The 72,089-nt window shown below is 39.6% G+C and overlaps 1 protein-coding gene and 1 long non-coding RNA gene across 4 annotated transcripts; one reads left to right on the top strand and one right to left on the bottom strand.

Annotated features, from left to right (window-relative positions):
- Nucleotides 1–22,187: 22,187 nt before the first annotated feature.
- On the top strand, nt 22,188–40,608 carry LOC125360558. The gene is made up of 3 exons (XR_007212777.1): nt 22,188–22,198; nt 24,956–24,961; nt 40,526–40,608. It is a non-coding gene; the product is annotated as an uncharacterized LOC125360558 (long non-coding RNA).
- Nucleotides 40,609–43,642: 3,034 nt separating this feature from the next.
- On the bottom strand, nt 43,643–69,364 carry Ubxn2b (UBX domain protein 2B). Of its 3 annotated transcripts, none has more exons than XM_048358613.1 (8): nt 69,242–69,364; nt 63,963–64,066; nt 57,833–57,983; nt 54,671–54,754; nt 53,695–53,804; nt 50,517–50,654; nt 46,254–46,415; nt 43,643–44,985 (listed from the first exon to the last, which is right to left on the bottom strand). In XM_048358613.1, the coding sequence occupies exons 1-8, from the start codon at nt 69,326–69,328 to the stop codon at nt 44,823–44,825; spliced, it is 999 nt and encodes a 332-aa protein (XP_048214570.1). In that variant the 5' UTR covers nt 69,329–69,364; the 3' UTR covers nt 43,643–44,822. The 3 variants fall into 3 exon arrangements, with proteins under 3 accessions (XP_048214570.1, XP_048214571.1, XP_048214572.1); XM_048358614.1 differs by having other exon boundaries at nt 54,671–54,744; nt 57,838–57,983; nt 69,242–69,351; XM_048358615.1 differs by lacking the exon at nt 69,242–69,364 and adding an exon at nt 67,339–67,371.
- Nucleotides 69,365–72,089: the final 2,725 nt, after the last annotated feature.

Below are 72,089 nucleotides of genomic sequence, written 5' to 3'. Positions count from 1 at the left end.
TCTTTTCAACATAGTGCTAGAATCCTTAGCCATAGCAATAAGGCAAGAGGAGGACATCAAAGGGATCAACATCGGCAAGGAAGAAATCAAGTTATCCCTATTTGCAGACGACATGATCTTATATATGAAGGACCCAAAAAACTCAGTCCCCAAACTCCTACACCTAATAAACCATTTTGGCAAAGTAGCAGGATACAAAATCAATCCACAAAAGTCAGCAGCTTTTCTGTACACCAGCAAAGTACAAGCAGAAAAGGAAATTATGGAAACAATTCCATTTACAGTAGCCAAAAAAAGAATAAAGCACCTAGGGATCAACCTAACCAAGGACGTGACGGACCTATTTAATGAGAACTATAAAAATCTAATAAGGGAAATAAAAGAAAACACAAGGAGATGGAAAGATATCCTATGCTCATGGGTAGGCAGAATCGATATTGTGAAAATGGCCATATTGCCCAAATTGTTATACAAATTCAATGCAATCCCTATCAAAATCCCAGTCAAATTCTTCACTGAAATAGAGAAAGCAATCCATAAATTCATATGGAATAGCAAAAGACCTAGAATAGCCAAAGCAATTCTAGGCAACAAAAAAAAAACAGTGCAGGAGGTATCACAATACCAGACTTCAAGCTCTACTATAGGGCCATCATAAAAAAAACAGCCTGGTATTGGTTTATAAAAACAGACCGGAAGACCAATGGATTAGAATTGAAGATCCAGAAATAAAACCGCACTCTTACAGTCAGCTGATATTCAACAAAGGAGCTAAAGACATACAATGGAATAAACATAGCCACTTCAACTACTGGTGCTGGGAGAACTGGGCAGCCATATGCAGAAAACTCAAAGTAGACCCAAGCCTATCACCATGCACCAAGATGAACTCAAATGGATCAAGGACCTCAATATCAGACCTGAATCCTTGAAACTACTGAAGGACAGAGTAGGAAAGATGCTAGAACTTATAGGCACAGGAAGGAACTTCCTGAATATAGTCCCAGGGGTACAACAAATAGGGGAGAGACTCGACAAATGGGACTACTACAAATTAAAAAGTTTCTGCACAGCTAAAGACATAGCCACCAAACTAGAAAGACAACCAACCATATGGGAAAGGATCTTTACCAGCACAGCAACAGACAAAGGCCTAATATCTGTCATCTACAGAGAACTCAAAAAACTAAGCCCCTCCAAGCCCAATAAACCAATTAGGAAATGGGCAAAGGAGCTAAAGAGAGACTTCACAACAGAAGAAATAAAAATGGCAAAGAAACATATGAGGAAATGTTCAACATCCCTGGTAGTAAAGGAAATGCAAATAAAAACAACCCTGAGATACCACCTCACCCCAGTTAGAATGGCCTATACTCTGAACTCAGGCAACAGCAAATGCTGGAGGGGGTGCGGGGAAAGAGGAACCCTTCTCCATTGTTGGTGGGAGTGCAAATTAGTACAACCACTTTGGAGAACAGTATGGAGATTTCTCAAAAAGCTCAATATAGACCTACCCTATGATCTAGCCATACCACTCCTAGGCATCTATCCTAAACAGCAAACCCCAAGATATCAAAAAGACATTTGTACTTCCATGTTTATCGCTGCACAATTCACAATAGCCAAAATATGGAAACAACCCAGATGCCCCTCCACAGATGAATGGATCCAAAAAATATGGTACCTATACACAATGGAATACTACATAGTGATTAGGAATGGTGAAATATTGTTATTCACAGGGAAATGGTCAGAACTCGAACAAATAATGTTGAGTGAGACAAGCCTAGAACACAGAAAACAAAGGGGCATGATCTCCCTGATATATGACTGTTAAGATATATGATGGAGAGACAGTAGAGACCTGGTCTGTGAAACCAAAAACTGTTTTTTTTTTTGTTGTTGTTGTTTTTGTTTTTGCCAGTCCTGGGCTTGGACTCAGGGCCTGAGCACTGTCCCTGGCTTCTTTTTTTTTGCTCACTCTGCCACTTGAGCCACAGCGCCACTTCTGGCCTTTTCTATGTATGTGGTGCTGAGGAATCCAACCCAGGGCTTCATGTATACAAGGCAAGCACTCTTGCCACTAGGCCTTCTTCCCAGCTCCCCCAAAACTGTTTGTCAAATGGTATTTCCCACAGGATTGGGGCAGGGACCCAACAGTATGTAAAAACAAGCAACTACTCAACATATAAAGGTCAAAAATTGACCTCTCAGTGGAATACAATAGCTCAAAAACTATGTATGTACTTTCATATAAGTCTACTGTTGACATATTGTCTAATGTCGACATTACATTTAAAGCCCTAGGCGAATTTTCTTGGGTGTAGACCACGTGGCTACTGTGTATGTTCTTGGTACATTGTGTATTGTATATATGTCTACCTGACCTAGGGAAGGGAAAGAAAAACAGGGTGTAAGATATCACAAGAAATGTACACACTGCCCTACTATGTAACTGTACCCTTTTTGCACAATACCTTGTCAAAAAATTTGTGTTTAATTAATAAATAAGTTACAAACAAAAACATGAAAAGATCTAAAATAGACTTATTAGTGGATCACAATAGCTCAACAGCTATGTATATATGATCATATAAGACAAGGATAAACAAAGTCTATTGTTGATCTTATATTTAAAGTTCTAGGTGAATTTCCTTTGGCGTATGCCACATGGCAACTGTATATGGTTTTGGTACACTGGCTATTGTATATATGCCTACCTGATCTAGGGAAGGGGAAGAAAAATGAGGGTGTAAGATATCACAAGATATGTACTCACTGCCTTATTATGTAACTGTGCCTCTTTTGCACAACACCTTGTCAACAAAATTTAATTAATAAAAAAAGAAAAAAAAACAGTGAGACAAAGGAGAGTATTCATAGAAGTGGATCACAAAGGCTCAATAACTATGTGCATCTGAAAATCATATTTTTGAAATGAATGTCAAGAAATGGAAACGAGACTTTTGTTGTTTTTGAAATTTTTGTCGTCACTTCCTTTTGTCTTGTTTGTTCGTTTATTTGTCTTTGGAAGGGTGAGGGGGCACAGAAAAGGTAGGACAAAGGGTGAACAAATGCAGCCATGGTACTCAGAAGACACTGTTGAAGGTAGACTATACAACTTGTGGATGGGGTGGGAGGGAAAAAGTGGGAGAGAGAGGGGGAAGGGGTAACATGATTCAAACAGAAGTGTGTGCATTATCTGACTTATGTAACTATAATATCTCTGTACATCACTTCTATAATAACAATAAAAGATACTTTCAGAAAGTTTAAAAAATCACTGCTGATAAACTACAACAATATTATTCAGGATTCATTCAAAATATTTATATTTCAAACATTTCAAAAATAAAGTAATCAACTCATAAATTGTATATAGACTGCACAATTTTATTTGCTTATTTTTGTGATATTGGGGATCAGAACCTTGTGCAAGCGCTCAACCACTGAGTTCTATCCACAGCTTTCATCAGAAGTGAGTGTCTGTGTGTGTGTGTGTGTGTGTGTGTGTGTGTGTGTGTGTCCTGGGGCTTGAACTCAGTACCTGAGTGCTGTCCCTGAGCTTCTTTTTGCTCAAGGTTACTACTTGAGCCATCATCTCCATTTGTGGCTTTTTTAGTAGTTTATTGGAGGTATGAGTCTCGTGTACTATCCTACCCAAGCTGGATTCCAACTGTGATCCTCAGATCTTAGCCTCCCGAGGACGGGGTTATAGGCATGAGCTACAGGCATCTGGCTATTAGAAGTTTTAAAATCTTGTTATTTAATATTACCATGGGTAATAGGTTATATTTCCTCTCACTCTCTCCGTTGAGCTCACAATTCTACTGTTCTTGAATAGGCTATTTTTCCTATTAAGAAAATCTCATTTAGGGGGCTGGGAATATGACCTAGTGGTAAAATGCTTGCCTTGTATGCATGAAGCCCTGGGTTTAATTCCTCAGCACCACAGATATAGAAAAAGCCAGAGGTGGCGCTGTGGCTCACGTGGTGGAGTGCTAGCCTTGAGCAAAAAGAAGCCAGGGACAGTGCTCAGGCCCTGAGTTCAAGCCCCAGGACTGGCAGAAAAAAAAAAGAAAATCTCAATTTAGACGAGGTTTGTGATTACTGAAATTCCGTTTAACACAAACCTGTGACAAATAATTTCTAATGTGTTTTCCTAGTGGACTTTTATCAGTCTCTGAATTCATCTGTATGTTTTTCCATGTCTTCTTTATTTTTGTACCATAGCATCTAGCAATTGATAGCCTATGGACCAAAGTTGCCCACCAACTTCTTTTTATGTAATCTGAAAGTTAAGCATGGGTTTTACATTTTAAGTGGTTAGCATAAACCAAAAACAGTATTTTCCAGCATGCGAGAAATATATGAAACTGAAGTTTGCACTCCTTAAACTAAGTTTTACGAGGATACAGCATTTGTCTGTGTTCTTGTCTATGGCTGCAGACCTGAGTAGCTGCTACAGAGACTGCATGGTCATAGAGCTTGAGACATTTAAACCATTCTTCTTCACAGAAAATGAGAGCTGTTTGCCAACTGCCATTGGACAGCAATTTCCAAAACTATTTTTTTTTATTTTGTTGACAAGGTGTGTGCAAGAGGGGTACAGTTACATAATAAGGCAGTGAGTACATTTCTTGTGATATTTTACACCCTCATTTTTCTTTCCCTTCCCTAGATCATGTAGGCATATATACAATACCCAGTGTACCAAAATCATATACAGTAACCACGTCGCGTACGTCAAAGGAGATTCACCTAGAACTTTAAATGTAACGTCAACAATAGAATCCTCCTGTGTCCTTCTCTTGGAGTTGTTTTTGCTTATCCTCATCTTATATGATCATATGTACATAGCTGTTGAGCTATTGTGATCCACTGATAGGTCTATTCTAAACCTTTTTATGTTTAGTAGCTGTTTGGTTTTAGATACATAAGGTAACATCGCTGACCTAAACCTGTGGAAATACCATTTGAAAAGAAGTTTTTTGTTTCAAAGACCAGGTCTCTACTGTCCCTCCCGCACCCTAACAGTCATATATCAAGGAGATCATGCCCCTTTGTTCTCTGTGTTCTAGGCTTGTCTAGCTCAACATTATTTGTTCAAGTTCTGACATTTCCCTGCGAATACCAATATTTTATCATTTCTAATCGCTATGTAGTATTCCATTGTGTATAGGTACCACATTTTTTGGATTCATCCATCTGTAGAGGGGTATCTAGGTTGTTTCCATATTTTGGCTATTGTGAATTGTACAGCGATAAACATGGATGTGAAGATGTCTTTTTGATATCCTGAGACCTGTTGTTCAGGATAGATGCCTAGGAGTGGTATGGCTGGGTCATAGGGTAGGTCTATATTGAGCTTTTTGAGAAACCTCCATACTGTTCTCCAAAGTGGTTGTACTAATTTGCACTCCCACCAACAATGGAGAAGGGTTCCTCTTTCCCCTCACCCCCTCCAGCATTTGCTGTTGCCTGAGTTCAGAGTATAGGCCATTCTAACTGGAGTGAGGTGGTATCTCAGGGTTGTTTTTATTTGCACTTCCTTTACTGCCAGGGATGTTGAACATTTCCTCATATATTTCTTTGCCATTTTTATCTCTTCTCCTGTGAAGTCTCTCTTTAGCTCCTTTGCCCATTTCCTAATTGGTTTATTGGGCTTGGAGGGGCTTAGTTTTTTGAGTTCTCTGTAGATGACAGATATTAGGCCTTTGTCTGTTGCTGTGCTGGTGAAGATCCTTTCCCATATGGTTGGCTGTCTTTCTAGTTTGGTGGCTATGTCTTTAGCTGTGCAGAGACTTTTTATTTTGTAGTAATCCCCAACTATTTTTAATTCTAATTTCCAAAACTCTCCAAAACTATTTTTAATTCTAATTTCATTCACTTAAAAAAATTCAATAGCAAGTGAACTTTTTAAAAGCATGTGTGGCAAATACTTTTTTCCAGATAAAATATTGTAGGCTTATTTAAAATTTAATTCTAACCTTGGGTATGCAAAATACAAACACCACAAAAGTTTCAATTGTTTTACTTTGTAGTTTACAAAAATACAAAATAGAAGTTTGCTTAAATTTATTATACATATTTATTAAGGCAAGGAACTGTATATTAAAAAAAACTCATTTGTTCTGCTTAAGGCATACTTGGGAATAAAGCATTATACAGATTATTGCAATCTAAAATCACAGTGCAAACAGACTGCATAAAAAATGAAAGCCATATATATAATTACATCCTAAACAATCTCAACTTAGGCTTTTCTTAAAGACTTCGTTATTCTATTTAGCAAAGATCTTCATTTGAAAGAGGCATTTCTATTACAAATGATAGAATTTTACTGCAAGATCAAACAGGCCTAGGATAGACTGACAGTAAATTTACTGTGATCTGTGTAGACTCAACAGGTGGCATTCATTGAATGGAGTGGAGTGAAACCTTCTAACACAGAAGCATTAGATTTCAGTGGCTTCCCAAAGTCTGTTTCTTTTTAAAGCTACATGCAAAATGAAATTAATAAAGTAATGAAAAATATCCAACTCTATAAACTTCCCCATTACTATACTACACAAAAATCTTCCAGTTTTATTGAACAGAATGTATATCCACAGTCTCTGAAATCCTCAACTCCATTGGCAGTCACTTCTCCTTGAAAGGTATCCAGTAATTGGTAGTAAAGTTCATTATAATACAAGGTCACCAACCATCCTACTTTACAGTAGATTAGATAAATGATAGCTTTAGGAATTATAAATGGGGGAATGGGGCTGGGACTGTGGCTTAGTGGTAGAGTGCTTGCCTAGCATGCATGAAGCCCTGGGTTTGATTCATCAGTACCACATAAACAGAAAAGTCTGGAAGCAGTGCTGTGACTCAAGTGGTAGAGTGCTAGCCTGGAGCAACAGAAGTTCAGGGATAGTGCTCAAGCCATGAGTTCAGGCCCCAGGACTGGCAAAAAATAAAAATGAATAAATGGGGGAGTGATCACCCCTCTTCTACTTTCAACTTGGCAAAATTGACTGTGAGAAAGGTTGAAGAATACAACAAACTGTCCACTGTCAGGTGTTCTTTTTTTTTCTTTACTGTCAAAGTGAAGTACAGAGGATTACAGTTTCATACGTAAGGCAGTGGGTACATTTCTTATCCAACTTGTTACCTCCTCCCTCATTTCTCCCCTCCGCCCTCCCCATTTCCCTCCCCCACCTTGAGTTGTATAGTTGGTTTACACCAATTGGTTTTGTAAGTATTGCTATTGGAATGATTTGTCATTTTATCCTTTGTCTCTCAATTTTGGTATTCCCTTTCCCTTCCCTAGTTCCAATGCAAGTATATACAGTATTCAGGGTACTAACATCAGTTATAGTGATAGCAGGAGTAACACCACGGGGAGGGAATATGAGAGAGAGAAAAAAGAGGGTATGGTTTCACATGGAATGTCGAAAATAACTGCAACAATGATATACCACTTGTTTCCTTAATTTGGAGTTCATTTCAATTAGCATCATCTTATGTGTTCATAAGGGCACAGCTATTGAGCTATTGTGATCTTCTGCTATGACTATCCTAGACATGTGCTAATTATTCCCTATGAGGGAAACCATAGAGTCCATGTTTCTTTTGGGTCTGGCTCACTTCACTTAGTATGATTTTTCCCCCCCGATTTCCTTACAGATGGGGCAGTGTCATTCTTTCTGATAAAGGCATAAAATTCCATTGTGTATATGTACCACATTTTCCTGATCCACTCGTTTACTGAGGGACATGTGGGTTGGTTCCATATTTTAGCTATGAGAAATTGTGCTGCGATGAACAAACATTGTTGTGCTGGTGGCTTTAGTGTGGTCTTGCTTGTAATCTTTTGGGTAGGTGCCCAAAAGTGGGGCTGCTAGGTGGTAGGGGAGCTCTATGATTAGCCTTCTGAGGACCCTCCATACTGCTTTCCAGAGTGGTTGAACAAGTTTACATTCCCACCAGCAATGTAGGAGGGTTTCCTTTTTTTTTTTTTTGTGCCAGTCCTAGGGCTTGGACTCAGGGCCTGAGCACTGTCCCTGGCTTCCTTTTGCTCAAGGCTAGCACTCTACCACTTGAGCCACAGCACCACTTCTGGCCATTTTCCATATATGTGTTGCTGGGGAATCGAACCCAGGGCTTCATGTATACAAGGCAAGCGCTCTTTGCCACTAGGCCATATTCCCAGCCCGAGGGTTTCCTTTTGGCCACATCCCCTCCAGCATTTGTTATTATTAGATTTCCTGATAATGGACATTCTTTCTGGGGTGAGGTGGAATCTCAGTCTTGTTTTGATTTGCATTTCTTTTATGGCCAGTGATGTAGAGCACTTTTTCATATGTCTCTTGGCCATTCTCATTTCCTCATCAGAGAAGTCTCTTTTTAGAACTTTAGCCCATTTGTTGAGGGGGCAGTTGGTTCTTTGAGGATTTTTTTGGAGGAATTTAATTTTTTGAGTTCTACATATATTTTAGATATGAGGCCTTTGTCCATTGTATGGCCAGTAAAAATCTCCCAATCTGTGGGCTTTTTATTTATCTTGCAAGCTATGTCCTTTGCCATGCAGAAGCTCTGCAGTTTGATGCAGTCCCATTTGTCCAACCTTTCTTTGATTTATTGTGTTTCTGAGCCTTTATTAAGGAAGTTTTGTCCTGTGCCAAGGAGCCCAAGTGTTTCTCCTACTCCTCCCTTTAGTGTTTTCAGGGTATCTGATTTTACTTCGAGGTCTTTGATCCATTTGGAATTAATTTTGGTGCAGGGTGATATATAAGTATCGAGTTTTAGTTTGTTACAGGTGTTGAACCAGTTTTTCCAGCACCATTTGTTGAAGAGGCTGTCTTTCTTCCATCTTATTATTTTTAGCTCCTTTCTCAAAGATTAAGTAGTCATAGGTCTGCCGGTTCATTTCTGGGTCTTTAGTTCCATTCCATTGGCCCTCAGGCCTGTTCTACTTCTTTCTTTCTTTCTTTTTAACACATATGCTTTCACTTGTTTTCATTTTTCTTCTTCCTTTTTTATTATCTTTAGTAGTTGTACAAAGGAGTTGCCATTTAACAAAGGAGTTTATGAATATAACTTTTATTCCTTTCAAGTTTCTGATTCAAGATTTTTGATCTGTGGCTTCTCTGAAGGGTTCTGTAAGGACCAAGGGAAAGGAAGCTGATGGGATTTTGAGGACTACTTTATGATTACTTGTCTACTCAATTGAAATTGCCTTTTGTCCTTTTACTTCTCTGACCAGAAAAAGTAGTGGAAGAAGTCACTTAAATTGTGATGGAAGTGGAATCTGTTGTTTTAAACTAAACACATTGGAAGATACTTTTTTGTTTTTGTTTTGGGGTTTGTTGTTGTTGTTGTTGTTTTTTTTTGGTGCTGGGATGCAGGTTCTGGGTACGATTACTTCTTTTTTCCTTAAGGCTGGTGCTCTATCACTTAAACCCAGCTCCATTTCCAGCTTTTTTTGTGATTTATTGGAAATAACAATCTGATGGACTTTCCTGCCCAGGCTGGCTTTGAACTGAACCGCCATCACCAGATCTCAGCCTCCCGAATATCTAGGAATACAGGTATCAGCCACTGATACTGACTTCTGGAAGATACTCTTGTTAGTGATTTTTTTGGGGGGGGGGCTGAGGGGATATGTTGTTGAGAAGCTAAGAAGCTCCCCAAAGCACCTGTTATCTGACAAATTGGAGGAGCTCCAGCAATGGAAGGCAATGAGGGATAAGCAATGATTCATGTGGAGGCGTTTTGTGCTGCCGGCCAGCTGCACCGAGTTACAAATGCTTTGTTTGGTTGCTGACTTTTTTCTTTTCTCTATTGACCTTCCACCCTATTAAAATATTGGGAAAGAGTTACACACAGAACTGAGAACATTGCTAGTCACTGTTCAGGTCCTCATTGCATGATAAGGGGGTTTGACTGTTGGCTGACATCTGCAGGAGGTGGAGAAGTTCTAGCAGTGCCTTGAGCACTCAGAGACAAAGGGCCAGGCCAGGCCAGCGCTGCTGCCACCGAGGGCAAGTGTGTCTCAACTCAGTCAGAAACTTCTGAATGTTCTATGTATCCTTGGCTTCGTTATTAAGTGAAGTTTCAGAGAATTTCACTCAACGGAGAGCCTAAACCTATGTTTTTATTCATAAGGCTTTCTCATAGTGGTGCATGGAGTAAACCACTCGCTGTAGAGTTTTCTAGGGCTGAGGGTTAGATCAGCTACTTTTTAGATTTCTCCTCTTATTGTAAGTATGCTGAGCCACTTGCTACAGAACAAAGAGCGCTGCCCAAGAAACAGTACCAAGACTTATGGCTCTTTACAATTCAGCCACATTTAGATAGTACTCAATGATAAATAGTACATTCCAAAGATTGCTTTGTGAATAGAATATTTGAAACTCAGAATACATTCTATTAACAAAACAAAAGGATGTTGTCAATAAGTCTCAGGTCCTCAGGGCAACAAATGCTCACTTTCGAATAATTTTACAAGACAAAAGAAGGGGAAACATCATTAAAATGTTAATATTTTAATGTGACTAGGAAATAATTCCCGTTTACCTTGAAAGTGGATGGCAGGAAAGAGGGTGAGTGGAAATGGAAACTGCTTCTGCTTCTGAAACTGCAGCTGCTTCTGAAGGAGACGCGAGGAGTGACTCGGAATCACAGACTCTGAGATATAAGGGAACCAGCTCACTTGTTCTGTAGCTCAAGAAATCAGCAAGTGGGTTGTTTCTCCTATTAGCTCAAAGTTTACTCGTTTATTTACCTCCCACTCAGCTTTATCACAAATGATGGGGAGTGAATCCGTCTCCTTATGCTGCCATAACAAAATACCCTGCCAAGTGACTTGAACCAGAGGCTGGTTTTCACGTAGGAGTAGAGGCTGGACGTCTGAGATTAAGTGCCAGAGGGGCTGTCTTCTCCTGAGGCCTCTGTCCTTGACTGGCTGCCTTGTCCTTGTCTCCTTGCATGGCCTTTGCTGTCTGAGCAGGCAGGCATCCCTGGTGTCTTTCCCTCTACTTAGAAAGACCCATTTCTGTTAGATTCATACCCTCGCTTTGTGCCCTCATTTAGCCTGAGCTGTCTTTTAAAGGCTGCCATGGTTTGGATGTGATTTTTCTCCCAGAGGTCTTTGTGCTCAAGGTTTAGTTATCAGTGTGCAGTGTTGATGCAGTGAATCCCTGAAGAGCTGGGGTCTGGTGCAAAGTATTAAAAGGTCATTTGTATGTGTGTGGGTGGGTGGCTCTTTAGAAGGAAGCAGTGGGTCTCCTGGAGTTAGTTCCTATAAAACTAGGTTGTTATAAAAAGAGCATCTCTTATGTCTTGTTCCTCCATCTGATCTCTCCCACTTGCAAAAGCCCCTGCCTTGCTGCCATCTGCTGTGGCTCCCTCACTGAACAAATGGGGTCATTCAATCTTACACTTTTAGTCTACATAACTGCAAGCCAGATAAAATCATTTTCTTTACAAATGTCTCACATTCCAGTATTTTGCTATAAGAACAGCAATGAACTTACACGGAAGTCTGTTCTCCAAATATGGTTACACTGTGATATACTGGGGGGGGGGGTGTCAGTGTAAGAACTTGAGGGTGCACAGTTCAGACCACAATAACTACAGAAAAAAACAAAGAGCTGTCAGAAGCAGCAAGTTAAAGAAGATGTGCTAAGATCAAAGTGCAGGGAGCGCTAAGCAATGATGAGGGAAGAGAAATCTGGGACGCCCTGCCTGTGTTGAGGATGGGGCATGGGGGGCCCTGAGTCAGCCTGACCTGGTCTGCACGGGTTGGGAGGAAGTGAGGAGGGGGACTGTGGAGTCATGACTTTCATCCTCATGAAATTTTCTCCTCTTCCGGAGCTCTAAAAACCAAAGCCACTACACCCAGGCTCCATGCAGGGAACTTGCTTCCATTTTCTGGTCTGTGTCAAGTTCAGAATGGTCATACTTCCCACCGTCCCTCTCTGTCATGGAGAGCACAGGAAAATGGCCAAGGGAATGATTCTCCCCCAGGCAGCCAGTCACAGACTCCTCTACCCCGTTCTCAGGGAGTAGTGACACTGTGCACCTCTTCCTCTTCCCCACTCTTTGTGGAAGTATCTCACTGCCCTTCTAACCTTGCTCCTGCCTGAACTGTCAGTCAGGGTGTGTCAGGAGGAGCAAATGCTGTCATTTTAGTTCACATTTCTCCAGATTAAGAGAAGACACCTGAGCTAGTTATAGCTGGAATCCTAACCTTCAAGACGAGGCAGGCAGCAGGATTGTGTGTTGAAGACCAATCTAAGCAATATAGAGACCCTGTCGTTAAAAAGCAAAAGGAAAGAAAGACAGGGAAGAAGGAAGGAGGTAATGAGAGACGGGGAGATGAAGAGGTGAGAGAGTGTAAAAAAGAGAGAGAAAAGAATGAGACAGAACGGGAGGGAGGAGGCTGGAGTCACTGCTAGAGATTCTAGACCTTTAGAAAGCTAGCTGTACCATTTATGGAATCTCCCTTGTGAAGGCAGTGAGGAGAATGGAACTGTTGCTCCAAGCTGGCCAGAGGGGTATGTTCTTCCAGAAACAATGCCAGCTGTTTATAAGCTCTACTTCCTGTCACTTTCCTGGGTGCACAGGAATACTCCACAGTCTGGCTTCAGTTGCAGTCAGTGTAGGGCCCATGACTGGGTCCAGCTCATAGAATAATGCTACAAGTTGCCTGTAAGCCACTCCAGTCTGTTCTCCTGAGCCTTCTTCAAGGTCTGCCAGTTCTTTGTCTCACCACAGGGCCTCTAGACCACATGCTGGAGACAGCCATACTCATACCATGGAGATGGAGGGCAGCTAGTTTGCCCCCATATCACCATTGAAACAGGCATATTCATCTCTTTTCTGATGATGCTTCAGTGTTTTTATGTCTCCTTCCCCTGTTCATTTTCTTTCCGGGATCCTGGGTATTTAACTTTCTACAATGACTCAAAAAATTCCATTCAGTCCTCTGCGTTCACTCACTCCTGCAGGCCATTACATCCTATCTCAGTTTCCCAAATCGTGGATGTCTTCCCAAGCCGCCAGCAGGTTCTTCTGCTCCCCTGGCCTGCTCTCAAGCTGTGCCCCGGAGTCCAGGGTAAACTGAGGGGGTGGGAGTGGGGGCAGCTGAGCTGCTGGCTTGGTAGCTAAGGTGTGAAGGGCAACAGAAACCACTGAAACACACCAAAGTGGAAACATCTTATTCATTTAAATTCCTATTGGGCATATTTTGAACAGCTATCTGGAATGTAGAACACATGAGACTCCCAAGAGGCACATTCCTGAAATAGCTGAAGTCTGCCTTACAACTTTCTAAGAAAAGCACTATTCCATCCCCTATGCCCAGCCCCCTGCACTCAAGACAGGCAGGAGAAGCGCAGCAACGGCCCCTTTCCTGTCTACCACTCAGTGCTTCACTCTCCTCTGAGTATCTATGACAACCACTCTTCATCTGAGCTGCTTCCTTCTGCTTTGTGGCCAACTTACCTACACATCCGTAACAGTGCAAGAACAAGAAAGATGAAGCATAAACTCTTCAGTCTCGTTTTAAAATGGTTATTATTAAGGAGTTGTACAAAGGTATTACAATTCCCTAAGTCGGGTAGTTAGTACAATGCTTCCTGGACAAGATCACCCCCTCCTTCACTTTCTTCCATTCCCCCCTCCCATCTCTGGCCACAAAAAGCATAAACTCTCAACAAATAGGAATAGAAAGAATATACTCTGACTTTGCAGAGGCCATGTAGGACAATCGCACCTAACATATGCAATGGTAAAAGGCTGGAAGCTTTTCCTTTCAAGTTGAGGAACAACAAAGAAACTACTCCCATTTAACAAAGCACCAGAAGTCCCAAACAGAGCATTTAGGCTAGAAAAAAAGAAATAGAAGATATCCAGATTAGCAAGGAAGAAAAAGATGACATGATCTTTTGTATTTTGTGACATGAAATATAAATGGTTAATAAATACACAAACAAATGGTGAACATACTTAGCTATAAGATGTAAATCAAAACTACAATAAGATTCCATCTCACCCCAGTGAAAAGTTTGTTTTCTCAAGAAAATGCTGGTGAACATGCAGGGGAAAAAACGAATTTTTATATATTGTTGGTGGGAAAACTAAAAATAGAAAAACTAAAAATAGACGTAACATAACCCTACTATACCATTCTTGGGAATATATCTATAGAAGAATAAATATTCAAGAAAGATACCTGCACCCTCATGTTCGAGCAGATGAATATATGGAGAAAATATGGAACACACACACACACACACACACACACACACACACACACACAACATGCTACCCATTAAAATGTGTGTTTGTTTCTGTACTGGGGCTTAAACTCACAGCTTCTCTTCTTTACCACTTGAACCATACCTCTAGTTTCAGTGCTTTGCTGGGTAGATGGAGATAAAACTCTCTTGTCTTGCCTGCCATGCTAGCTCCAAACTACCATTCTCAGATCTCAGCCTCCTGAGTAGCTAGGATATAGGCACAACCCACCAGCATCCAGAAATAGCACAGAATTTTGCTTAGTCATAAAGAAAAATAAGATCATGTCATAGTTAGGAAAATGAATGGAACTGGAAATCATCTTGTGTGGAAGCCAGACTCAAAAATCCAAGTAACACATGTTCTTGCTTATTTATGGAGTACACTCTAAGATGATGATGATGATGATGATCTATGGATGGGGGAGGGAAAAGAAGAGGATACTGAGGGATAAACAAGATTGAAGGAATATATAGGTGAATAGAGCACAATGAACCCTACCAAATATTGTTTGGCAGAAGGTAAGCAGGAAAGGGAGAAATGGAAACATGTTGGAGAGGGTGAATTCTTTTAAAGTTTGTGTATGGAACTATCACAACGAAAATTTTCTCACATTACAAATGTGTGTTAATTCAAAAAATAACAGAAATAAAAGACATCAAAAGAAAGCCCCTACTTTTGGAGATATACCTATCTTTCCATATGAACTTGATAAAGACCTTATCATTTTAATCATTTCAGTTACATTACATTCTGCAATATGGAAGAAAAGCCTCATCTTTTCTCTTAATACCATGGCAAGTGCTGAGACAATGAGCATCTATGATGATACTGATGCTGATGTATTTTAAAATTGCCAACTGTTGAGACTGATTTCTCATCATTGTGCTGAAATATCTTGACATAAAAGACTTCTGGAATAAAGGATATGTTTTGGCATACAGTTTCGGAGGTTCCAATCCACAGTCCTTTGCTTTATTGCTGTGGGTCTATGGGGAAATATAACTTCATAGTGGCAGAGGCACATAGTAACAATTACTCAGTCTCATGGTAGAGAGGAAGTAAAGGTGGAAAGAAGGGGCAGGGACTAGGGATAACCTTCAAAAGCCTATCTCCAGTGATCTACTTCCTCTATAGCTCCTAAACTTTCTTCTTCCAGTCAATATAATACCATTAGACACCAAGTGTTCGACACAGGAGACTGATAGAACAACTTATATTCAAACTATGGCATTAGCATCATCTACTACTTCCTGCTCACTAATACAGAATTAATGCTAGGATGGTGGCTGTGGATGACACTAACAAGAATGTTCTGTGAGGGGCTGGGAATGTGGCTTAGTGGTAGAGTGCTTGCCTAGCATGCATAAAGACCTGGGTTCGATTCCTCAGCACCACATAAACAGAAAAAGTCAGAAGTGGTGCTGTGGCTCAAGCAGCAGAGTGCTAGGCTTGAGCGAAAGGAAGCCAAGGACAGTGCCCAGGCCCTGAGTTCAATCCCTAGGTGTGGCAAAATAAGAGAGAGAGAGAGAGAGAGAGAGAGAGGGAATGCTCTGTGAATGATTGGCAAATGTAGGCATTCAATTCGCAGTCATCATGCTGTCATCACAAGAGCTGATTGAGAAGTATCACTGGGGCTACAGCTCTAGGTTAATGTAAGTCAGAGTTTACCCTTAAATGAGTCAAAGTAAAATTCAACACTGATTTGGAAAGTTATTATTAAAATGACCATACTACCCAATGAAATCTACAGGTTTGATGTAATTTCTAGAAAAATTTCAAGTATTTTTTAAAAGAGAAATATAAAAACAAACTATTTTCTGAAATTCATTAGGAGCCAAAAAGACCCTAGATAGCTAATGCTATCATGAAAAACAGAACAAAGCTACCGGCATCACATTCTCTGATTTCACACTATATTACAAGGATATTACAAGCAAAACTGTATGTACGGACATAAAAGCAGACACATACACCAGTGGAAAAAGAGTAGAGAGCATAGAGATAAACATATAGAGAAGAGATGGATAATATATACAATATTTCATACATATAGATAGATATTTAGATATTCTACATTGTATATTATTGGTGCATTATTACATATTTCATATTTCTACAATGTAGAAAGTCTCTTCAATAAGTGGCGTCAGAAAAGAAAATGGATGCTTACAATGATACATAATAAAATTGTCTTGAAATCACTAAGTTATTATTCTAAGATAAATGTTATCTTTATGTCATCTAGCAATGTTCAAAACTGTGATAATGAAAGATTTTTAAAAATTTTATTGTAAAAGTGATGTACAAAGGAGTTACAGTTACATGATTTAGGTGATGAGTACATTGCATTTTGAACAGTGTCACCCACCCCCTCCTTCTTTCTCTCTGTTTTTCTCCTCTTGACTCCCTCCCCCCAAAGTTGTATAGTTCATTTCTAACATAGTGTCTAGTTAGTTTCACTGCTGAATTGGCTCACTTTTTGTCTTACCATTTCTGTGCTTTCTCCTCTCCTCCCCAAATCTTTATTACTTTTTAAACACTTTAGCAAGCACTTTATGGTCTATTTACATAGTTCAGGATGTTATACTTTGATATTCAAGAAGTTCAAATGTATTTTCAAGTAGTCAGCCTCTGCTGTCATCAGATTATAATAATTTATTCATAATATTTAGTAAAACATATTAAAGTGTCTTAAAAATAAAAAAGCAATGAAATGGTATCTTGGTATTATCCCATATATAGAAATCAACTCAAAAATAATAACTCCTGGTTTAAAGCATAGAGAGAAAGCTCTTTGGCCATGATATTTTTGTTGAAGCCTGACCACAAAAGCACAGGCAATGTGGTTTTACCTCTGCTATCACTGTAACTGATCTTAGTACCCTGGATACTGTATAGACGTGTATTGGAACTAGGGAAGGGAAAGGGAATATCAAAATCAAGAGACCAAGGATAAAAAGACAATCCATTGCAATAGCAATACTTATAAAACCACTTGGTGTAAACCAACTGTACAACTCATAGCAGGGAGGGGGAAGACGGGGGAAAATGAGGGAAGAGGTAATAAATTGGATACGAAATGTACTCACTGCCTTACATATGAAATTGCAACCCCTCTGTACTTCACTTTGGTAATAAAGAAGAAAAAAAAAACACAGGCAACAATAACAACATATATATAAGTATATGTATATACACACAGATACATACATATTTATATATGTAACTCCCTCTATATAAATAAATAAAAATATACACACATATATGTGTGTGTATACATATGATTATGTTGAAGTGTTCTTCAAAACAAAGGAAACAATCAAAAAATTTAAAAAGAACACTAGAGAATGGGGGAAAAGTATTTGTGAATCATATATCTGACAAGTTATTTCCCAGCAAATATAAGAACTTATATATCCCAATAACAACACAACAACAAAACTACAACAATTTAAAAGTGGAAAGTGGACCTGCACAGACAGTTTCCCATAGACGATATAATAACTGGCAACAGGAATCTGGTATATTGTTCAACTCATCATCAAAGAAATGACCATAAAACCACAATGAGATACCCCCTCACATAGGTAAGAAACAGTTTTTATCAGAAAGGATAACAAACATTGGAAAAACTGTAGAAAAAAGACGCAGCTGGTGTGAATGAAAATAAAGTTGTTAGAAAAAACAATATGGCAACTCTTCACACAAATTAAAATTAAAACCACCACATGATCTAGTAATGCAGGCTCTTGGCACATGTTCATATACCCAAAGGAAATAAAAAAGATATATCAAGAGTTATTTGTAGTCTTACATTCACTGCAGCATCATAAACAGCCAAGATATGGAAAGAGCTTAAGTGTCCACTGATGAGTGACTAATGAAAATATTATATATATATGTGTGTATAGATATGGATTTACATGTATGTGTGTATATGCATATACACATAATTGGATTTTATACACATGACACACACATACACACATAATGTGATACTATTCAGCCATACAAAGAAATCTTGTCAGTAGTGACATGGATAGACCAGAAGGACATTTATGCTAAGAGGCTAGGTGAAATAAACCAATTGCGCAAAGACAAGTACCACGTGATCTCATTATATGAGGAATCTAAAAGGTCAAACTCACAGGAGCAATGTGGAATTGTGGTTTCCAGAGACTCAATACACAGAGGGATATTTTGTTTCCAAAGTATTTGTGTTATTCATCAAAACTTTCCAGTCCTTATCAGCCCTTGCTGGCCATAAGAATTCCAAAACCCAAGCCCAGGGCCTGTCACTCTAAAAAAAAAACAAAACCCCAAAAACCCCACCTCTTACTGGATGTCTTCCAGTGCTGTCTAGTGGCATTTAAAAGTTTGGCAGCAGACCTAGTTTTGTGTTCACCTTCTGTTACCTCTGGTTGAATGGTATTAGCTGTTCTATCTTCGGTTAATCAAACAACCTTGAATCTGAAGCCACTTAAGGGCAATGGAAAGTTGATGGATAAGAATGTGGAAACTTGTGGCTGGCGGTGTGGCTCAAGTGGTAGGACATCTGCTTATCAAGTGCAATTCCTGAGTTCAAACCCCCATATAATAACAAGAAACAAACAAAACATGTAGAAAGCGGAAGTCTTTAACACTACACGCACACACATATGCATAATCCTTTGCATTCACACAACAGTAGCAGAGAAAAAAAGTAAGCAGGTCAAAGAAATTTCATAATAAACAAGAGAACGACAAAAAGATTAAGGAGCTCCTTCTTAATATTCCTAAGACCATCTAAATTTATAAATGTTATAAATTTATAAATGTAACATTAATTCTCCTCTAAAACACGTCTGCCACAGACAAAGATACTGATGTTGAGCTGACAGCTCAGTCCCTATATCCTAGAAAAGATGTTTTATTTCTTCATAGACCCACTCCTGAAATTTCAAATCAGGGCTTCCATTCATCTCCACATACCAAGTGAAAAGACATTGGTTGGGAAGTGCCGGGCTAGATTCAGCTCCCCTGGTGTGGGGATGCTAAGCTTACTCCCTTATCAGTGCTCCCCTTTTCACCCTCTCCCCCGGGCACCCAACCCACGGGCAGCCAAGGTGGAGCAAAGGGACACGGGCAAGCCTAAGGTGCACGTGGCCGAACGAGATCCCCTTTTCCTCCCTCCTTACCCACCCAGGAAGCCAGGCGCACACGGATCTCGGAGACGCTTTGGAGAGCAATCTGGTTTATTCGGGAGAGGCTCACAGTAATATAGTGATGATGACGAGGATTGAGCAGGAGCTGGCGATAGGCTGGCGAGCTTGTCCATCCAAGAGCAGCTCCCAAGGACCTCCCTCATGGGCTAACGTCACTTCCCATAGTACCGCCCTCTGGGCAAAGCCCGCGAAAGGGGAGCACACGTGCTCGCTAGCGCAAGGTGGGGGATGGTCTCAAAGCCACCCCTTCTGGTTCCGGACCCAGAAGGAGATAGGTGTGGCTCACTTCCACACTGCCCCAGGGCTGGGGGAAGGGCGGCATCTCAGGAGCGCTCTCATCGCCCTTCCCCCTTCAAGGCCAAACTGAATCCCCAACAGGGAAGGGTAGGGAAAGCTGGAATTCAGGGCAGGAGCAGCAATGAAAAGACAGAATTTCACTTCATCTCAGCCATCTTCAGGGTACACAGAACTCCAGTTTAAATAGACAAGGAATTAGAGTAGAGGGTATAAGTTATGCACAGTCATTAAATGATCCTGGTTAAAGTATGGCTTGGCTGTTCATTATTAAAGAGTCCCAGTGAAGATATTATTGTTATCACTTGAAATGGAGAACTTGGTCAGGATAAGAAAATCATAGTTGCCGGCTGGGAATGTGGCTTAGAGGTTAAGTGCTTGTCTCCTATTCATGAAGCCCAGGGTTCAATTCCTCAGCACCACATATATAGAAAAAGCCAGAGTGGCGCTGTGGCTCAGGTGGCAGAGTGCTAGCCTTGAGCAAAAAGAAGCCAGGGACAGTGCTCAGGCCCTGAGTTCAAGCCCCAGGACTGGCCAAAAAAAAGAAGAAGAAGAAAATCATAGTTGCCTGGTGGTTGGTGTGGATTGAAGTGGAAATCTGCTGTTCCTTTCTTTGGGGACAGTTTCAGTCCTAAAGATGCTATCAATAGACAAATCCTGTCCTTCCTGCATTCCATTGGTGAGTCCAATGCTACTTTTATTTAGCTAGGGGGCCCTAGCGGAGACAGTGCTTTTCAGCAAAAGCAGCTTTAAGTGTATCGATGCTGGGAGACCTTGCTGAGTGGTCAAAATGGTGAACAGCAAATCTTCACAACAGGGGTCTAATAGGTCCTTTCTTGACTCTGGAACCAAGACTCAGAAAAACGAACAATCAAAAAACCAGAGAGCTGAGTCTCAGTGGCTCAGACCTAGAACACTAGCTGCTCAGGAGGCTGAAACCTGAGGATGCAGTTTGAAGTCAGCTCAGGAAGAAAAGTCCATTGAGACTTTTTTTTAGGGGTGGAGAAGACATTCAAATTTTATTTTCCAACAGCATCAGCAGGTACAAACCCCAGGGACCGCCCTCAGGTCCCACATTCATTGGCAGGCATGTTCAGTGGGGCTGGGCAGTGAGGAGCACTTTGAGGTGCTGGGTCCCCTGAACGATGCTCACTTCACAGGGTCAACGGTGAGGCCCGGTAGTATGAACACTTGCAATTCTCGAAGGCATGGCACGACTTGGCAAGAAACAACCTTTTGGGATCCTAAAGGAAGGTGCAGTATGGAAAAGATAACACTTGGGGTGCCATCTTTGTCCTCATTCCAATATGGGGGAACTTTGACACAGTGGAGGGGGGCGTCCCCCTCCCCCCAGAGGCTGGGTCCTTCGTCCTCAGGAAACCATGAGGCCAACCTCCCATCCATCCGTCCAATACTGTCCCATGTACACAAGAGGATAATTATCAAGCAATCAAAGATGTCACGCAGTTCCCACCTGTGCATCAACTCTGAGCTTCTCAGGTTAGGCCTGGGAAGACGTCATTGGTCATCAAAGTGGAAAACAAGAGATTGCCCTACAAAAAGAATATTTTTTTTAATGAGGTAGATAAATTAAAGGGATCATGCCCAGGACTTAGCCTGGTCCAACGTTGCAGTCTTCACACAATTCTCAGGGCGGAGGTGAGAAGGGCAACTTCATTCATTCCTTGACTTAAGTTACACCAAGGAAACAAATCAACAAAGTTGGCAGGAGAGCCTGAGAGGGGCCATGCCTATCCGCTCCTTCTCCAGGAGGAGAAAGTCATGATTCAACAGAGAAGGTGCTGCAGAACCAGGGCGAGCCACCCAGGACGCCCCTCCACCCCTCCCTGTTGCCCTCCTGCTGTCTGGTTGAGACAAGGCTGGTGGGGTAACAGCAGGCACTCTTGGGGCTCCCCAGACTGTACTTAAATAAGCAGCAACGCACGCATCAGTTCCCTAAGACCTGGAGCCCGGAGGAGGGCACCACACTGAGCTCCTACAGCTGAACAGGTTTCCATTCTACAACCTTAGCTTTCTGGTTTTCTTTTCTTTTGTAAAATACATTCAAACAGCAAAGCCAGACAGGCACTAATAGCTCACATCTGTAATCCTAACTAGCAAAAAGTTGGAAGTGGATATATATTTTTTATATAGATAATCGGTATATAATATATAAAGTATATAATATGTAATAAATATAATACAACATGTAATATTATGTAATATATTCTATATTTATATATGTATCAAGTGATAGTGTGTCAGCCTTGAGCACAAAAGTCAAGCAAGAGTGTGGAGGCCCAGAGTTCAAGTACCAGGACTGCAATATACACACACCAAAAAACCAAACAGATTTAAAAATTTTTACTTTAAAATATTCTTATGCTCAAATATATTTTAAAAAAGTACAAGTTGGATAGACACATCATATGGTTTCTTAATACTGTGAATAAACTCTTTTATTTCTCTCTGACATTGAATTAGAAAGAAAAAGAAAACCAAAGAGAGTGAAGGAGAGAGATAGTGACTAGACTAGCTGGGGAGGAAATACCCATGCATAATTATCTATAGGCTAATCATCTACATGTGATATTTCCATAGTGCCCAAACCCATAGCCCTATATGGGTAGGCTCACACAATTCAATTAACAAATATTTCATAATTCCAGTGAGGCATGAATGATAAATGGTTTTGTTTGAGAGAGCAAGTAGGTAACAGAAAATAGAGAACAACTCCAGAAGTTCAAAGAGTCCTTGGTAAATGTTTTAAATTTTTGCTTTTTTTTTTTTTTTTGCCAGTCCTGGGGCTTGAACTCAGGGCCTGAGCACTGTCCCTGGCTTCTTCTTCTCAAAGCTAGCACTCTACCACTTGAGCCACAGTACCACTTCTGGCTTTTTCTGTTTATGTGGTACTGAGGAATCGAACCCATGACTTCATGCATGCAAGGGAAGCACTTGGCCACTAGCCCGTGTTCCCAGCCTGTTTTAAAATTTTAACCAACATGAAGCTGTTACAGAAATAATTCTGCTTGCACATGAGCAAGGAACTTGGAGTCATTTATCAACACAGACACCACAAGGAACTAAATGCCCTCACTAATTCCAGGCCTCAGCAAGTACAATGCCTAATTGTGGCGTGTCATCTTAGAACACAACAAAAGGACACAAAACTAACATTATGGCTTAGTGGCTGTATTGTTACTACATAATCAATTACCCTAAGCTGGGCACACCTGTAACCTCAGCACTCAGGAGGCTGAGGCAAGAGGATCCAGAGTTCAAAGGACAGGCTGGGTAACATAGTGAGACCGTGTTCCAAGAACAAGCAAATAAGCAAACCCAATTACCCTAAACCACATAAATATTAGATCATAGTTTCTGGGATCCAGGAATCCAGACCGGCTTAGCTGGGTGCCTGAGTATTTTCTGAAGTTGCAGTCTTTTCAGAGCCAGACTGAAGCAGTCTGCATTTACTCATGTAGTTCTTGGCTTTAGAAATCTGTGTCCAGGTTCGCTTGTGTGGTCTTCTCCTCGGGCTGTCTCACAACATGGATGTGGCTCTCTTCATGGTGAGGCATGGACAGTGAGAGGATCCTGCCATCTTCTTAAAACCTAATTTCAAAGGCACATTCCATCACTTCTGCTGGATTTTGTTCCCTAGAAATAAGCAAGTTCATCCGTTTACCAGGGCACAATTAGCAGAAGGCAGGAATCTGGGCTCTTCTTGGAGGCTTCTTGATGCAGAGGCTGGGAGGCTGCTAGCCTCATGAATCTCTCTGTGCCTCTGTTTCCTCACCTTCATTAAGGAGATCATAAAGCATTGACTGCATAGGGTTGTTATAAAAATAAGGCCTTGAAACACTGGTGTACCAGTTAAGCCTTAGAGAGGTTGCAGGTGTTATTTAACAGGTTATAGATCTCAAAAGGTTGCGGGATAAACATGGAAACTTCCCAGATGCCCCTCAGTAGATGAGTGGATCAGGAAAATGTGGTACACATACACAATAGAATTCTATGCTTCCATCAGAAAGAATGGCATTGCCCCATTCATAAGGAAATGGAAAGACTTGGAAAAAAATCATATTAAGTGAAGTAGAGCAGACCCAAAGAAACGTAGGCTGCATGGTTTCCCTCATTTGTAATAACGACAGTATGTATAGGATATTCTTAGCAGAGGATCACAATGACTCAAAAAGGATGTGGATATGACCATACAAAACAATGCTTAGAGAAATGAACTCCTAGAAATGGAAGCAAGAGGGATGTTTTTATGGTACTGTTTGCAGTTATTTCTTCTTTCTTTTTTTCCTTTGATTTATTCCCTGTTGTCACTGTTTTTGATTTCTATGTACTCTTTGTCTTGTATATAAGTTTATCTGATTTGGGGAAGGAAAGGGAATCACAGAAACAGTGGGACAAAGGGTGAACCAATGCAACGGTGATACTCACTACACACTATTTTGGAAATGAATTTTACTTGGGTGGGAAGGGAGTCTGGAGGGAGCAGAAATGAGGGAGGGGGTGATACTTTAAAAAGAAATGTACTCATTACTTATGTAACTATAACCCCTCTGTACATTGCTTTTACAATTACAATTTTTAAAAATGGAAACTTTCTATATGGGATTACACAGTAAGCGACATGTTTGTTGAATATACTATCTTTTGTTTTTTTTGCCAGTCCTGGGCCTGAACTCAGGGCCTGAGCACTGTCCCTGGCTTTTTTCTTCTCAAGGCTAGCACTCTACCATTTGAGCCACAGCGCCACTTCTGGCTTTTTCTATATATGTGGTGCTGAGGAATTGAACCCAGGGCTTCATGTATGCGAGGCGAGCACTTTATCACTAGGCCATCTTCCCAGCCCTGAATATACTATCTTATATACAAGTAGCACTCAGGAATGGTGGAATTATAAATGACTAGCTGAAATGTGGCTAGAGCTCCCTTCTCATAGATTGAGCCTCAGATAAAAGTAGACGAAGCATCAGATGAGTCAGTATCCCTCACTAAACTCCCCAGGTAGGAATTCTCAGAACCTGAAGATCAGTAGCTTTAGCCTAGATTTGCAGTCCTCGTTCCTATTCCTGAGAACAAAGTAGGGAATAGGGCACCTCTTGACTTTGACCTTCACAAAAAACATATTTGAGAACTGACCATTTTAGTTCAAGGTTAGAGAATTCCAATAGGACTAAAGTCAAAGTAAACATGTCCTTGCAAGCCATTATTGATTTAAGAGGACAGCTATGCCTCCCTACTAGACCTGAAAACCACACAACCACCAAAAAGAAAGCTGCATGACTTAGTAAAGAGCTCTTTCTTGATTCCCTTGTGAGGCTGGAAAGTGTAGGAACAAGAGTATTCAGAGGCCAAATACCAGCCATCGACGTCTATCATCTTCTATCAAGTCTATCACAGTCTATCATGCAGTACAGAAACAGAAACATAACTTCTCTATAAGTAAATGTAATTTAGTGATAGGAAGTAAAGTACAATTGTTAAATTATTTCTATTACTTTTCAAAGGATTAGGCCTTGTGATTTATTAAGTCAGATAAAAATTTCAAATGTTTAACTCTACCCAATGTTTTGAACTGAGAGGAAACAAAAATAGTATGCTTATTTCATGCTTTTTACATGTTAATTACAAATACTTTGGGCCTGATTCATTGTCTGCCCATTTACGCTAACCACACCCTATGACATATATAATGTTTTTTTTATCTATTTTCTTTTTTTTTAAATCTATTTTCATAGAACAAACTGAAGCTGATAGAAGTCAAGTAATTTGTGACCAAGCAATGATCTGAGTCCTGTAACCCTTACTTCATGGTTCATGTTCCTTGTCACAAGGTTAATGGTTGAGGAAAAAGACAGAATTATCAAACTGATAGACTGTATGAGAGAGAAATTTTTTCAACTTGTAGCTGTTCTATGGAAAATAACTGAATGAAAGGAGGAATACCATGAAAAAAAGGCTCAAATGTCCATTATAAAGGAAAAAAAATCATAATGAGATATTTCCATATACAAGTAAAAGTCACATATATCAAAAACAGAAGATAACAAATTTTGGTGGGTCTATGGAAAAAGAATATCTGGAATAATGTTAGTAAGAATGTAAACTAGTAGAGATATTGAATGTGGAGCTTTTGAATATAGATTTAAGAATGAAATTAGCATGTCAGGAAGACATGTGTACTCCCATTTTCATTTCACTGTTCTTCACAATAGTGAAGATGCAGAATCAACTTGCATCCCATCAATGCGTGAAAAAAGAAAATATTATATATACATACACACATCCTCAATGGTACACTATTCAGCCTTTTAAAAAGGAGGCTTTTTGTTGTTAAAGACTAAAGCTGGAGAATGCTAAGCATAGTGAAAGACATCATGCTTGGTGGGGTTGAATTTAGGGCCTGGGTATTGTCCCTGAGTTGTTTTTTTCTTTTCTGAAGGCTAGCGCTCTACCACTTTGAGACACCTCTTCCTGTTTTCTGGTGGTTAATTGGAGATAAGAGTCTCACAAACTTTCCTGTTTGGGCTGGCTTTGAACCCCAATCCTCAGATCTCAACCTCCTGAATAGTTAGGATTACAGGTGTGAGCCACCGGATCCTTGTGCCTATGGTGTTTTCTTTCTGATCATGGGATACATAAGACATAATTCCATTCTAGGAAGATGTAGGTTACTGGGGGGAGGGGAGTTTGTTTCAGGTTGGTCCTCGCCTGGGGGCTGTCGCTCTTCCAGTACCTGATCTGCCTGCCAACTGCTGTTTCTGCCCGGCAGTCACCTATCCTGGGCTCAGCACCCGAAAGCCGCCATGCACAAGGTCTGTTCACCTCACAGCTACCTCAGAAAATGGCGTGCTTCCAAAGATGACAAAGCACGTTTGTGCAACCTGGAGCTCTAAAAACACTTGAGAGTAGTTGTGCTTAGATTTTTGTTGTTTGGGAATCTGCTGCCATGTCTACAAAACCTTGAACATCATCAGTGATATGTACTTAAAAGCAACTGATAAACCAGTATTGGCTGGTCCCTACACGTTACGGGAAGACACACTGAAACAAGAATAAGCACTACAGTTACAAGAGTAAGTACATATCCAGATCCCACAGGGTTATTTTTAACCTTTAGTTTTTTTTATATACTTGGCCATATAAATATTAATGATTTAGAATAGTTCTCCCTATTCAATTGCTCATAATATCTCATGAAAAAAATCTTTCCTAACTTGGAGTGGGTATTTTTATTTGAATTAAAAAAAAAATTTCTGGGGTTTGAACTCTGGGCCTGGATGCTGTCCCTGAACTCTTCAGCTCAAAGCTAGTGCTCTACCACTTGGGCCACAGCGCCACTTCTGGTTTTCTGGTGGCTAATTGGAGTCTTTCCCGATGTTGGTTAATTGGAGATAAGACTTTCCTGCCTGGGCTGGCTTTGAACCACGATCCTCAGATCTCAGCCTCATGAGTAGCTAGGATTACAGACATGAGCCACGGGCTCCTGGCTGAATTTTAAATATTTTTATATATTTACTTTATATGTTTTTGAAGGAAAATGTGACTTAGTTCCCAGATGAATTTTAACTCAGGTGAAAATGGGTGTAAATGTTTTGAATTTGTTTAAATTGTTATAAAGATGTACAGAGGGGTTACAGTTCTATAAAGCGGGCAATGAATACATTTCTTTTTGGACAATGTCACCCCTTCCCTCCCTCTCTCCCAGCGTTTCACTCCCTTTGCCACCCACAAGTTGTACAGTTCATTTTCAGCACGGTGTCTAGTGAATACCACTGCTGCTTTGTTCACGCCCTTTGTCCCCCCCATTTGAGTGGATATTTTTGAAGCCACAAAACAAGGGATCCTGGAAATAGGGCAGTAGTATTGTGCTGATGTTCAGGCATACTTGGTTCCAGAGGAAAACAAAAAGAACTTCCTGGAGAGCTAGCATGAGCATGCTGCCCCCAACCATCCAGGGTCCCATAGCACTCTAAGAATATAGCTTGGCTTTGAGAAATGTCTCTTCAGACCTAAATGTTTAATAGCCAAGTCTCTAAAAACTTGTGGCAGCTTAAAGGTGACACTACTTTTATGGGGATAGTCAGTTTCCACTCTCCTTGTGTCTGGGTGAGCTTTTGACTTATTTGACAACTGATTCAGCATGATAAAACTCAACCTTACATCAGTGTGTATAGACTTATACCTATAATCCTATCTACTCAGGAGATGCAAAGTTAACCTGGACAAGAAAATCTGTGAGACTCTTATCTCCAATTAACCACCAAAAAACCCCCCCAAAGCTGGAAGTGAAGCTGTGGCTCAAATGGTCTAAGCATTAGACTTAGCATAAAAGCTTAAGGACAGTGCCCAGGACCTGAATCCAAGTCCCAGAATTAGCCGCAAAAACAAAAATAAAGACAAAAACCAAACAAAATGCAAACCTCTACATTATAAAACCTCACCCACATAGAAATCCTGCTTCCTGAGTAGCAAGCATAAGGTCCACCCGAGAGCCCTGATGCATCATCACCCACACAGGTTTGTTTGCAGCACAAAGATGGATAGGATGCACAAATTCCAGACATTTCTCATAATTCTGCAAGGGAGAGGACAACATAGAATGAGTTCATAGAAGCCCAACGTATGAGATATAATTCACTCGAAGAGAAGAATCCAAATGCCACATCTAAACATACAAAGGAACCAACAAAATCTGTTGTCTATAGTGGTTCACAGTCCTACTGAACTCGGAAAGCACCACAAAGTTAACAGAATCTTTAAGAGGACAGATCAACATTCCCTCGTGTCTTCAGCTAGACAAGTAAGCTTCTTAGTCACGGTACTATCTTGGTCAAATGTGGAGAGTCAAGTCTGGAGAGGGGACTCTAAGACGACGATGGTGACCTTTGGGCAGGCTTTATTATTATTTGTTATCACATTCCCAATTATTTAAAAAAACAACAACAACAACAAAGTAGGGGCTGGGGATATGGCCTAGTGGCAAGAGTGCTTGCCTCGTATACATGAGGCCCTGGATTCGATTCCCCAGCACCACATATACAGAAAATGGCCAGAAGTGGTGCTGTGGCTCAAGTGGCAGAGCGCTAGCCTTGAGCAAGAAGAAGCCAGGGACAGTGCTCCGGCCCTGAGTCCAAGCCCCAGGACTGGCCAAAAAAAAAAAACAAAAAAAAACCCACAAAGTAAACAAAGTTTAAAACATACACAATGGAATACTACATAGCGATTAGAAATGGTGAAATACTGGCATTCGCAGGGAAATGGTCAGAACTTGAACAAATACCGTTGAGCGAGACAAGCCTAGAACACAGAAAACAAAGGGGCATGATCTCCCTGATATATGACTGTTAAGGAGGGGGGAGGGGGAGACAGTAGAGACCAGGTCTGCGAAACCAAAAACTTTTTTTTTTTTTTTTTTTTTTTTTTTTGCCAGTCCTGGGGATTGGACTCGGGGCCTGAGCACTGTCCCTGGCTTCTTTTTGCTCAAGGCTAGCACTCTGCCACTTGAGCCACAGCGCCACTTCTGGCCATTTTCTGTATATGTGGTGCTGGGGAATTGAACCCAGGGCCTCACGTATACGAGGCAAGCACTCTTGCCACTAGGCCATATCCCCAGACCACCAAAAACTTCTTGTCAAATGGTATTTCCCACAGGTTTGGGTCAGCTACCCTACATTATGTAACTAAAACCAAACAACTACTCAACATATAAAGGTCAAAAATTGACCTCTCAGTGGAATACAATAGCTCAAAAGCTATGTATGTGCATTCATATAAGACTATTGTCGACATATTGTCTAATGTCGACATTACATTTAAAGCCCTAGGCGAATTTTCTTTAGCGTAGGCCATGTGGCTACTGTGTATGTTCTTGGTACATTGTGTATTGTATATATGTCTACCTGACCTAGGGAAGGGAAAGAAAAACAGGGTGTAAGATATCACAAGAAATGTACACACTGCCCTACTATGTAACTGTACCCCTTGTGCACAACACCTTGTCAAAAATTTTTGTTTAATTAATAAATTATATATAAAAAAAGAAAGTGAAAGAAACTGAAAAGTAAAAAAAAAAAAAGTTTAAAACAGCTAAAAGGAACGTTTCCTATTTTGCAGAGTGGTGAGCAAAGGACTTAAACCAATAGAAGATAGAACCAGACTTTTATGATGCCATACGATTTGAAAGACTTGCCTGTTTGCTAAGCCATCTGATTTTTACATAAGCTCATTTGAGGCATGAGCAAACAAACAATTTGAGCAACAAGCACCTTCAAACCTGAAATTTGAGGAGTGCTCAGTCTAGGATAGGATGCTAACCTGGTGGAATCTCACTTAGAAATTAGTTCAGGTATCTGAAGAAATGGGACATGTTGGTGGTTGTTGTTGTTGTTTTTCCCATGCTCCAGTTTCATTTTATTGTGACTTTTAGGGGGGCGATGGGGGGTATACTGGAGTTCAAACCCAGGCCACTTGAGCCATGCCACTACTTTTTTGTTATTTTACGGATAATGTCTTGTATTTTTGCATGTGCCAGTCTGAACTACAGTCCTGTTATGCTTCCTATTTATTTATGCTCAGAGGTATGTGGTTTACTGGTTGAGGTGATATCTGGCTAAGTTTTTTGACTAGACTAGCTTTGAGTAACATTTCCTCTAATCTCCACCTCCCGAGTAGCTGGGATTACATGTGTGAGCTATGGCATCAAAACGAACATCTTTATGTTTAGAAGGGCTTATGGTTTGTAGGTGCTTGAAAAAGTCAAACTTGAACAAAGCATGAGGATAAGATTTCCTAGAGACAGGTTAGTCAGGGACATGCCCTCTCTTGATTCCCTTAGAAATGGTACCCTTTTCAAAGCCTGTACAGTAATAAGCTTATGAGAAAAAGTTAAACCTATGACTATGTGTATCAGAAAAAAAATCAGAAGTGAGATGTGCATGTGAGTACTAGAAAGCTTACAAATGCCATGTATTTGGTCACTGGAGAGCTGTATGGTTTCCAAAGTCAACATAGGCGCTCAGTTTACACATAGGAGCCAGAGTAACTCTGGACTCAACAGGCAGGATCAAGGCCATTTACTGATAAGAGCAAACCAGGAGCAGTATTTATCAAGGTCTTTTTCTGGAGAGAACATTGATATCAGACTTGCACATGGCTTTGATCCTTTGTGTACTTTACTTCTAATAAAGTATTTCTTATGCTAAGGTTGTTTTATAGTCTTAGGTTATAAACTGTAGTCAAATAGCATTTAAAATAAACATAATGCTATAGCCACACTTTCCTTAAGGTATCAAATTAGTATGGAATGGATTTGGAAAATGCTGCCTACTACAATTTCTTTTTTTTTAAGTTGTTATTATAAAGGTGATGTACAGAGAGGTTACCGTCATGTAAGTCAGGTATTGAGTACATTTCTTTTGGGGCAATGGCACACCTTTGTTTACTACAATTTCTAAGAAAGGCAAATCCTATTGAACTCCTCCTACTCTACTTTTTTCCTGCTGAACATATCAGGGCCTAAGTTTCCTCAGGGTCTAAGTTTACGGCTAGAGACAGAAAATAAGTATTCCTTAGGATTTAACTGAAAGGGTTTAGAAGCATGTCCTCTGTTTCATTTCTATTTGGAAAGAAGCTGTGACATCAAATAAATACTAAAATAATTAAAATACCTCAATTTTCCAAAAGGGATTTACTTTGATAAAAAGATATCAAAGGTAGTTTTCTTCAAGATAGTAGTAGCTCATGATAGGGAATTTCTAAACTTTCAAGCTAGTTAGATTGATTGGCAATGGATATTGACCATATCGCTTTCACAAATCTTGGGAAAAGTGTAAGAGTTTAAAATTAATAAGGTCTTGATATTTCCATTTGATCTGACAATAAAAGATGTGACTTCATAGGAAATTTGAAATTCTAAGAAGCATCTAGCTCCATACAGGAAGCACTGCATCCAGACGTAATAGGGAACAGGACAAAGGAGAATCCCAAACAAGGGGCTGCCAGAAGGACTTCTAAATAACAGGAATGCCTTGTTCCCTGTAAGGCAGGGTAGTACCTTCACTTGCTGGGCACTTGTCTGGGGCTCACACGTGTAATCCTAGTTACTCGGGAAGATGCAATCTGAGAATTGCTGTTCACAGCCAGCCTGGATGGGAAAGTCCTTGAGACTTGTATCTCCAATAAACCACAAAAAAGCCAGAAGTGGAGCTGTGGTAGAGTGGTAGAGTGCACCCAAGAACAGCACAAAACAAAACAACAATAAAAAACCTGCTGAGATTACATTGCAGTTGTTTATATTGTTATAGTATTTCTCTGCCCTGTCACCTTCTTTCATTGAAGGTGGCTACCAACAAGAAGGGCCTGTGGGCTAAGGTTTGGTAATTTTGAGGGTAGAGTTGTGCAGAAGGCACAGAAGTGTCTCGGCTCAACAGTTGTGTCCATGGAATCGGGTAGGAAGAATGCATGGGAACACTGGGAAGGTAGTTCACAAAGCAAAAGAATTAAACAGGTAAGGATCTCCATGAACCTAAAGTCTGTTTGGAATGTAGTGGAATTTGAAGTAGAGCTTTCAACTTGCAAAAGACATGGACGTGAGAGTCAATTGCCTCTAGAAATTAGGAAAACTATGACTACTTCTTGTTGCATTATCTTGTTTTTGTTTGTTTGTTTGCTGGTCCTGGGGCATGGAACTCTCAGCCTAGGTACTGCTCCTGAGCTTCTTTTGCTCAAGGCTAGCACTCTACCTCTTGAGACACAACTCAATTTCTAGCTTTTGGGTAATTTATTGGAGATAAGTGTCTCATAGACTTTCCTTCCAGGGTTGAATTCAAACCACAGTCTTGAGATCTCAGCCTCCTGAGTATCTAGGATTAGAGACATGAACCACCAGCACCTGGCTACCCTACCTTTGTTTTATTTCTGTCTCATCTCCTCAAAACCTCTGTCTCTCTCCTACAGGAAACAGGTGTAGTTAACAAGCACATAGCTATTTCTCTATAATGTTCAGTTTTCTCACTCCTGGAAGCATTATTAGTTTCTATTTCACTAAGATGCTAGAGCTCTAATTTTTCCAGAACTATTTCGGAATGAGTAGTAGAGGTAAGAATTGGTCGTAGGACACTTAGATACAATGAACAGCAGATGCCTCTTCTAGGCAGGATTTGATTTCCTCTGGATATAGTCTCTGGATATAGCATCATCAACTCTCCAGAGGCCTTCCAGACTTTCAGCCTCAGTCTAGGGCTGCATCATTGGTTCCTCTTGTTCTAAGGCTTTCAGCTTTTTGGTTGAGCAGCTATTGGTTTTCCTACCTCTCTGATATGTAAACGTCCATTATAGGGCTATTCAGCTCCTGTTAGTGTAAGCCAGTCAAATAAGCACTATTACTATTATAATAGAATGGTCTCTGTACATATACACATGTACATATATACATACATTCATTTATTCTATTGGTTGTTTCTTGGGAGAACCTTAATACATCAATGGTGGAGACACAGTGGGGAATTTAGGATGTCTACTCTTAAACAGCAATCCCTTTCATCTTCATTTTGCAATTCTACCACTCGTATCACTTCATAGACTCAATGATAATAAAGTTGAATCCATAATTTTGAAAAGGTAAAGATTAAAGCATAATTTATTGTGGTAAGAACTGGCAAGTGCTAAGGAAGAAAAGAATTGAAACTGAAAAATGAGAATGTAGCTCAGGCAAGCATGAGGAGAGATGCATAGGCTAAAAACAGGTAGAGACTGAAGGTTATGGCGGTGGACACTGTACCACATGAAAGACTGAAGAACTCGGTGGAGTGTGTTACAGACTTTCCAAGCAGATGGTTAATGAGTGATTCACATCTGGGCAATGTTCGATGGGTGATATGCTCAGGCGTTAAGACTACACAGATACCACCAACATTTTCCCAATCTCACATGACTATATTTCCGAAAGGGCTAATCCTAGCTAGGCAACTATTTCTTATCTGTACTGCAGGGCACCACAAAAGGCATTGTTAAATGATAACGGTGTCTGGTCATACTATTTATTAAAGTGGCTAAGGTAAAGATACTGATGAAATTTTTTTGATAATTATACATCCCCTAGAGAAGGGAAAAGTAAGTATCCATATCTCATATCCTAATGTGAATATGTCAAAGGTGATTAACTTCAAGATTTTACAAGATTCTTGCTATAGACCAGTGAAAAAAGGATAGACATATACCCAATTTAAAGATATAATTTTCTCACAGAATTAGTGCCAGAACTTTTAATTCAAATACCTTCTGCCACGTTTTTCTCTTGAGACAGGGTCTCACTACATAGCCAAGGCTGGCTTCAAACTCACGACCATCTGCCTTAGCCGGCAGAGTATCATGATTACAAGCATGAGCTTCAATGCCTGATTTCTATCACATTGTTCTCGATGTAATGAAGTCACTAGTGTATGTTGGAAAAACAAAATAAAAAGTAGTAAACATTGAGGAAAAACCAATAATTGAAACATTCCAAGAGGTAAATAGAACCAAAATTACTCTCTACACATTTTATATTTTATGAAGATGTTTTAAGCTAATCCAATAGTTACCATATTTTCTAGGAAACTACCTAGTATTATCATCTACAAAATGGTTATTCTAGTATCTCTGTAGGTATATTGAAGATCACTAGTAAGAAATGAAGAAGCAGGTAGAGTGGCATATGCTTTTAATCTGTAGGAGGCTGCAGGTGGCATCTCTAGTTTGAAAAACCAACCTGGGCTACCCAGCCCCATAAAAAAAAAAAATAAGGAAAATGTTAACTGTGAGGGGTGCATCAGAACACGAAGAATGGCTCTTTGGTATGCTGAGTATTTCAACTAGATTGCAAGCCCTCAGAAGCATCTGCACAAAGGCTCTGCCTCCTGCCTTTGGCTGTTCGCTTTCAGAGGGACTGAGAGCAACCAGAATTCCTCTCGCTAGAGGTAGGTCATAGACACTCGAACCTCTCTCTTTCAAAGCAAGCCATAAAACTTAGAAAACTGAAAATTATGTCCCTCCTTTCTCTTCTCTTCCTTGAAGATCTTGTTCTGGAATGTCTTCATCTCATAGGAGGGAAGAATATTACACATAGCCCCTTCCCCCCAAAAGAAATCAGGACAGACTATATTTTTTTAATCCTCCACACCATCTATTGCCATTAGATCATGCTATTTGGTCCAATCAAGTTTCTACATATCGTCCGTTTCCTCACAGATTTTTCCCCTAGGTCTTGGGATCTTTATTTGTAAAGGCCTAGCTCATAGAAAACTTCACCAAAGTTGTTACTTTTCTCTCTCATTAACTAGTCTTTTGCTACAGGAGTGTCAGCCATAGCCCTTGTGATATACTATCATTTTTTGTTCCCAGCAGGCCAGTGGGAACTGAACTACAGCAAAGGTTAGGAGACAATGACTTCATATCTACAAAGGGAATCTTCTAAAGTCATCTGACTTTTCTCCCTATGCAAATAAGAATCACACTTATTCCTTTTATCTTTTAAGCTTCTTTTGAGCAGGCCATATAAAAGAAAGTTACACAATCTTTGGAGACTTAGAAGTATATAAAACCAAATAAAAATTACTCACTCTCAGATAAAGATTTTTAGATATTTTCACATATGCATCAAGTGAAAGTTAGCAGCAGCACTGTTATATATAGCAGGAATACATACTTCAACATAATTACTTACATAAAATCCAGCTCTGAAGAACCATCCACAAAAGTGAAATTAGAGGACTTATTTGCAGGTATGAAATAGCAGTTTACATCATAATTTTTTTAGAAAAACTTCTAGGAATGCAAACATCTTTCATTAATTTTACTAATAATAGGTTATGGTGGTTATTTTTCATATAAAAACTGAGAAGCACAATTTATGAGTTTAGTCATCTAGTGATTCTTTGCATGTGAGGTGAGATCAAATGCACATGTTATGTAATCACTAAGGCAGATGTGATAGGAATCCAGTCAGCTTCTGTCCCTTTCATTACATCAAAACCAAAATAAAATAAAAACTTAAAAAGGATTACAATACCTGTGGATATACTTGTGTTAAAATTCATCTCTTACTCACTTTACTTAGTATAATTTTTTCCAAGTCCTTCCATTTCCTTACAATTGGGGCAATGTCATTCTTTCTGATAGAGGCATAGAATTCCACTGTGTATATGTACCACATTTTCCTGATCCATTCATCTACTGAGGGGCATCTGGGTTGGTTCCAGATTCTCGCTATGACAAATTGTGCTGCGATGAACATTGTTGTGCTGGTGGCATTACTGTGATTTTGTTTGTGGTCTTTAGGATAGATACCCAAAAGTGGGGCTGCTGGGTCATAGGGGAGCTCTATAGGGAATAATTAGCACAGATTTAGGCAAGTCACAGCAGAGGATCACAAGAGCCCAACAGCTATACCCTTATGAACACATAAGATGATGCTGAGTGAAATGAACTCCATGTTATGGAAACGATTGTTATATCACTGTTGTAACTACTTTCAACGTGCTATGTGTAACTGTAGCTTCTATTATTGATGATCTTCTTGTATCCCCTTCCTGTGGTTGTACCTACACTATCTCTGTATCTTATCTGAGTATATTGGAAACCATGTATACTGGTAAACAGTGGTATACATGGTAAAAAAAGACAAACAACCACAAAAGCAATACTTGCAAAACTGTTTGGTGTAAATGAACTGAACAACTCATGGGGGGGGGGAGGGGAAGGGGGGAGGGGGAGGGAGGAATGAGGGAGGAGGTAACAAACAGTACAAGAAATGTATCCAATGCCTAACATATGAAACTGTAACCTCTCTGTACATCAGTTTGATAATAAAAATTTGAAAAAGACAAAAAAATTCATCTCTTACTTCAAAGACTACCTATAAAGAACCCCTATTTTTACAAATTGGAAGCTTTAGTGACATTTTAAAAGTCAAATATGGAAATGAAAAGTCAAATGGAAATGAAATACTGAAGTACTAGTTGAGTGTTTAGATATGCATAAAAAGGTTCTCTTAAGGAACATCCAAAATTAAGGGAGCATTATAGCATCATCTTCTTTCTGAAAAATAACTCCAAGAACATTGAAAATTTTGTCCTGTTCGCAGATATCTTTGTTTATAAAGGTTATTTGGAAACCAGTGACTTCAGGTCACGACTGCCATCTCTGTTTGCGTGGAAGATTGCATAATGCAGTTAAATTAGATAACAGAACAATATCTAATGAAAGTGAGAATTTTCTTTGTAAGTGCAGCCAAACAGAGAGAAGTCAAAGTCAACAGCTCCTCAATCTTTAGGGGTTTGAGTGCCACACGATTAAAGCCTTTACAATCACGACTTTCTGCAGCTATTCATAAAGTTATTACATTAAAATTAGTACACTCAATTATGGTTACATTTCATGAACTCTTCTCATACTTTTAGAACCTCAATAATAGAGTAATAAATAAGTGATGAAGAGATGGTTGGTGTAGTAACTCCCTTCTGTTAAATTATGTGAAATTAATTTAATAAAACAAATTGAGTAGCTATTAGACAGGTTGGCACTATGTAATCTGTACAAAGACACAAGGTCTATAAATGAAAATAATCTGCCCGGTGCCAGTGGCTCACACCTGTAAGCCTAGCTACTCAGGTAGCTGAGATCTGGTTCAAAGCCAGCCCAGGCAGGAAAGTCTGTGAGACTCTTAGCTCCCATTAAATACTACCAGAAAACTGGAAGTGGTGCTATGGCTCAAATGGTAGAGTGCTAACCTTGAGTGGAAGAGCTCAGGGACAAGCAAACACCCAGACCCAGAGTTGAAGCCCCACAAGCAATGGGGGAAAAATAATCCTTTCTCCTCAGTAGATGGATTGCCAAGTGGCTAGCCTATATGTGTATATACATATTTTTTTCTGAATAATTAAGAACTACCAAATGGATTGTAGGGTTTCACTCTATCTAAGATAATGTTTCTCCCGGCCTTCAAACTTCTAGAATCCATATTCTAGATCTCCACAACTTTCAGTCTCATGAATTGCTGGGTTTCTGCACATAAGCATCTCACCTAATGTTAGCCTTTTTCATCCAGTTCGACCATGAGAAACAGCCAAGAGATTCCGCTCACCGCTACACAGGTACCATTTCTGGAAATGAACAAGGTGGACACTTCTGGCATCTCTTTCTTCTTTAAAATCGATTTCCTAGTGATTGTTTTGTTGAAATTTGACTCTGAATGCAGTCAAGAACCAAGAAAAGTAAAGGAAGGGGTGGGTGAAAGGTGAGTGAGACTGTTGGAGGGGTGATACTGATCAAGATGCCTTTTACTCATAAACTGTTAAATGGCACCTCCTTTGTACAACTACTTAAAGATAGTAAAAGTTAAGAAAACAAAAAACAAGCCTAATCAAAATGTACAAATGCTTTCTATCACCAGTGGTAACTCCTATGGGTAGCACTTTGAATCTCATTTTGAAGTCTTTAGTGCATATATTCTTTCAGTCATTCACTGATTTCTTGAACCATTCAGTGAGTGATTCCTATAAGATACTGTTCTCAAGTCTAGGACTAACGCAGTACACAGACAACTCCCCACTCTCTTAGAATTCAGTTTCTCAGATATTAGGTAAATGGATAGAGACTATGTTAGCAGATATGAATAAAAGTTAAATTAATAAGAAAATACCAAAATTGTTCATGCTTTGGGGTAACTGAGAAAGATAAGGACAGCTTTACACTGAAGCATCAAGGAAAGAATATTTCTCTGAGGACATACAATAGAACAGTGAAACTATAATTTGCTACCTGTAGATATATAAGGCCTTCAATAAATGGTTGACCTAGTTATCTCTAAACTTGTTACTGCTGAGATCTGAGGGTTGCAGTTCAAAGCCAGCCTAGGCAGGAAAGTCTATGGGACTCTTACCTCTGACAAACTACTCAGAAAAAGCAGGAAATGAGGCTGTGACTCAAGTGGTATAGTGCTAGCCTTGAGCACAAGAAGCTCAGGGACAGCACCTAACCCCAGAGTTCTGGCCCCAGGACCAGCCAAAAAACAAAACAAAACAAACAATTCATTGTATACATCACAAAACTGAGAAATGTAAGGGAAGGTATTGGCCAAAAGGGGGTGAGATTATTGAAGTAGTAATACAGATCAAGACACACTGTATTGATATATTGCTTTTTTAAAGTGATACCTCCTTACATAAAAACAAAGTAAATGAAAATAAACATTAAAAGACATGTAGTATTCACTCCCAATAGGTTAAAGTTAGAAGTCACAAAGTATCTTGCCTAAGTAATCTCAATCAGTATTGCCATGCTAGTGTAAACTATGGAGGGAAAGGACAGCTGAGAACCTGGTAATAATAATAAAAATAAAGACAGTTGTCTTTAATATATCCTTAATCTTTTAGCTCTTCAGATGCTGTTAGCACACACACTTCAATGATTAGACAATATAGACAATGTATTGTGAATTGTATCTTAAGTCAGACTCCACTAGTTTTTAAGTTACCTATTGCTTATTGGGCCTTCAAATAAAGCAAGTATGGTGACACAATCAATAAACTAGTGACTTAACTTGCATTTTTTCCTAGGAGCTGCCCTTGCAACCATGCCAGTGAGACCCTTAGAAACCAACTGTAGTATTCAAGTAGCAGCTGCCTACAGTGATCTGCATCTCCTATCTAAAGTCTAAACTTTCTCCCATCCAAGTACTAACCACAGGCCCGACTCTGCTTAGCTTCCGAGATCAGACGAGATCGGGCACGTTCAGGGTGGTATGGCCATAGACTAAAGTCTAAACTTTCTAACAGTACCTTTCTGCCCAGATTGAGATCACAGCTATGAATTCTTAGAGGCAAAACTTTTGAGCTAAATGTATTACAACTAGTTATTAGTTCTAGTACCCATGCCATTTTCATGTGTTATACAAACACACAGCTACACACAAACACTGGGACTCCTTTTGTAAACTATTTAATTGAAGTGAGAAGACACTTTAATTAAAAATTATATAGATGATGATGAAAATTTTTTCATGACAATATTTATCATAAACACATTTTGTTATCACCATCACACAAACTCTGAAGGGGAAACAATTCATTTTGTAATAATATACTTTATGATGTTTTCAGAAATTCATGGTGGCAAAAGTTAAGCAGCACCTGAACTTTTTGTGTAGTTAGAATAAAAAACAGAGCATCCATGAGAAACTGAGATGGTATTGCTGTATCTTGAGTCCTTCACTGTTCCCAAAGAGGATTCAGAGAAAATTAAGCCACAGGAAGTTACTCATGTTAAAATAACCTACTCAATCACTCAAGTAAAACTACACACCTAAGAAAATTTAAAAACATTTTCAATGAGTTTCAGTGAGAAGTCTTTATTGGTAAGCAAACATTTTTTTGAAACTTTTTGATTACATATCATGCAAAATGACTGTCCTTACATACTTGTCCAATTGCTCATTGTGATAATTCTTTCTCCAAATAATTATAAATTTTTAAAGCTACAGTGACTACAGTAGTAAAAATGACTCTCAATGAAGCAAACACTGAACACATGTGAAGTATTGGCCTCACTTTTGGATGTTCAATCCCTTTCCCAATGTTAATCTCTGCATTTTGTAAAATTTACATACAAAAATGGCAGTCATTTTTTGTATGTGCATCTATAGGCATTCCCCTTCATTGATCTAAAAAAAATATAAGAAGAAAACTTCAAATAATATCACAAGGGTCAATGTTTTTCCCTGTTCATCCAAACAAGACAATGCCCTTTTACTTAAAAATGTTTCTTTCAAGAATCATTTCATTAGGGCAATCATTTTGCTTCACTTAAAAAGTAGTCTTATCAGCCAGGTGCCAGCAGCTTGCAAATGTAGTTCTACCTATTCATGAGGCTGAAAACAGGAGGCTGGATATGTGAGGCCAGCCCAGTCAGACAAATTCATCAGTCTCCTACCCAGCAGCTGGGGGTGGTAATGCCCACCTGTCACCCCTAGCTACTGGGAGGCCGAGACAGGGAACATTATGGTCCCAGGCCTGCCTGGACCAAAAAAGTATGAGATTCTGTCTCTGTGGGAGTTAGCTGGACATGATGATGTGCACCTGTGACCTTAGTAAGGATGAGAAGCTTTAGGTGAAGATGGCAAGCCAAAAGTAGGTGGACTGGCAGCTCAGTCACCTGAGAGGCAAAAGAACCTACCCTATCCAATGAGAAACATGGAGGCATGACTCAGTACTGAACTAGGTTCCAAGTTCAAAACCCCAGTACTGTAAAAAAAAAAAAAAAAACTAAGGTAGTTCATCATTGGCATTCTTTCGTGAAATGGAAGTTCTTACCTACATTAAAAAAAATAATAATTGAAAGGTGTGGGGCTTGTTATTGTGTGGAAATCAAGGAAGAATAATATTCTATGACAGAATTCTGCATTACTACTTGTTCTAGTTTTCCAGGACTCAAAAATCTTATCTAAGGGGCTGGGGATATGGCCTAGTGGCAAGAGCGCTTGCCTCGTATACTTGAAGCCCTGGGTTCGATTCCCCAGCACCACATATACAGAAAATGGCCAGAAGTGGCGCTGTGGCTCAAGTGGCAGAGGGCTAGCCTTGAGCAAAAGGAAGCCAGGGACAGTGCTCAGGCCCTGAGTCCAAGGCCCAGGACTGGCAAAAAAAAAAAAAAAAAAAAAAAATCTTAGCTAATTTCCTTGAAAAAAAAACACAAAACACCAGTGAGCCCAGGGAAAGGTGATTCCCAATAGTAACACATCCGAGTCAACCAGCACTGAGTAGGCATACACAACTTCTAGATGCCTGGAAATGGAGAGCAACTTTCCATTCCCAAAGAAGGTAGGACTGCATGGGGGAGACTGGAGGAACTGGGAGGTACACAAGAAAAAGAGCTCAGATTGCCTCTCACTCACTGTTAGGTAGGTTAACAAAGAGCATTTAATCATGAATAGATAGTTCATGGGAAGAATTAGAAGTGTGACCATTGAAGTCTTGGAAGGCAGTGAAGAATACTTAGTGGAAAATTAAAGACAAGAGATCACTGCTATATAGCAGCAAAGCTTACAAGAATTTTGTGCTTGAGTGCAAAGCAGAAACCATGATAGAGATTTCCAAGAAAACAGTGGAAGGTATGATCTGGTCTCTTTTTGCCAATTGTAGCACAATGTGAATATAAATAGATATACTGTGAACAAATACATATAATGCAACCAAGAATTTGGTTAAGAAATCCCCAATCTACTCAAATAGCAAGACATTAAACTGAAGAGGGACCTTGGCAGTATAGCCTTTGGCGAACATCTCAGAAATCAGTAACACAAGGAAGAGGTTAAAGACAGACTTCAGGTATAGGGAGACATAAAAATAGATGGGATTACCTAGGAAAGATGCATGAAGACTATATTCATGACATACACAGGAGACCCACAAGTTTATTTTTCTCTTCCTCTGAGATAGTATTTCACTATGTAGCTCAGGTGGGCCCTGAACTCACAATTTTCAGCCTCCTGGGTGCTGGGATTAGGAGGCTGAAAATACCTTCATAGTAAAAGCAGAAACTGCTCTCTCTTAAGTTGAAAAGTAGAGAGTGTAATATTAAAGATGTCTCTGTCACCCTCCAAGATAAAAAGAAGAAACAGATTCCTACAACTACTCAGGAGGAGGCATGTTCTGCTTTTTGTGAGAAAGGATGCCTGAAGGTGTTACAACCCCAGTGGACTGAGCACTGACCCACAGCTTAATCCTGGGCTCTGAAGCCCACTGGAGTGTGTCTGGCTGGGTTCGTACACTGCTTGGCACCTGTGGCTCCAGTTTTTATACTGCATCTCCCATTCTCTGAACAGGAATGTTTATAATTGCTGTTCTATAGTTGCCAATATACGTGGAAGCAGGCAACCTGATTCCTAGATTCGCAGGTGGAAAGGAAGTATATTTATGGAATCATACCCAGATGCTCTCCTGTACTTAATGTATATATATATGACTCAAACCACATTTGGGACTTCTGAGCTGGTAAATTCAGGCAAGATTTTGCATTTTGAGATGATGCTGTAATCAACATATTTGGTGAAGCTTTGAGCACCTTTGGATAGGTAAGTATCTGGAATGAGGTGAATGAGACAGGGGTAGAGTGTTATAGGCAAGTACAATGTCTCCTTTACTGCTCAAGATGTTGATGTGCCAATCCTCAAACACATGAACATGTAACACTAAATAGTAAAAGCAACTTTGAGGCTGTGATTAAAATTAGTATGTACTTTAAGATGACAAAGTAATCCTGAACCTGGTGGACCCAATCTAGTTACCAAGTCCTTAAAAGCAGTGAACATCTCTGGCTGGCATCAGGAACACGTAATGACAGAAGGGTTGAAGGACATAGTATGTAGGATTTTAGGATGGATGAAGGGGGTCATAAACTAAGGAGTGTAGGTGGTCTGTAGAGGCTGGACCAACCTGGAAATGATTTTCATGCAGCTCCTCCGAAAAGGAGTATTCCACAACCAAACCCTGATTTTAGCACAGTGAACACCATGCTGAACTTGTAACCTATAGGTTTGTGAGATAATGAATCTGTGCTATTTCAAGCCCTGTATATATGTATGTGTGTGTTTTCGGTGCAATACTGGAGAGCTCAGACTTGGGATTTTGAGCATGCACTTGGTTCTTTCACTCAAGGCTGCTATTCTTCCACTTGAGCCATACCTCTACTTCTGACTTTTTGCTGGTTGATTGTAGATAAAGAGCTCATGGACTTTTCTGCCAGGGCTGACTTCTGACATCTAAACTCAGATCTCAGCCTCCTGAATAGCTATAGGTGTGAGCCACCAGTCTCCAATAGATTCTGTAATACTTTATGGCAGCAAAAAACAAACAAGCAACCAGAGGTGGTGACCAAAGATGAATTAGTGTCTAGAAAAAAACAGAAGCTTTTCTACTATTCCTGATACAGCTCACTTCAGTTGAGAAACACTTGGCTTCAGTAGAAATGCTAACAGTTGGGCTAGCAATTCTTTAGAGCCAGACTACCTGATTGAACTGATACTTTTTTATTTGTACAGTAGTTTTGCTCTGAAGCAGAAAACATTCTGAGCTGCACATTCTGAAGTGGATAACATTGAAAATCTATTAAATGGATAAATGAATGTCATTAGGATAGGCTCTGGGAGTTGTAATGACTTGTTATTAAAGTGCTGTTTGTCCCATCTCAATAGTTGCTGACTTTCTTTTCTTTAGATTCTAGTTTATAATGGTCATAGTTCCACAAAATACAAGGCCAAAGTGAATTTTGTAATACACAGCTCAATCAGTAAGTAAAAAGGATGTGCAAAAATTTTACTAGGTGCCTAGGGCTCACACCTATAATCCTAACTATTCAGGAGTTTGAGATCTGGAGGTCTGAAGTCCAAAGCCAGTCTGGTAAAAACAAAAGTCCCCGATACTCTCCAAAATAACAAGCACAAGGCCACAAGTTCAAATCCCAGTACCACAAAAAAGATAAAACAAACAAACAAAAAAACCCAATTTCTTAAAAAAGGAGAAAAACTGCATGAGCAAACAATTCTAAACTCAAAATACAGACACATCTCAATATATATTACAGAAAACTTTTTATCTTAAATGATCAAAAGGATTTTTAATGGCTGTTGGTCATTTCTGCATCAAGAAACTTTAGTGCAAATTTTACCAAGTACATTTATATAAAAAAGAGGTTATTATGTCCATAAACAAATATTATATCAATACTGAGCATGTAACAAACTGGTTGGCCTAAGTACTTAAGAGCAATCAACATAATAAGCCAGCCCTGCAACTAAAAATTTGAATATATTTATGTCCAGATCTACCTTTAGTCCAAATTAACTTATACTGAGGATGGAAGACAGAAAAACAAAACCAAAATTTATCTGGTATAATAATAATTCCTATGCAAAAAAGTACATTTCTTATTAACATGGCACATTACCTATTTCTATATGCTACTGCATAGATAGAATTGGTATTATTTTAGTTGCTGGAGTATCACAGTGTTAAGAACATCTGCTTCTTGCAGTGTCAGGCTTTCATCTGTTAGCTCCTTATTTGGAAATGAAGTCACAAGAATAAAGTCAACAGTTGCAAATTCAGGGCGAGACTGTACAATAAATTCCCGAACATCCAGGATCCTGAAGAAATAAAAATTTTAAGAATTGCTATAAACAAAGATGTATTTCCATGCAAGCAAAAAAAAAAAAATCAAACCACCATAATATGATAAATGTCACACAATTTCAACTCACTTAAAGGTGCAAAAATTTTCTTTAGCTTACAGTATTATTTCAATGGGAAAATTTATTTCAGTCTTCAATTAAAACATAATGATTAACTTGGAGTGAAAACATTAATTTCACTGTAAATAAACTGAGTTATAAAGTGTTAACAATACTACTATATTAAACTTACAAGTTTTATCGTTGAGTAGAAAAATGTCAGGACCCTTGGCTGGTTTAGAACAGCACAAGTTGCATGTGGGTACATGCGTGTAAGCCCAGCTCTCAGGAGGCTGGGGCAGCCAACATCAGGAGGGTCAGGCCAGCCTGAGCACTATATAGCTGCACAGTAAGAAAGCTGCCTCCAAATACTTCAATAAAAATCACTCTCGTACACGGAATCTTAACCAAAAAACTTCACGTGCACTAGAAATAATGATAAATATTACAGGGACACTTAAAACATACTATACTTGATACCAACATACTTTCATATCACAAGTTTATATTACAAAGAATTTGTTATATAAAAAGTTATGTAACTCTTGGTGGAATTTTATTTTTTGAGGGTATTGTTGTTTCTTGAGATAGGGGCTCACTACAGCCTAAACTAGTGTTGAACTTAAATTTATTTTAAATTTTTTAAGTCCAAATAAGATTTTTTAATCTTAAAGCCTACTTAACTTCCATCAGCAACAATGCAAAACTATAGCTCTTAATTTGTTTTTTTAGTGGTTGGAATTTATATAAAGATTTGGATGATTTGCAGAGGTTGTTTACATATGTTTATTTTATTATACACGTCTATTGCCATTTGTTCTGTCAAAAGCTCTCTTTAAAAGTAACATAAGGAAAAAAAAAAGTAATATAAGGGGCCAGGCACTGGTGGCTCGTGCCTATAATCCTAGTTACTCAGGGAGCTGAGATCTGAGGACTGTGGTTGAAGCCAGTCTGGGCAGAAAAACCCCTATGAGATGCTTATCTCCAATTAACCACACCAAAACTGGAAATGGCACTGTGGCTCAAGTGATAAAGCACTAGCCTTGAGCATAAGAGGCTCCGGGACAGTGCCCAGGCCCTGAGTTCGAGCCCCACAACTGACCGAAAACATCAAAAGGAAAGAAAAGTAAGGAATTTCATGCGTCTCCTCATTTTACTTTTCCCTGCTGGTAAAGCAAACTTACCTGTGTGTGCTATTGAATCTTTGTATCAAACGACTGCCATCTGCTAACCTGATTTGAATTTTGGTGGTGGGCACCGAGTCATCAATGAGAACAACTGCATTAAATATGGACTTGTCCTCTTCTTCTGGGGAGGAGGGTGTGCTGACTATTTCAGGTGTGAGGCTACGGAAGAAGATTTCCAGAATAAGAACGCAAGTGTGCACACGGGAGACACCTCACATGGAAGGTGGACAGTAGCTGGATGTATGGCTGACTCCAGGACAAGCAGGATGCAGCTGCCTGTGCTTCTCCTCTGCTTCATCATATTACATTGTTTTTCATATTAAATTGTCTTTCATCATATTCAATTGTTTTGGATATTATTCTCATTTACTTATTCAATATCACTCAAAGACCTAACTGTATTTTCCTACCTTTACCTCTGTAATTTCAGACTGTTCAGCACAAGTTTCATTAGAAATCACAGCAATTATGTTAATACCAAAGAATCATTAAGATCACACACAAATACACCTGACTTCAACTCTCAACTATGTTAATTGTGTAAGTTTAAATAAATCAATCCCTGAAATCTCATTCCACGCATATATACCTACACATACCCATACATATATGTGCAGCTATGTCTGGAGGAATAGACTCATGAGGTCATGAAATCCTAGTAAATCCTTAAAATACTGCCTAGAATAGGTCTACCTATAGTTACACGTATCAGCACAAACCTTTTTAATGTAAACAATATTATTTTAAAACATTTGATTTAAGCAGTTACTGTCTGGCAAAAACAGAGGTCACTAAAGCATTAGTGAGGAATAAAATGTTATTCATGGTGATGAATTTATATAATGAAGCTTACTAGACAGAACAGCTTATTATTTGACTTTGATTACTAATGACATTACATTTTCTTAGTAGCTTGAAGATTAAACAAGTTACAATCACTTAGCAGGATGGTCAGTCATGATAAATAAAGTTATTGTCAATGCCAAAAATGGGGGGAGCTGCTTAAGGTGAGAACAGATTTAGTTCAATCTTTTACAGACAGAAAACCTTATTCTCTCAGACATTCTGAAGGCTTCTTCTACAGCCTTCATTGCTTAATCTAAAATAGACAACGTACCTGGCTTCCTTTAAGTTATTTTATCAGTATAAAAATTCTATGAGCATCTGGGCTTTAGTATAATGTAAACTGAGCCCATCATGACTCACTCCATCAAAAAAGTTGTTCCATAATACATAGATAGTACGATTCTCACTGCTAACACTTTACCTGTAAGAACTAATCTGAGAAAATACGTGATAAAGATAAAAAAAGGAGAAAATGATCATTTACAATGCATCGTTAACATATTAAGAATGTTCTTCTTTCTTTGGTCTCAAGTTTGGAATTGAGGGCTTAAGAACTTGTAGTGTGAAACAATTTACTGTCCCAACAGTACAAATGAAAAGGAAGAAAGTCCAGGGAAAGGGACATGAGAATGCATAGGACTTTCTTTACAAAATTAATAAGCAGATATACACATTATCATCATCATCACTGCCACCATCTCCAGTCCTTTCCATCGGAACCATCCTGTGAGACACTGTTGCATAACATAGTCACCCTGCCTGGTTACAATGGACTCCACTACGGAGGTGTGCGATGTGATGAGAGCTCATGCTCACCTCCACTGTCTTCTTATTGGTGAAAGGCAGGATGGCAGCTCAGCTGTAAAGACTGGCATTCATTAGCGCAAGGGGGCGCTTGAAAAGAAGTCTTTGTGCAGTTGGCATCACACTGTAATGACCCTAAGGACCAACTGTGCTGAGTGCTGAGGATGCTGAGTTTACTTTAGGCTCTTCTCCATGACAGAAAGCTGCCTCACATTTCTGTTCTGTCATCTAAAGCTATTTAAATTCTGAACAGGCCAGCCTTTCCTGAAATATATGTGGGGAATTCTAGATGAGGAAAGCCTTTTCATGTGCTTCGTAAAAAGTACGTGTGTCAAAAGTCGAATACTAGATGAGCCCACAGACCAGCAAAACCAACCATTTTTAATAACCTGCATTAACTTTTTTTTTTTTTTGCCAGTCCTGGGGCTTGAACTCAGGGCCTGAGCACTGTCCCTGGCTTCCTTTTGCTCAAGGCTAGCACTCTACCACTTGAGCCACAGCACCACTTCTGGCTTTTTCTGTTTGTGTTGAGGAATTGAACCCAGGGCTTCATGCATGCTAGGCAAGCACTCTACCACTGAGCCACATTCCCAGCCCCTATATACTGTTTTTATGTTTCAAGTTTATATAGAGATAATTATTTTTAAAAGAGCAGGAAGTTAAGCTAGGCACTGCCTGTAATCCAAGCTACTCAGGAAGATGAGATCTTTGCATCATGGTCCAAAGCCATTCTGAGCAGGAAAGTTTGTGAGACTTTTATCCTCAATAAAACCAACAAAAAGCCCAAAGTGGAGCTGTGGCTTTAGGGGTAAAGCACTAGCCTTGAGCAAAAGAAGCTCAGGGACAGTGAAAAGGCCCTGAGTTCAAGCCCTAGGACCAGCACAAAAAAACAGAGAGACAGACACAGAGAGACAGACACAGAGACACAGAGAGCGAGGGAGAGAAGAGAGGGAGTGAGGGAGAGAGCGCCCACGATGGCAGGAAGTTAACTGATAAAAAATCAAGGTCTTGGCAAACAGGAGGAAATAATGTGATACTTAATTCCCTCAAGAAGGCGAAAGAGGAGCTGGGGATATGGCCTAGTGGCAAGAGTGCTTGCCTCGTTATACATGAGGCCCTGGGTTCAATTCCCCAGCACCACATATACAGAAAATGGCCAGAAGTGGCGCTGTGGCTCAAGTGGCAGAGTGCTAGCCTTGAGCAAAAAGAAGCCAGAGACAGTGCTCAGGCCCTGAGTCCAAGCCCCAGGACTGGCCAAAAAAAAAAAAAAAGAAGGCAAAAGAATACTATTTTTCCCCCTCCACATTATGGAAGAAGGGGAGAATGGATAGTCATTAGCAAGTGTGGACAGTGAGTAACACTGAAAGTTCCTTTCTGGCTTTATTTCTGGCACTATTTCTACAATGGGACGAAATCAAAGAAATCTGAGAAGGGCAAGATATACAGGTAGAATGAGAGCTGAACCAAGTAGCGCACAACTACAGGAGTATTGGGGCCAGTCCTATGCAAATGGAAAGGCACATCACTGCCTGCTCAGCAGCTGAGATTGTCCCCAGTACTGTCCAGACACACACGAGCAGACAATCCATTGACTGTAGAAATCTGAGGGACTGCCCAACAACTGGGAAAGGACAGGAAGAAAGGTAGGAAGAGGCTGTTGTTCCTGTTAGGAAGAAGTTTCCTCAAGAGAAAAGAAAGAGAGAATAAAGATAGGGAAGAAAAACATAAGAGCTAAATACTAAATTCCTTTCTATTTTGAGACAGGACAAAGGAATTAATAAGCAATGTGTACATGGCAAATAATGAGGACTTGGAAAGGAAGGAATAGCATAAAAAGGAGTAAAGACCCACAAAAGGGTAGTAATACATGGAAGAAGAGAGCTACTTTTCCAATATATTTTATTTATGAAGAGTGTTAAGTCAATCACACATTATGCCATGCATATTAGTATTTAAATTATACTATTCAAAGTCCTACCGTTTCCTTGGAATAGTCTCAGCCTCAGCCTCCTTCACCTACTATTAAATGAGGTCAGGTTTTATACATAAAGGTTGCAATCCAAAATAAAGAATCTGGCTACTTAAAGATGACCGAATGCCATCAACATAAAGCACCTGATCCTGCTGCAGGAACTTAGTATACGCATAGCAGACACATATGCTTAAAGCCACAGTGTATGATGTAAGGTACCCATTTGCCTGATCTTACTCAGCAACAATTCACAATTCCCCATTTAAAACCATGTGCTCTGAAAGAGGAGTAAGGCACAGGGTGAAAAGGAAACACCCAGATGCTTGGGTTTGAACCCTATGAGACAGCTATTTTCTTATTCCAACTGCAAAATAGAATATTATGGAACACAATACCTATTCCTGAAAGGACTGGTGATGAACTAATACAGGGAAAGTAATTCGAGAACCAGAAACAGTAACTGCAATCCACATGTTAGCTACTAATATTTTACACCAGATTCATACATCTACTGCCTCCAAGAAGGTCGAAAGTTCAAAGTTTGGCTTTTTATTCTGAAGGTTGGCTTGCTTTTATTATTCTCAAAAATAAAATTCAAGTTGAACAAAGTGGTATTCTGGTCGCTGTAGGAATTTTACCTTCCAAGTTTTTGCCCTTCTCCACTGAAAGCTTTGAACCTCAGTCTAGGTTTTGTGTACTCCTGATCCTGACGGTCCTCCATACCCAGGTCCACCTGGCCACCATGAGCCAGTCGCTGGAGCTCCGGGGGAATCTCCCTTCAAAGGGGGAAAAGGGTCGAGTCAAGGTTTTGAGAAATAAAACCACATTGCTGAGATTACTGTCATCAAATCATGAGCTGTACTACAAAACAGTTGCGGCTTAACTTATAAAAATGTCCATGATTACTTAAATCTTTGTAGCTTGCAAGTTGTTCTCAACACATATGCCTTCTTGGTCAAACAGATATTGTACTGTGTTTAGAAAATTAAACTGTGAGGTAACAACTGACACCTAAATAGCAGTACACAACTCCTATGGGTTTTTTTTTTTTCAATAGTTAACACAAGTATTTCTTTCTAAACTGCCGGGAAGTTCTGTGCCTCGATGCACGTCTGGCTGTTGGGTCCCTGGTGAGCACTGTTTCGCCTCACTGGCAGAAGCAGGGCTGCGAGAGGGATGGACATGCAGAGTGAACGTCTGGGTGACACAGAATCCCGGGCTGCCAGAGAAAACAACTCTGAGCCTAAAACCTGCTTGAGCTACAAATAAAGTCCATACTCTGAAATCTCCAGGCATGCAGTCACCATGTAAACTGACCGAAGACCACACTTTGTTTGAAACTTTACCAAGTCCTCGACTGCAATGCCGTAGCAACAACTTCATTAACGTGTGCCTCGTTCTTTTATTTTTATACTAGTCACATTTACACGGGTGCTAAACTGAACAAAGATACAAACTTTTATTTTTTGAACTCAGGACCTTGCCAGGCAAGCATCAATTTAGTCATGTCTTCAGCCCCTTTGGGTTTAGTATTTTTCAGGTAGGATCTCAGGCTTTTCGCCAGGGCGGGGCTTGGACCATGATCTTACCCTTTATGCCTCCCACACGGCTGCCATGTTCAGCTTGCTGAGATAAGGGCTTGCTAACCTGTTAGCCCAGGCTTGCCTTGAACTGTGAAAATTTCTATCTTTGCCTCCAAGTAACTAGGGTTACAGACCACCATACCATGTTTACTACTACTTATGTGTGCTGGTGTGGTCTTTCTTGAATACTTATAAATTGAAATAGCAATTTAGACTAAAGAAATAAAAACAAACCATCAAAAATGATACATGTTTCAACGTATTAAACTACTTTAATATATTGAAAGTGGGATATTCTATCAATATTTGGCAAAATTACATGTATAGGTAAACAATCTTATTTCTGAAGTTTTTTTCCAGGACAGTGGAAACAGTATTACAAAGTACTATACAAATGAGCCAGGCTGGAGATGTGACCTAAGTGGGACAGTACCACCTATGAGCAAGAATGCTGAGTTAAGAGCTCAGGTTCTGAGTTCAAGCTCCACTGCCAGCACAAACATCCAATACATAAATTGAAGACAATGGGTCTTACATAATTGAGAACCGCTATCATTCTTTCATTCATTGAGCCTTTTTAAAAATTCTTCTTGGTTGTAACTTTCTAACATGTGTGCCTCAGATCTTAAAATCCTTTTAATATACCATTTGTCTGAAAATTAACAAAGTTTATAGATTATTTTAACAAAAAGTTAGTTTTGATCTATATCACAGCATAAAATCATCACTGTTTTCTCGTAGCATCTATTCAATATATCCCATCCAATGATGGGTTTCTCTGAGCAGCTCAAAGCTCTTCCAGTGACTTGTAACAGTAACTTAAACCATTCTATCCAAATATTAGTTACTATAATATACTGCCTCCTAGGTCAGCTTCTCATTTTTCTCAATAACTTTGGCATAGATTATAGAATGTCTTGTCTTTGTGTGTTTCCTATTTGTGCAGAACTTAAAATCAAAATTTACACTAACTCATCTAAACCATCTTTCCTCCAGAGTTCCCTGACCATTTCAACCCCAAAGAATACTCATCCTCATTCCAATTCAGCTACTGACCTGGACAATTTTATTCACTTGCAAAAGGCTCCACCTTCAATTCCTATATGTAGTTTGACCTACTTCGGTCTCTTCCCCTTCCTGAATCTCTCAGTTTATTACCAATCTTATGTCTTTAGTTGTATTTTTACTGGGAATGGTACCACTGTCACCTACTGAAACTGTAAGGTAGAAAAGCTTGTATTAACATAGCAAAATCACTTGACCCTTCATCCTTTGGCAAGAAGGGCTGGCGAGTTGCAATGTTCTTTGGATGAGTCAGGCACTGAATATCTGGTTCGTTGCTGAAAATTTTAACTTAAAACCTTTTGCAATATTCTGTCAACAACGCCACTTTAAAAGGATTTTTAATAGTAAGTTGCTGGAGTTCAGGCATATATGCAACGAAGAGTTATCTTGTCAATAAGCAGAATCAGTGGATTTATGGATAGAGAGCTACAAATGAATTGATTCACTGACATATTTCATTAAAATGTTTCATCCAGAGCCTATACTTTCATCAGATTTAAAAGGGGTAAGTAGTCAATGGCCCTCTGCACAAACATTCAGATAACCTACCTCCCTAGCAATGACCCCACTAATCAATTCTTTTTTGTTGTTGTTGTTGTTGTTGTTGTTGTTTTTTGGCCAGTCCTGGGCCTTGGACTCAGGGCCTGAGCACCGTCCCTGGCTTCTTCCCGCTCAAGGCTAGCACTCTGCCACCTGAGCCACAGCGCCCCTTCTGGCCGTTTTCCATATATGTGGTGCTGGGGAATCGAACCGAGCTTCATGTGTAGGAGGCAAGCACTCTTGCCACTAGGCCATATTCCCAGCCCAATTCTTTTTTTTAAAACTAATTTTAATGTACTTTTTACTTTTTATTTTAATTTTTTGCCAGTCCTGGGCCTTGGACTCAGGGCCTGAGCACTGTCCCTGGCTTCTTTTTGCTCAAGGCTAGCTAGCACTCTACCACTTGAGCCACAGCGCCACTTCTGGCCATTTTCTATTTACATGGTGCTGGGGAATTGAAGCCAGGGCTTCAAGTGTACGAAGCAAGCACTCTTGCCACTAGGCCATATTCCCAGTCCCCCACTAATCAATTCTTAAAAACCAGTAGCACACAACTGAGCAGTAGTCTGTTAAAAGAAAGATTATCCCCACTCCAGGAAACAGATAGAACATAAATGATACATCTTACCCTCTCTTAACAGACTCCAGAAACTGAGCATTTGCTGGGTCACTGTAAGGCCTCAATTCTCCATCATCTAAACTGAAACCATTGCTCCACAGTTTAAGCAAAATCTGAACCTGTTGATCATAAAAATTAAAAGTGTAAGAATCCACTTTCAAACAATTTTAAGGTTCAAATGTCGTATCTTACAACATATTATGCAAGTGATTTATTTTAAAACAGGGTGATACTTGTTCTATTCTTTATTCAGAGTTAAAAGATATGAAACCATATGTGTTTGCTTAGCAGACTTATTTTTAGCTTAACAAATTGACATTGTTCCGCATTGTTCCGCATACCAAATGTTCCGCAGATGGACCCTGGCCTCAGAGTACAAACAAATCAATGAGAAGGCAACCTAACACCTGCCACCCCATCCCGCTCCTTCATTTACACCATACTCTACATCATACTCTTCTGTGCTCCACAGCTTAGAAGCAAGACTAACCCTCCAATCACCTTCCAAGAAACTCCTAGTGTTGAAAATAGCACCAATAATAAAATAAAATTATAATTCTAAAGATTTGAAGGCAATACAATGACTTTACATGTTCTATGTTAACAACTCAACTCATTTTACATTATGACTATGTATAGTATATGTTACATATACACAAATACAGATTAAGATTATATATAATATTGGCAAAATATAAAAATATTAAAATAGAAATATACATATGAATATATTAATATAGCATATGTATATAATTAGAAATATTATTTTATGTTAATTATGATGAATTATACGTTCCTTCTACAAAGCTATGAAATCTCTAATTAAGTGCAAGGCTGACAGAAATATTAAAATTGAGATGGAAAACTCACACACTGGTCCTTAATCCATGCATCAAAAACTAACAACACAGAGATTTTAAATTTACAAAAAAAAGTAGTAACTACAGGGGGATAGTTATACATTTGTTTTTATTATTGTACGTACATCTTGAAGTTGATTTTCTCCATAGATATATTCAGACCGTTTACAAAAGGAACTGCCCAATCTGTATCCTCCACCTGTAAAGGACTAAAATACATAGTAAGTAAATAAAAAAAATCACTAAGGAAACAAATGTTATTAATGTGTGATGCATTTTTAAACTAGTAAATCATAATTTCCAAACAGGTTCACAATTACTAGGTTAATTTCATAGTAGAACGAAGACCTTATGTTATAGAGAAGTTTATTCAGGAAAGAAATTAAGTTTGTTCGTTCATTCCTTCCTTTGTCCAGCTGTCCATCCCTCTCTCTTTCTCTCTCTCCTTCCCTTTCTTTCTTTCTTTTCCCAGTCATGGGGCTTAAACTCAGGGCCTGGACACTGTTCCTAAGCAATTTTGCTAAAGGCTAGTGCTCTACCACTCTGAGCCAAAGCACCATTTCCGATTTTCTCGTGGTTAATTGGAGATAAGAGTCCCACAAGGACTTTACAGCCCTGTCTGGCTTCGAACCATGGTCATCATATCTCAGCCTCCTGAGTAGCTAGAATTACAGGCGTGAACCACCGGCACCTGGCACAGATTTCTTAAAAATCGGAAGTTGAACTAGAGCTGGGGATATGTCCTAGTGGCAAGAGTGCTTGACTCATATACATGAAGCCCAAGGTTCAATTCCTCAGCACCACATATATAGAAAAGGCCAGAAGTGGCGCTGTGGCTCAAGTGGCAGAGTGCTAGACTTGAGCAAAAAGAAGCCAGGGACAGTGCTCAGGCCCCGAGTTCAGCCCCAGGACTGGCAAAAAAAAGTTGAACTAATTTAGGGTAAAATTAAACGAAGATATACATTTATGCACTAAAATATGTATTTTTTAAAAATATGTAAGTAGTAATCTACTTCAGAACAAATTTTATAATAAAGTTATATTTCATGAATTAAGTTTCACAAAGGAGAAATTTTTATAAATGAGCATAAATTCTAATCTATCCTATAAACTGCTTTTTTCCCCAACTATAATAAATCATCTATGATCGTGCTAAATTTAAATTTAGTTTACAATAGATCCTTAACAGTTGATGACAAAATTATAAGAAATATTCTCAAAAGACACATCTAGGAGCAACTCAAATCTACTGCTATATAACACCCAAGCCATATGGTGGCTTAGAAAATCCTCCAAATGACTCAGGAGATTTTCAGATTGAGAACTACTGATTAATATGCATGGCCAGGATGCTCACATCTGTAATTCTAGCTACTCAGGAGGCTGAGATGTGACGACAGTGAAAGCAAGCCTACGCAAGAAAGCCCATTCCATTCATCTTCCATTAACTACCAAAAAGCTGGAGCTATGTCTGAAGTGGTAGAGTGCTACCGTTGAGTGAAAAAGCTTAAAGGACAGCACCCAGGCCCTGAGTTCAAGCCCCTATACGGACACCAAAAACAAAAAAGCCCCCAAGACACTGGTACCTGTCCTCTTCAGTATCCCAATACTGTGTCAGCTGACACCATCACAGAAGCTGTATAAGAATTTACAGCAACTTAGGCAGTTACAAAAGCAATGCAATAGAGAAAGATGGGCCTTTGCAACAAGTGATATAATTAGATACCTCTGAGCACAAAACAAATCTAGTACAAGCTTCTCACCTTCCATGGGTCAGAGGATTAAGCATAAAATGTAAACTTCAACATATTGCTAGGAAAATTTTTGGGACCTGAAGTTATGCGAAAAATTATTGGGTAAGACACCAAAAGCATGTTTCATATAAGAAAAAGAGATAAACTGAACTGTAAACATTAACCACTAAACATTTATACACTGCAGAATACCTTAGGAGGATGAAAATACAAATAACAGTTTAGGAGAAAATATTTGGGAATCATTTATGTATTTAATGAAAACGACCACCTATTAAAATAGAGAACACTCTATATTCACAATTATAACAAAGCAAATAATCCAAAGAGAATGTGGACAGAAGTCACGAAGAAACACTGCACTGAAAACATTCATGCTAATGGCAAATGGGCATGTGAAAAAATGTTTGATCTTTCCAGTCATTAGGAGAATGCAAGTTAACTAATTATGAGGGAAAAGTAAACTAAAGTCACACTATATTCTCATGACCTATCTATCAAAATGGCAAAAAAAAAAAAAAAAAAGCACCACCACCAATGGCTGACATTAGATTCTGTGAGAACCTAATATAATCATTTTGGAAAATGATTAGGCAGTTTCTTGAAACTATTCTCTATCACACCAATGAAAGCTCCTGGGCTTTTATTCCAAAGTCAGGAAAATTTGTATTTGTATAAATCTATGATTGCTCACAGAAATTGTAATGGGCTATCTATTACAAATCTAGAAACAACTAGAATGTGCCTCAACAGGGAATGCTTGTATACATGGTGGTCTATCTATCCACAATGTAGACTTCTGTGAGGAATAAGAAGGAACCAAATACAATCACAAACAATAACTTTGATGAACTCAAGGGCATTATGTTGAGTGAAAAATTATATTCCCCAAAGGTTATATACTGTATGATTCCATGAAAATTCTCATTACAAACTTACAGAGAAAGAAAACAGATGGATGATGACCAGATGTTGAGAGTATAAAGGTGCAGGTGTGACTATAAAATGGTACACCAAAAAGCTTCAAAATGATTGAACAGCACTTTGGTTAGGTTGGTTATCACACAATGTGACATGTGTTCCAATGTCAAATTCCTGGCTTTGATCCTGTATTATAATCATGCAAAATGGAGCCACAGTGACAAATTGTGAGCTCTCTGCATTCTTGCTGCAAATCTCTGAGAGTCTATAATCACTTTACTATTTAAAATAAATAATCTGTTACTTAGTAATAGTAAGAAACTGCTTCAATTTTCTTTCAAGTACAAAAAATAAAGATTATGTAACTGTAAGTCCTGGGTAAATCACTTTTATAATAACAATAATTTTAAAAAGGGAATCAAATAAATAATTTGTAACTTATTTTGAAAAGAAAAACAAGATCTGTAAACAAGTTTGAAAAAACAGAAATATAGACTTGCTAGAGCACCTGTCTACATAGTGCAAAGCTCTGAGTTCAAACTTCCAGCCGCACATACATACACACACACAAACACATATACACAAACATGGTAGTTTTTAAATGACACTGACCTTACATTTGTCATCACTTGAAGATCTTGTGGCCTCATCCAGAGGAACAGCCCCATGTTCCCTTGCTTCTTTGAAAAGGTCATTCACAATTTTCCCGGTTGAAGGTTGAACTATATGTAATCCACCGTATTCATGTTCTCCTGAATAAAAGCTTTAAACAGTATAGTTCATGAATAAAAATGGAATAAATATAATCTAAAGTAAGAAGCTACATAGTCTTATGAAATAAACTTTACTTAAGAGACATTCCTGATTTCTGTGGAAATCTTTGGTTTTTAAAATGGAATTAAGGAAAGGATAGAATGCAGGTACATATACCCATACATTCGGAAGGCCCATCTGGCACCCAGCATTATAACTGGCATGGCTGCTTCCCGCTCTGCGCTCAGGGGCTGCTTATGAAAAGCACCTTTCACTAATCAGGGAAAGAGAGTGACAGTGGGAGGCTAGTCCCTCCCCTGCGAGGAAGTGACACTCAGGAGAGAATGCTCAGTAGAGATCCTTATATTTAGTCATTATAAACATCCAACTCTATAAACTATAGGGCTACAGTGTATTTATCTCAGATTTTGGAATTGCGGATAATCTACTCCGTTATAATCCTCTGTTAAAAGTAAATAATTTAGAAGGGTTTTTTTTTTTGTTAATGTCTTTCTTTTACAGCAACCAATTCTTATTCTGACTCTAACTTCACAAATGTTCCTGTGAAACATAAACATTTCCTTCACTTGAGAGAAACACTCTACTTTCATCTTTCAATACATTTTTTTTCCATCAAGGATAACAGAAAATGTAAGTAAAGTGTAAGATGACAAAGTCCACCCTTCATTTCCTGTACCACTCATTTTAGTACCAAATTCACACTAAAGAGACTTGAAAAGCAATGGGGGGGTGGGGAACGGGAATTACATCAGCACTGGAAGCTAGGAATAGGGGTCATAGGGGTCATGTGCAAGATTTTCTCCAGAGTTAGCATGTGAACACTGAACAGATCACCTCTCTACCTGGAAACAAGTGGGCGGCAACAGAGCCCTATTAGGCGCTGTGGGCGAGGGGCTTTCACTGGACCGCCAGTGCGTGCTCTGGACGAGTACACTGGGAGGAGCAGGAGCTAGGGAAGCCTTCCTCCCATGCTTGTACTCTGTGCTCAACGGACCGGCACAGCAAGCAAGGGTGAAGGAGAAACAAATGCAGCTTGACTGCCTCTTGGATTAGCTGGATAGCAGATGGTCTTAGGACTTGGCGAAACACAGAAGAGCAAAAGCAACGTTTCCTGCTGCTCTTCCCTGTTCCAGGTTTCTAAACTCACCTAAAACACCCTTCCTCTTGAGCTCTCCTTTAGTGAGAAACATCTTTTTGGAAAAGATTCACTAGCTCTTTGATGGTTTAGGGTTTTAATGTATATTTAAGAAATCTTTGCCTACCCTAAGATCAAACATATAGTCCATTTTCTTATAGAAGCATCACTGTTTTAACTTTTATATTTAGACCCATAATCCATCTGGAACTGATGGTCTGCATATGGGGTAAGGGAGAGGCCAAAAATGATTCTCCACACAAATGTCCATATGTTCAAATAACAAGCAATAAAATTCCCTCCCCTTTCCCTCTGCAGGGTCACACTTCAGAACTCAAGTGGCCATTTGTGAGCACCTATGACTCCGTTCCTTGGATTTTCCACCTACTGCCAGTCTTTACCCTCTTCAATACTGCAGCTTTGGTGCAAACCTTTACATCCACTACTGTCAGCCCTCTACTTTGTTTTAATTCATGTTCTGACTATTCTTTGGGTGTTAAGGAGGAGAAGCAGCAGTATTTCCTGACTAGTAATGTTCTATGCTCACACAAACATATTTTCAAATAAAACATTGATTGCAAAGGTTTCTTTTCAATTTGTATAATTTGGTTTTCCCCCTCATGTGTTGACTACAAAACCTCCAGTATAGGCTGAATGAAAATGGTGATAGGAGTTATCATTCAACTGACCACACCTGAACTTAAAATTGTATTACCTCATTTCTTTGACTACTTCAACTGTTTTCTTCTTTATTTCTTAGCCTCCTTATCCTTTGTCTAACCATTGCTAATTTTATATCACACAGCCAGTCCTTCCTTCTAAAGCCACAACAGCTAACATTTACCAGGGTAATAACGTTGTCATTTAATCCTCGGAACAATAATATCATCCCCAATTTATAGGTAAGAAAATTCGTTGATAGGCTACTAGGAGAGAAGGAGAGGGAGAGGGAGAGAGGAGAGGGAGAGAGAGAGAGGAGAGAGAGAGAGAGAGAGAGAGAGAGAGAGAGAGAGAGAGAGAGAGAACCAGAATAAGGTCAAAACTTTTATTACTATAGGGGTTTGGGGGCTTTTTTTTCTTTTGTTTTGCTGGTCCTGGGGCTTGAATTCAGGACCTGGGCACTGTCCCTGAGCCTGTTTGTGCTCAAGGTTAGTGTTCTACCACTTGAGTTTCAGCACCACTTCCAGCTTTTTGAGATTATTGGAGATAAGGGTCTCATGGGGACTTTTCTGCCCAGACCCACTTTGAACTATGAGCCTCAGATCTCAGTCTCCTGAGTTGCAGGATTACAGGCATGAGCCACTGGCACCTGGCTTCACCACAGTTTTTCATCACTAAATTTGCATTTTAAAAATATTGACTTTACTGCATCCACTATACAAATGTAACCTATTTTCTTGACTTTCAAAGTTGTCTATAATATGACCATATCCAGGACTACCTGTATAATTTGGACTAGTTGAAAACTGAAAACGTAAGTCCCTTTTCTCAAAATTTATTAAAGGACCTCAAGACATTACATCAAATACAGGTGACATAGCCATGAAGCCTGTCCTGGTTGTACCTCCACGTATCGAACCTTTTTAAAATCCAAGTTTTTCTGCTACTAATCTGCTAAGGTTCTGCTCGTTTAATCTGGTTATATTGCTTATCAACTTAAGTTATATTTTCTCAATGCTTATGAATGCCTAGAATATATTCCTCATCTTCTATGCTTACCTAGATCCTAATAATCCTTGAAACTCAACATTGTGCTAGGCATCTACATACTCCACTATCTCAGTTAATTCTCAAAACAAAATTATTACATAATGACTTGTAGAAGACATGTTTTTAATGTGTATTAGAGTGCTTCTTTTTTATTTTTGTAGATTACGTATCTCCTCTAGTAAATTTAAAACAAAGACCATATTATATTTAGAATTTTAGACAATGAACATATATTGGCTTGAAATGGCAAGGCGTACAAACTAGTGGCACACAACTACAAACCCAGCACTTGGGAGGTGTGGCAGATGAGTCTGAAGCTGCCCTAGGCTACAGAGTGAACTCCTTTTGAAATAAAGAAAAACATAAAAACCAAAGCTCATATAACCATGCTGATTTCTAACAGTGCCTGAGGAGATGGACATAAAAACAAGCACTTATTTTACCCAGCAATTCAGTAGGTAGAATGATATTGAGTAAATGTAGACAATGAATGGGAAAGCAAGAGAATTATGTGTGTGTTTATGATTGTTAGATAATAAGCACACTAACAAAGCTAACAATAATTTCTTAGGCATTACATCCCATGTAATTAAAGATTTCATTCTACATAAATACCCCTTAAAGAAGCTCATCCTATTGGGTATGTAAATAATACTAGAGATCAAACCTGGGCACAAAATTATTGCTGGGGATATAGCTCAATGGTAGAATGTGTGCTTAGCATATATGAAGCCCTACATTCAATTCTCAGCACCAACTAACAAAAACCCCACCATTATGAAATTAAAACTATTAATAACATTTCAGATAGTGTAAGAAAGTAAAACCATTCACTACAACACGCTAAGAATTATATATACATAGAAAGCCAATTTTTAATATATTTTAAAAACTCAAATACTTTGAGTTGCTACACCAAGGGCTAAAGTCACTCATTATATTGTCAAACTAAGGACAAATATTAAATGAGTAAAACTATGATACACAAATAATACTGTACTTTCAAAACAGGAAAACCTATAAGTTAAGACGTTAAAAATACTATATGTACATACATATAAACATATATACATATATATCAGAAATTAAATGCAAGGACAGGATATTCAAATCGTGCCAAGATACCAACCTGCTGATTACAAAGGAAAAACTGTACCTTACAATGAAGTGATGTGTTGGTCAGCACCTTAACCAAGTGAGCATATCATCAATAGTGGTAAAACTTGAAATTATAGGGCTCCTGATGTGATATAATAAAAAGCAGAGAGTATCACTCATCTAGTACGCTTGACAAAAATGTTTTTAACAAGAATCTAATGAGGAAGAAACAATGATCTAGAATGTGGGGCATTTTATAAGACATGTGGTTTAGACCCTTTTTAAAGTGTAATAAATTCTAGATTACGTAAGTGAGCTAACTAACAACAAGCAACAAAAAGGTGGAGAGAATGCTCTGGATTCAAAAATTCAAAACAGGCATAATCAGATGGAAAGTACATATGGTACTTGGTTGGGTCCTAAAATTCCAAGAAAAGGCTGTAAAAGAGCTGATTACAGATTATATATTAAATGATATCACAGAATCACTACCAATTTTGTGTTATCAGGGATAATACCAGGAATATTAAGTAGTGTATACTTATTCTTGGGGGATTCACAGGGAACATTTATAGATTTAGTGTCACAATGGCTACAATTTGCTGAGTAAAGAAACATTATACATGTCTGCAATGTTAAGGCCCAGAAACAACTAGTAACCAAGGTAAAGCATACACTGTATTTATTCACTATACTAACCTTTTGATTATGCATGGGTGCAAAAATTAGTACAGAAAATATAAATACTACTTTATATTCATGTCAAGAGAAATACTTTGTTTTTACTTCACCTAAAAAAAGGAATATACTGGGGCTGGGGATATAGCCTAGTGGCAAGAGTGCCTGCCTCGGATACACGAGACCCTAGGTTCGATTCCCCAGCACCACATATACAGAAAACGGCCAGAAGCGGCGCTGTGGCTCAAGTGGCAGAGTGCTAGCCTTGAGCGGGAAGAAGCCAGGGACAGTGCTCAGGCCCTGAGTCCAAGGCCCAGGACTGGCCAAAAAAAAAAAAAAAGGAATATACTGACAAAAAAAGTTCTGTGGCCTGAGAAAGAACTATTTTCTAGCCAATCACCCAACTTTTGATAATTATACTGTGATAGAATAGAATTAGATAATTAAAAGTTTCATCCCCAAACACTACCAAAAATGTTAATGAATCTATTCATAACAATAAAATACACTCCACTCTCTCATCTTAAAATTTCATGGCTGATGCTCTTATACTCCAGGAATTTTAACAACAGCCAATACTATCCAGGAAGAATACTTCTTGTATAAGCCTTAATGGAACAGGATCAGGCAGACTTCAGAAGTTATATAAAGATATTTCTTTTTTGCAATAATGGGGATTGAACCTAGGGCCTCTCTTGCCTCCAAGCCTAGAAGTTAAAGATTCTTAAATGGAGGACAAAAACCTACAAAGGCTCTATGGACAGCTCTAAGAAACATCTGAACCCTTAAAAACATTTGACAAAATGTACATGTCTACTGCTTTGGAAGGAAAGGGCCTACAACTTTCAGCAGATCCTCAATGTGTCTTATGACTCACAACATACTTAAGAACCACTGTGCACAAAAAAATACCATTAAAGATATGATTTTTCCCCCCTTTCTCCAGTCCTGGCCTGGGCAATGTCCCTAAGCTTCCTTGGCTCAAGGCTAACGCTCTACCACTTACTTGAGCCACAGGGCTTTTCCTGTGATTAATTGGAGATAAGAGTCTCACAGATTTTTCCTGCTCCACCTGACTACAAATCATAATCCTCAGATCTCAGTTTCCTGAGTCGCTAGGATTACAGGCACTGGCACTCAGCTTGAAGATATGACTTCTTGTGATACCTAATATACCAGAGATTTAAAGTAATTTTCTTAAAGTTTCTGCTAGCTTTTGGATTATAAAAACTTTAAGAATACTACCTATCTTAAGAAACCCTAATTTATTAAACTCTCCCAACTCATTTAAGTGCATTTTGACTTGTGAGTTTTAAATAGTCGTACTATTTTTAAAACAAGACTTACCGTTGAGGTGGTGTCCGTGGGCTCTTAAAGACTGTAGCTTTAGTTCTCTCAGACTTGGAAGATTTGCATTTCACTTCATCTTCATACAATTCTGCCAAGGCCAACTACATAATAACATGCTTGTTATAAAAACATGCAACACTAGAAATAGAGTATACTCTACAACCTATAAAAAGAATATTAAATTGAAATTGAATGGTAAGGATTGCTCATGAAAAAAATGAAGCTTGAAGGTTATTACTACAACAGATAATTCCTTTTCAAACTAAACCCATTGCATACTATACTGATTAGAACTAAGTAAATTATTAGAGCAAATTTAAAATATAGTTACTGTTTAATTACTTTCAATTAACTACTCAACAGTTTAAAAGCCTAATAACAAATCATTTTTTCCAGTTTGGACTTATATAACTAACTCTTCCCATCTATAAAATTTTTCACTTTGATATTTCAAAGTCCAATGACATTAGACAATTTCAAAGATATTGCTTAAAAGTCTATCAGAAAGAAAGTGGGGTGGGGGTAAGATGATAGATTAGAAGTATCCTGACCTTGACTCAGAACAAGAGTGAAGTAACCAAGGAGAGTGAGAGTATTCTGATGAGAGCAAGAGACAGAACATCAAGAATCAAAATGGCAGGATAGGTGAGAAGCAGGGAGAAACAGAAGGTCCAAGAGAAAAGTACAGAGAAGTAGAAAAAGCCCCCAAATCCCGTCCCTGGCTCACCAGGATCAGGAGTTGGGGGTCAGGGAGCTGAAGATGCATTCGTATACTGGAGCCAGACAGTTGGCAATTCCAGCTGGAGGGCAATCCCACAGCTTCTGCAAACCAGTTGGAGTTTGGTGAGATAGTGCCTACACTGGTGTAGGAAGCTAGCTTTGCTCAAATACATTTATCATTCCCCTGCCCTCGTCTTAAGAGCTAGATAACAAGGGCTTTGCTATATAGTTTGAGCTAAAAACAAGGAACAATCATGGCTCAGGGAGTCCAAAGACACCTGACATTTTGGAGGAGGGAGAAATGGTTATAAGAGATGATCATGGAGAGATGAACAGTCTGCTGAGGACCTGCTAAGGCTTAAATGCCACAGGGAGCTCATGTAGCAAAGGGTCTGGTGCTCAAAAGCCCAACCTTCATGGCAATAAACAAGTCCTATTTCCAGAGTCATAGCAGAAACACAAGCCTGTGGTTGGTATATGAGTTAGCCTCCAGGTCCAGCCTCCTGGATTTCTGTTGACTGCCAGGGGGAGCTGAGACTCACGAGCCTAGAATCTTTGAATCATGTGATACGACTTCTCTTACTCAAGGAGGCAAACTACTGGGCAGAGTATGAAAGCATAGAAACCTACTTCCATGACCTGAATCTTAGCAAGTGTTAGCTGCCAGGTAAGTCTGAGAGCCCTGTGCTTTGGCTTTCGGAATCATGTGATCACCACAGCCTCCTTCCACAAAGGGAGATAAAGTGTTGGGTGGTATTCAAAAGCACTGAGGCCCTCCTCCTTCAGGAATTGCATCCCAGTATGTGTTTGCTGTCAAGTGTGACAGAGGCCCCAACCCCAAACCCTCCAAGTCATTTGATTTCCACAGCCTCCTCCATCCCAAAGGGAAGCACACTGCTGGGAAGGGCCTTGATGCACAAAGACTAGCAGAGTGCCTAGATTCCTCATCAGAGAGAAACTCAGTGCACAGCGTTGGTGATTGAGCCCTGAGACTCGTGCATGATAGGTAAAAGATAAGTCAAGTTTTAAAATAAGTACATAAAACAAAAATAAAGTTATATTTTTCCTAATTTTTTGTGTACTCCTACTCCACCCCACCCTTCACACAGGCAACAACTTACTACTATATGTCATTTTGTTAAAAATGAACATTTTAAGTTGCTCTGTAAGCTTACAGAACTAATTTCTGTGTGTGTGTGTGTGTGTGTGTGTGTGTGTGCACGCGTGCGTATGCACACGCCCACCAGTCCTGGAACCTGATCTCAGGGCCTGGGTGCTGTCCCTGAGCTTTTTGGCTCAAAGCTAGTACTCTATCACTTGGGCCACACATCCACTTTTAGCTTTTTTGGTGCTTAATTGGAGAAGAGTTTCACTGACTCTCCTGTCTGGGCTGGCTCTGAACCACAATCCTCTAATCTCAGCTTCCTGAGTAAGTACAATTATAGGTATGTGCTACCATCTCAAATTTGAACTTAAACTTATATTTCAGCTCAGGCACTGTGTAACTTTGTGCATATTCTTTACCTTCTCTAAACATTAGTTCTTAAGTATTTACATGTCAACAAAAATGTTAGTAGTCTTTGGTGGATTTCCTCCGGATCCAATTTTATTATTTCATCTGAGCTGAAATACTTTCATGCCACTCCTGTAAGTGGAAATGTCTGTTCGAAGGCTCATTTCAGATAATCTATACAAAACCGTAACATTTCTAAGTCCTCATTGCACATGCTGACTGCCTAATAATTTTTACATTACACATCATGTTGTCATTACAGGTTAAGTATCTTTTACTCAAGTGTCAAGTGGCATAGGACCAAAAGTATTTTAAATTTCAAAGTTCCAGATTCTGGCATACCTACACAGACTTTACTAGGTGAATACCAGAATTAAAAAAAGAAAATCCAAAGCTCATGTGCTCAAAACATTTTAGATTTTTAAATTAGGGATGCTCAGATTGTATTTGTGAACTTTTCCTGCTTTATCTCTCTTACTACACTATTTCCAATAGAGTACTTGGCAGCTACTAGTAAACACTGAGGTAATTTGGGGGTTTACTCTTGTCTTAACACCACCACCCTAAACTTTCCCACTGAACACTGCCCAGCCTGGGGAGGTGAAAGGAGCTAGGATGCCTACTCTTGGTTTAAGTCCAAATGAAATTTTCAAGTATACAGTAAGTTAGAGGATCACAGGGCTATAAAGCCTTTAGGAGATGCTATACAGCTCTCCAAGGCAAGATGTATAAACACTCCTTTGCTATTTTAACACTGATAAGACTCCACACTGAATGGCAGCTAAGATACACTTAAAGAGGTTTATTGCTTGTTCTTCCCAACCCAGAAAGATTCATTGCAAGCTGTCAGAGAATAAAAAGTATCTACTGAAAACTGGACTAACTAGGTAGGTTTTACAATAAACATGTCTACATTAACAATAAAATAGTTCAGAAGTATTTGATATCTAAGAAATCACTTGGGAATAACATTATTCAAGTCTTTAAAACCTTTGATACATACTTTATTTCTTGACATATCATTATGGTTGTTTCTTGCAAGTCCTTCACATTCCAATTAAATCTTAGAGGATAGATGATCAACTTAAATACTATTAGTGGTATATCAAATTATTATTAATAAATTTGTTACCTTCTTACCATTCGCCTGCCTGCCATAAAGCAGAAAGAGAAAAAAACTTTATGCAAGTATGTCTGCAAGAGTATCTTGAACTATTCATTATATATTGATTCACTAGATTGTGTGTCAACCATTTGCTAGGTACCAAGTCATCATTAAACAATGCTCACTTTTCACATAAAAAAGAAATGGATTTGAGAGTGGATATCACTCCACAATCTTAACATTAACGGCATTAGAGTAAACTACCTAGTGATGTTACAGCACACTTTGCACACAAAGACAGAGCCAGGATAATACAGGAACTGTGCATAGGCCCTTAACAGACACCATTAATTCTCATCACCTGCAGTTTAGAAGTGAAGACGCAGACCATAGAGGCCACGACTTTTCTCCTAAATTCTCAGAACCAAAGTTGATGTGGCCAATTGCCCCCTCCTCCACCTTTTGTTTTTTTAAACATCTCATGCTGACTCTTAGGTCCACATTAGAAAACATGGAGGTGGATAAGTTCCTCATGTTTAATTCTCTTTAGAACCTCTGAAACAGGGACACTTGGAAGTATCATTGAGGTTTCAGTCATATCTACATTCTTCAAATTCTTCTTCCTATTAACTACTTTTGGGGGGCATTCAATGATAACTCTTCTTTAAAATGTTAAGCTCTGTAGTTTACTCATCTCTGATGCCTTTGTAAAAAGTCTGAAGGCTCCCAAATGGCTTAACAAGCTTGAAAAGGCAAATTCCTTAGACGGATTAAATTTAGTAGCATTTATTCATAAACCAAAGACAAACAAAAACAATTCCCCAGAACCAGTGTGATCTGACTTCCAAGTGCAGAAGAAAAAAGGAAGGCAAAGACAACAACCTGACTGGCAACAGTTTGGTTGGATTAACAGGTTGATTATAGCTCAACTGGTTGCCTACAGGTTTATCAGAAACCAACCAAAGCTCCACTTTGGTTAATCTAATTAAACTCTATGGATTCCTAGATGCTCAGTCCATCACTGTTCCCGGAAAAAATTTATTTCGTTCCTCTCAACAGTAATCCAGTACCAGCTACGGATGTGATGGCCTATTTTACTATCGTCACTTCTAGATCTTAACAGTAAGTGACAAGGCAGATAGTTAACAGGTCGGTTCAAAAACATAGAATGAATGTGTAGCTATTAAACTGTTCTGCCAAGGTTTGTGGAAGCAGTCTCATATATATATATATATATAGATAGATAGATAGATTTTTTTTATTACCTCTCCTTACAGGTGTTAACCTATAAGGAGATGGAAAAAAACAGCAAAAGGGTGTCAGCATCTGCCCGAAGGATTTAGCGCACTCGTACTTGGTGAACTGGAGTGTTTCTAACATCACCGAGTTCCGTTTTTCGGTCGTGTGCATTGTTCCACCAACTCCCTTCTATAACTGTAAAGGCTACAGACAGGAGGGATGCAGTCAGCGCTCTCGTTTAACAAAGAAAAGCGACTTGATCAGAAGGAACCATTTTGGATGTGGAAGTTGAGATTCCCGCGGGCGAAACCAGCAGCAGCAGGTCGTTGACTTTGCAAGTGACTGCGGATTTCTCACCGGCCAGGGAAAAGAAAATCTGCAGATTTCTTTTAAAAAAAAAAAAAAAAAAAAAGGAACCATCCGCCGGTGGGCCGCCCGACCCCGCAGGATGCCGGCCAGGCCGGCCTCCGCGGGCCTTCTCGATGAGGGGGGCGGGGGAGGAGGGACGGGACACCGGGGCGCCCGGGTACGTGCGCGGCGGCGGCGGCTCCGCGCGCCTCCCGGGCCGTGCGCGCCTCCCCCCTCCCCTCCCCCCCCCGCTGCGGTCGGCGCCGGCTCCGCCACACGTGGGCCCCCCGCCCTCCCGGGACCCTCGGCGCCACCCGGCCGCCGGCGCCCGGCTTCCGTAACCCGCCTCACCTGTAGATCCCGCGCGCTCGGGGGCCGCGGCCTGGAAGACCGCCCCTCTTGCTCCTCCGGCCCCGCGCCGCCACCACCCTCCGCCATCTTTCTCCCCGCGCGCTGCGCCCCGCGGACCGCCTGAGGCGACTTCCGGAATCGGTTGCTTAGCAACGGCGGGAGGAGGCGGAGCCGCCGCGCCGGGAAGCCCACGGGAGGGGGCGGAGCCGCGGCGGTGGCGGGGGGGGGGGGGCGCGGGGGACGTGCGCGCGCGTCAGCGAAACGTCGGAGTCGGCTCAATCCAGTGGGCGGGGGGGGGGGGGGGGGGGGGAGGAAGAAAGATGTAAGAAGAAAATAATCAAACGCACAGCAGAGCTTTGCTGGGGGTGTTACGTGAAGACGGGGCGTCTGAAGGGGGCTGTCGCCATCGTGCCTGCCGGGTGCCTCGTGCTGGGCGCTGTGGCCTAGAGCAGGACGCTCCGGAACGTGGTGCTTGCCTGGGGCACGTTGATGCCTTTGAGCTCCAAGGTGATTGTGGGTTGGGAAAAGTGTCTGCGGGGGGGAAATGACGCCCTACACAGCTGGCAGAGGGCAGGATAAAGGCTGATAAACCAGCACCTGGCCTGACAGCGAATGACAAAAGAAGGAACAACTGAAGACCCGCGCAGTGAGACTTTTGTCACAACCTCACAGGAAACAGCAAGGAGACCCATCAACCAGAAAGGCATCTCATACTCACTGTTTAGCCTAAGACCAAGCTCCATAACCAGGAAGATGGCCTGGGTCTGACCCAAGGCGATGGAGATAAACTGAACTGCCATCTTTCCTGTGGTACCGTGGAACACAGTCTTTCTCGGCCGTGTGTCTGTTCTAATAAATTTTTTTTCTGACAGTTTTGCTTGTGTTTGCATCCTGTCTGAATTCTTCTCTTGTCAACCCGTGGGTTGAGGTTGTTTGGCCATTTTAAACTTACTGGTGTCCTATCCAGTGGGTTAACAGGGAAGTTAGGAATTAATTTGGACTTTTACTTATCAAATTTATCAAATGGTTACAAAGCTACTCACAGAGCCCAAGTGCAGGATTACTGTAACCTTCCTCCTCCACCCCCACCCCTACCCCTGAAAAAGCAAGAAACATACTTTCAATTGAAAAATATCCTCTCTATCCCTGGAGGAAAGAAATCTTACCATCAGAGACAAGGAAAAAATTAAGACCAAGAAAAGTCTGTGCAGACAGACCTATTCTAACACATAGCTCTCTAGCTACTTTCCCAGATTGCCTTTCTTGGTTCACATAGTAGGTAAACCCAATCATGTAGATGTTTTTTTTTTCATTTTATAAGGACAACCATATACAGGAAAACTTGTATTACATAATTGCAGCTGGACATGGTAGCTAGGTGAATGTAAGTAAAGATGTTAGGAAATTTGTCTTATGCTAACTTAAGAAGTGAGGAAAATTGTCTCAAAAAAGTAACAACAATAACCTCCAAGGCTGGCACTTGCATAGCAAACTCAAGGCCCTGGGTTCAATCTCCAGTGCTGTAAAAAATAAAGTTTGTGGGCTGGGGATATGGCCTAGTGGCAAGAGTGCTCTTGCCTCCTACACATGAAGCTCTCTGTTCGATTCCCCAGCACCACATATATGGAAAACGGCCAGAAGGGGCGCTGTGGCTCAAGTGGCAGAGTGCTAGCCTTGAGCGGGAAGAAGCCAGGGACAGTGCTCAGGCCCTGAGTCCAAGACCCAGGACTGGCCAAAAAAAAAAAAAAAAAGTTTGCATAATTTTCACCTGTTTAAACTGTTTCATTGAAAAAGTTTATTGTGAAAGTGATGTTTAGAGGGGTTACAGTTACATGAGCCAAGTAGAGTACATTTCTTTTTGAACAGCGTCATCTCTTCCCTCATTTTCTCCCAGTTCTTTCCCTCCCAACCCCCCTCTCCTCCCAAGTTGTATAGTTCATTTCCAACATAGTGTTTAGTGAGTATCACTGCCTCATTTGTTCACCCTTTGTCCAACCATTTCTGTGCATCCCTTTCCCTCTCCGAATCAGATAACTTACATACAAGATAAAAGATAGAGAAATAAACAGAGCTAAAAGGGGGAAAACAGAAAGAAAAAAAAAACCACAAAAAGTAAAATTTTTAAAATCTTGTTTCCATTTCTCAGAATTCATTTCAATTAGCATCATTTTATATGATTCTATGCACATAGCTATTGAGCCCTTGTGATCCTCTTCTAAGAGTATTCTCCTTTGGTTACACTGTGCAAATGTTAGAGTCCAGTTTAATTTTTCATGTCAAGTATAATTTTTTGTTTTTTACTATCCATTGGGTTCACTTGTAGACTTATAAGCACACTCTAACTATTATAAATGAGGAAAAGTAAAACCTATTAAACTTTTAATTTAGTTTGTTTCAAGTATCTAGCTTTAGAATCAGAGAGTAAGGAAGGAATTTTTCTCCCCTACAGTATATTTCATGTATAATCTCATTTATTCTTCTGCTATGTAAGTGTTGTTATTGCCATTTTATACCCAAAGAAACAAAATAAGAACTGAAGCCAGTCTGCAGTAAGTGACAATATAGTTCCTAAGTCTTACATTTGAAGTTATTGTAGTGTGTGTGTGTGTGTGTGTGTGTGTGTGTGTGTGTGTGTTGGTACTGGCACTTAAACTCAGGGACTGGGCCCTGTCCTTGAGTTTTTTTTTTGCTCCAGGCTAGCCTAGGCTCTACGTCTTGAGCCACAGCTCCACTCCTGGCTTTTTGGTGGGTATTGAAGAGTCTCACAGGCCTTCTTGCCCTGGCTGGCTTTGAACCATGATCCTCAAATCTCAGACTAAGATTACAGACATGAACCACCAGTACTCCG

Source organism: Perognathus longimembris, chromosome 12, assembly GCF_023159225.1.
Source record: "Perognathus longimembris pacificus isolate PPM17 chromosome 12, ASM2315922v1, whole genome shotgun sequence".
NCBI classification, from domain to species: Eukaryota; Metazoa; Chordata; class Mammalia; order Rodentia; family Heteromyidae; genus Perognathus; species Perognathus longimembris.
Note: the sequence above shows the minus strand (reverse complement) of the source record. Positions and strands in the feature narration are given on the sequence as shown.

Bases quoted from the DNA above. Each gene is read 5' to 3' on its own strand.
- Ubxn2b (XM_048358613.1), bottom strand. From the start codon at position 69,328: ATGGCGGAGGGTGGTGGCGGCGCGGGGCCGGAGGAGCAAGAGGGGCGG. The intron at 64,067-69,241 runs GTGAGGCGGGTT...GTTATTATGTAG, and splicing joins CGAGCGCGCGGGATCTACAG to TTGGCCTTGGCAGAATTGTA. The intron at 44,986-46,253 runs GTAAGTTTGCTT...TTATTTCTTCAG, and splicing joins AGATTCAATAGCACACACAG to GATCCTGGATGTTCGGGAAT.